The sequence below is a fragment of the Bufo gargarizans genome, chromosome 1, assembly GCF_014858855.1.
Source record: "Bufo gargarizans isolate SCDJY-AF-19 chromosome 1, ASM1485885v1, whole genome shotgun sequence".
Classification (NCBI taxonomy): domain Eukaryota; kingdom Metazoa; phylum Chordata; class Amphibia; order Anura; family Bufonidae; genus Bufo; species Bufo gargarizans.
In genome coordinates this window covers 461884661-461956749 of record NC_058080.1, presented here as the reverse complement: position 1 = coordinate 461956749, position 72089 = coordinate 461884661, and the positions used below count along the sequence as shown (strand labels likewise).

General features: G+C 44.9%; 1 protein-coding gene across 2 annotated transcripts; it reads right to left on the bottom strand.

The window, feature by feature from the left end:
- Positions 1-15386: 15386 nt before the first annotated feature.
- Positions 15387-71562, bottom strand: LOC122922407 (annexin A1-like). Of its 2 annotated transcripts, XM_044273014.1 has the most exons (13): positions 71461-71552; positions 68521-68596; positions 67334-67433; positions 38122-38216; positions 37357-37470; positions 35963-36053; positions 35225-35304; positions 26864-26920; positions 26657-26750; positions 25524-25619; positions 24497-24555; positions 20736-20858; positions 15387-15635 (listed from the first exon to the last, which is right to left on the bottom strand). In XM_044273014.1, the coding sequence occupies exons 2-13, from the start codon at positions 68590-68592 to the stop codon at positions 15573-15575; spliced, it is 1044 nt and encodes a 347-aa protein (XP_044128949.1). In that variant the 5' UTR covers positions 68593-68596; positions 71461-71552; the 3' UTR covers positions 15387-15572. The 2 variants fall into 2 exon arrangements, with proteins under 2 accessions (XP_044128949.1, XP_044128941.1); XM_044273006.1 differs by lacking the exons at positions 15387-15635; positions 20736-20858 and adding an exon at positions 20889-21493 and having other exon boundaries at positions 71461-71562.
- Positions 71563-72089: the final 527 nt, after the last annotated feature.

Below are 72089 nucleotides of genomic sequence, written 5' to 3'. Positions count from 1 at the left end.
GGGTCAGCAATTTGGAAAGGTGCGCATTTAGTGCTAAAGGCCTGTGGGTGAGTGGCTGGGTATTTGCGCTTTCATTAAATGGCCTAAGGTATAGACATCTGTACGTTGCGCTGGAACAGAGAAGTGGATATGCTAGCTGATGGTGCTTGCAAAGGTCCAGATGCATGGCGGGAGGCATCCGGGCCTGCGTCTTAGACAGGGGATTGGCCAGCACGTCACACAGGAGAACAGGAGGCAGTGCTGTGACCCGCAGACACTGATTGTGGTCCCAGGCTTTCGGCCCACATATTAGGGTGCTTTGATGCCATGTGGCGGATCATGGTGGTGGTGGTGAGGTTGCTAGTGTTTACGCAAATGACAATTCTTTTATCGTCCGCACTTTCCTCAAAAAGCACCAGACTGCGAAACACCTACCCATTGGCAGGGGAGATTTCCGCAAGGGGGTGCTTTAGGTAACAGTTGCGGGCCTGTTTGGTGTAGCCCACCTTCTCCCTTTTGCCATTCCACTGCCTCTTCCAGCCTGTTGCGGTTCTGCGGATCCCTCCTCCTCTGTACTGCTGTCCTCGCTCGGCTTGCGACCTTCCCAGGTTGGGTGAGTGATTTCATCGTCCTCCACCTCCTCTTCCACTTCCTTACTCTGGTCATCCTCCTGACTTGTTGACCTAACAACAACCTCACTTATTGACAACTGTGTCTCATCCTCATCATCAACCTCTTGAGACACTAATTGCTGTTGACTTATTGGCAACTGTGTCTCATCATCATCCACCTTGTGAAACACTAATTGCCATACCCCACCATCTTCTTCTGACTGTGGATGCTCAAGAGTTTGGGAATCAGGGCAAAAAGATCTCCTCTTGTCCCTCTTCAAGCGGGCTTGGCGAGAGGCCCAAATCAAGGAATGGCGATGAAAAGAGCTCCTCTGAATATCGAAGTGTGGGATCACTTGTTTGCAAAGACTCTCCACGGTGGGAGGAAGGAGGATATTTTTAGAATGCACAAACGTTATACAGGAGATGTAGCGCAGGTAATGTCACTGTCCGCACCGTCTATGGAAAAGGTACACTGGATGTCACAGATAGTTTTAGGATGCAAAAACTTTATACAGGAGATGTAGTGCAGGTAATGTAACTGTCTGCAGCGGACAACGTCTACGGAAAAAGTACACTGGATGTCACAGATATTTTTAGTATGCTCACATGTTAAACAGGAGATGTAGCGCAGATAATGTGACTGTCCGCAGCGCCTACGGAAAAAGTACACTGGATGTCACTGATATTTTTTGTATGCGCACACGTCAAACAGGTGATGTAGCGCAGGCAATGTAACTGTCTGCAGCGGACACCGTCTACCGAAAAAGTACACTGGATGTCACATATATTTTTAGGCTGCGCACACGTTACACAGGAGATGTAGCGCAGATAATGTCGCCGTCTGCAGCGGCCAAACAATTGAAAGCTATTTAGCGCAGGTTGCACTAAAAATATATATTGCTGCCAGATACAACAATAGTCCTTAAAAGGACTTTTGGGTCTCTAACAATTGAAGCAATTTAGCGCAGGTTACGCTAATAATATATATTGCTGCCAGATACAACAACAATCCTTAAAAGGACTTTTGGGTCTCTACAATTGCACGCAATTTAGAGAAGGTTAAGAATATATATTGCTGCCAGACACAACATAGAATTGGTCTCTAACACCAAACCTGCATAACAAAAAAATAAAATTAATTTCCCTACACTATCCGTCCCTTCTACAGCACAGCCCTCCCTGACTAAGACTGAGCCGTACCACGTGTCATTGGGTGCTTTATGGCACCCAATGATGCGTTCCGGACAGCCAATCACTGTAATGCCAGTAACCAACATGGCTACTGCTTACAGTGAGTGGCAGTACTTAATTGCACGTTTATTGGCTGCATAGCAGCCTACAAACGTGTGGGAAGGAGACTCGAGCATCACGCTCGAGCACACGTGGTATTCGGCTGAACAACTCGAGGTGCCGAGCATCGAAATTCTCGAGCAGAACTGGTGTTTGGCCGAGCATGCTTGTTCAATACTAATGCCTGCACTACCTCTAAACTGTCCCTGAACTGCTCAAAAGTAAAATTTTATGAATACATTTTTTCCTAATCACTGTCTGTAATGTCTCTCCCTGCACTAAGTTCACTGTAAAAGGGCGGAGACCGGGAAGGACGAGGCTTTATATAGGGTTGTGACATCATAGGGTCTGGCTATCTGCTGATTGGCTGGCTGCATGGCATTATGGGTGATCTCTTATTCCCAGGCTCCTTACTTTTACTGTGTAACGTGCAGCGGATTTTTTTTACCATAAACCACGAGGAAATTCAGCTTCGTAACAGAATAGAATTTTTACTAAAATTTGGATCGAATTCCACTTTATCAACTTCGATTCGCACTATCTATGACTTAAAAAAAATGGTTTTCCTAGAACTGAGTTTGAAAGGGGACCACATTCATAAAAATGTATAAGCACTATTACATCGTAAAAAAGTAGCAAGCAATACATTGCTGCGTGCCACAAACTATCTATTTCCATGTCCATACCATCAAGGCAATTCCAGTTGGAGAACTTGTTAGGGCAAAAAGGGTTTGTTACAAAAGACGTATTTATATAACAGAGGCAGAAAAGACATGCAATAGGTTGCAAGATAGAAATGATCCTAAATGAAAAAATTGACAGACCACACAATGTGGTAACCGGGAAAGAGTGAAAACTTATCCATATGAAAATAGAAACGACACAGAACAAACGGTGGGAGCATTAAAAATAATATCACATTTTTACCACCATAAAACAAAAATTATAGTGATCATTCAAAATAATTTATCATTACTCATTCAGGATGACACCCTGCCTCAGATTCTTGTGTGGGGTGTCACTTTGTAGCTCTCTAGGATAGTGTGGTGTTACACAGCTATTTTGAGCCACAAACCAGTAAACATGGTTAAAAAAATGTGGGTTGTATTAATGTAGAGGTGTCAGGTAGAGATGAGCTAATTTCTCCAAAATTAAATTCGACCGGTTTGCCGAATTTTCTGAAAAAATGTGCTATCTGAATATATTTGCGGCGAATCGCTATTTAAAACGGCTATTTCCGGTCTGCATAGAGCCTTTATAGTGGTTTAGAACACTGTGCCTTGCAGTAACACGCATAGGGAGTCTGCTTTGTTAGTGAAATAATACTGTGAGTCTGTATGACATGCAGATGACAGAAGTCGCTATTAGAATCACACTGCATGCATCACTAATTTGGGCAGCCACAGGGCCAAAACTGACCAAATAACTCAAGTATGAACTCAGCCTTACAGGTCGTTGTTAGTGTAAAGAAGAAGCGAACTCCTTTTACACCGTCAGCTGATTCCACATAGATGTCTACAGAACCTGTTCTATCTTACCTGTTTTATCCTAATGAGAAAGATTTCATAATAAGGATTTGGAGAAGAGGCAGAGGAATAGCAGAGCAGGGAGAGGCTGGTGCTGCTACTAGGGGTCATACCATGTGGGAGTAATAAAGCCCACCATAATGCCCCCCAGTAGTAATAATTCTCCCTATAATGTGACAATGCAAAAAATACCCCCTTATGCCCCCAGTTGAGCTAATGTCCCCCATAATGTGCCAGTATAAAATACCCCTATATAGTGCCCCCAGTAAATGCCCCATAGTGCTCCTCTCCCCCTTCCTCCTAGTGCCCCCATAATGTACCAGTATAAAATGCCCCAGTAGATGCCCTCAATGTCCCCCATAATTTTGCAAGTATAAATTACCCCTTCTTAGTGCCCCCGTAGATGACTCCACGTGCCAGTAATAAGCCCCCCATTACGTGCCAGTAATAAGACCCCCATTACGTGCCAGTAATAAGACCCCCATTACGTGCCAGTAATAAGACCCCCATCATGTGCCAGTATTAGGTCCCCCCTATCATGTGTAAGTATTAGGTCCCCCCCATCATGTGCCAGTATTAAGCCCCCCCATCATGTGCCAGTATTAAGGCCCCCCTATCATGTGCCAGTATTAAGTCCCCCCCATCATGTGCCAGTATTAAGTAAGTACCCCCCCATCATGTGCCATTATTAAGTAAGTCCCCCCCAATGTGCCATTATTAAGTAAGTCCCCCCCATCATGTGCCATTATTAAGTAAGTACCCCCCATCATGTGCCATTATTAAGTAAGTCCCCCCCAATGTGCCATTATTAAGTAAGTCCCCCCCAATGTGCCATTATTAAGTAAGCCCCCCCATCATGTGCCATTATTAAGTAAGTCCCCCCCCCCCCAAGTATCACTATTGTAAAAAAAACAAAAACAAAACAAAAAAAAACACTTATACTTACCTCAGTGTCAGCGATGCGATGCAGGCCTCTTCTGGCCTGTGTCCCACGCTGTATGGCTCAGGCGGCGCGATGACGTCATTGCGCCGCCTGCGCCGGCCTCTGATAGGCTGCCGGCCTAGTGCCTGCAGCCTATCAGAGCAAGGGGAAGGGACACGCCTCTCCCTCCCCTGCACAGCCGCTTAGTCATGGGAAGTTCGGATCTTTTAGGTGAATCGGTTCATTTGAATCAGCTCATTCAAATGAACCGATTCATGAATCGGATCTTCGGTTCACTTGGTGAGTCAGACTGCTGAGCTGACTCGCAAGTGAACCGAAGACTCTAGGTGCCGGTGCGCATGCGCAGATGCTTGATACATTTGATTCACTGTGGTGTGCAATGTGAATTGTTGTCTGTTGTCTGTTGTGCATTGTTACCCACAGTGACAACAGTCTGACACTGACAGTACAATCCATAAAGGTGATGTGAACCCACCCTTAGGCCCCTTTCACACTTGTGTTGTCCGGATCCGGCATAGAATTCCGTCGTCGGGGCTCTATGCCGGAAGAATCCTGATCAGGATTATCCCCATGCATTCTGAATGGAGAGAAATCCGTTCAGGATGCATCAGGATGTCTTCAGTTCCGGAATGGAGCGTTTTTTGGCCGGAGAAAATACCGCAGCATGCTGTACTTTTTGCTCCGGTCAAAAATCCTGAACACTTGCCGCAAGGCCGGATCCGGAATTAATGCCCATTGAAAGGCATTGATCCGGATCCGGCCTTAAGCTAAACATCGTTTCGGCGCATTGCCGGATACAACGTTTAGCTTTTTCTCAATGGTTACCATGGCTTCCGGGACGCTAAAGTCCTGGCAGCCATGGTAAAGTGTAGTGGGGAGCGGGGGAGCGGCATACTTACCGTCCGTGCGGCTCCCGGGGACGCTCCAGAGTGACGTCAGGGCGCCCCAGGCGCATGGATGATGTGATCGCATGTACACGTCATCCATGCGCCTGGGGCGCTCTGACGTTACTCTGGAGCGCCCCGGGAGCCGCACGGACTGTAAGTATGCCGCTCCCCCGCTCCCCGCTCCTACTATGGCAACCAGGACTTTAATAGCGTCCTGGCTGCCATAGTAACACTGAAAGCATTTTGAAGACGGATCCGTCTTCAAATGCTTTCAGTACACTTGCGTTTTTCCGGATCCGGCGTGTACCTCCGGCAAGTGGAGTACACGCCGGATCCGGACAACGCAAGTGTAAAAGGGCCCTTAGTTATATAGCTACTGAATGAGATGCCTTTAACATATATATCTCCTGAGAAGCCAATTTGATTCTAAAGGGTTAATTTAATTCAACCTGTAATCTAAACTCTTGTGTCATCTGTCACTTCTCCTATCTCTTAATCTTATCACTGTTGCAACAAAAGCAGCCACAGCCTCAGTGTAATGTAACCTGTTCTACACTCTGACTCATGGCTCTTTTAACTCAATGAATCGAATGAGTCACAAACTAAGTCGGATCTTTAGATTCTTTTAACTTGTGACTCATTCGATTCCTTTCTATTCTTCGACTCCCTGCACCTATGTGACTCAGACGACACTCAGAGCTGCTAGTGTGCTTGCCCTGCCCCCTCAGCTCTGGTCTGTGATTGGTTGGTGGGCGGGGAGGGGTGGGGCTGGCAGAAGCCAGCTTCCACTCTGAGATCATATTACTGGATCGGATCAGTCAAGTGAATGCCGCTGGCACAGGCAGTAGTAAGGAGATGAGCGCAATGGAAGCGCACATCTCCCTGTGCCTGGCGGCGGCTCACTTGGGGGGGGTGCATTTTAGTTGGGGGGGCACATGGGGGGGCCCAGCATGATGTAGGGGGGGCCGTGGCCCCCTCTGGCCCCCCCCTGGCGACGCCACTGCCCCTGCCGCACTATACACCCACTCTGATGCCACACTACTGGCCGGCAGGACAGCTTTTCCAGGGCAAATTCTGCTAGTTGCGGCCACAAATCTAGTTTGGCTACCCAGTAGTCCAGCGGATCTTCAATGTGGAGTGACAGGGTGCTGTCCAAGTATGCCACCACCTGCTGGTTCAGGTCCTGCTCCAGGTCTAGCTGCTGGTGCTGGTGAGTAGTTTCTTCACTATGCGGGTGAATAAAGCTACTCATCAGCGACTCTAGACTCAGACTGCTGCTGATGGAGCTGGTACTGCTCCTGCCACCCCATCCCTCCCCAGCAGCCATGTCAGTGGAACTTGAGTCCAGAGGGCCCCCCCTGTCAGACCTGCGAGAGGATGGACAATGGGGCCGAAAGACAGCAGCCAACTGACTACAGAGGATGTCTCTGTAGTAGTTTAGATTGTTCTCCCTCTCGGTGGGTGTAAAAAAGGCCCCCATTCTGGACTGGTAGCGAGGGTCCAACAAGGTGGAGAGCCAGAAGTCATCCCTTTGCCGAATGGTGACAATTCGGCTGTTACTACGCAAGCAAGTGAGCATGCAGCGGGCCATTTGTGCAAGTGACTCAGAAGGACTCCCTGTCTCTATCTCCACTGCTTACTGCCACGGTGTGTCCGGGTCCTCTGTCTCGTCTTCCTCATTGTCCTGTAGCTCCTCTGGCTGCTCCTGCTCCTCCTGTCCTGTCAGCTGAGTAGAAAAACCACCCATTTGGCAACACATTGCCTGCTCTACAATGTCCTCCTCCCCCTGCTTTTCCAGTTCAGTCCCACAGGGCTCATGTGGCTGTGAGATTGAGGCGCCACGTCTCCTGTCCCCTGACCAGCCATTGTTACCATCATCTGTTCCAGGACATAAAGCAGTGGAATGACGTTGTTCATCCCGTAGTCCAGGCGACAGACAAATAACGTGGTGTCCTCAAAGGGCCTGAGTAAACGGCAGGTGTCACGCATGAGCTGCCAGTGGCTGAAATCAAAGTTATACAGGGGAGTACTCCTATCCGCTTGCATCATCAAGAAATCGTTGATGGCCTTTTTCTGTTAGTATAGTCAGTCCAACATATGGAGGGTGGAATTCCAATGGGTGAAAATGTCGCAGATCAGCCTATGCTGGGGGATGCCGTTCTTGCGCTGCAACTCAAGGAGGTGTGCTTTGCGGTATACGAGTGGCTGAAGTGCATGCAAAGTTTTCTGCCCATTTTTAGGATGTCTTGCAGATGAGTGGAAGACTTCAGAAACTGCTGGACAACCAGATTGAACACGTGTGGCTCAGCTCTCCTTGATGCAGCGCTGACACATCGTTCTTCTCATTGTCGGTCATCATAGTTCCAATTTTGAGTTGCCGGGGAGAAAGCCGGGATTCGATTTCTTGATGCATCACACGGAGCAGTTGTTCCCCTGTGTGACTCCGTTCACCAAGGCAAGCCAGGTGCAGAACAGCATGACACTGCCGAGCCCTGCACATGTGGTATACAGGAGGGGCACTGTGACTTGTCCCTGCAGTGGAGGCTAAGGACATGGTGGAGGATAAGGAGGCGGACTTTGTCGCAGTACCAATGGCGTAAAAACGTGGAGGAGGAAGCGGCATGACCTGTCCAAGTTGTTGGTGTGGCTGTGCAGGAACTACATTCACCCAGTGGGCCGTAAAGGACATGTATTGTCCCTGACCGTAGTTACAGCTCCACACATTGGCGCTGCTGTGCACTTTGGCAGACACCGACAGGCTCAAGGACTGGCCCACCTTCTGTTCTACGTGTATGCAGGGCTGATACTACCTTTTTCGCAAAGAAATGATGGCTTGGGACTCTCCACCTCGGCTCGGAAAAAGCCATCAGTTCTCTGAAAGGTGCAGAGTCCACCACTTGGAAAGAGAGGGGCTGCAGCACCAGCAACTTGGACAGGAGCATGTTCAGCTTCTGCGTCGTTCGATGCACGCATACTGTTGTCTCTTGGCAATCGCTTCGGTGATCTATTGCTGACGGAATGACTGACTAGGAGCAGGAGCATCTGGGCCAGCAGAAGATGGGATTGACAGACAGCTCCCTTCAGCTGAGGTGGTGGAGTCGTGACTGCCTGAAACTGGGAGTGTGCCACTGGGTGATGTAGCGGTTGCTGCGGCAGGCTGGGCCACCACATTGGAGCCACGGTTCTCCCAGGCCACTGTATATTGACTCTGAATATGTTGACGCAGGGCCATAGTGCCAACATTGGCACCCTGGCCACACTTCACCTTCCGCCCACAGATGCGACATATGGCCACGTTCACCTCCTGTGGCACTTTGAAAAAAAACTGCCACACCGCCTAGTAGGTGATTTTCCCCCCAACAGTCCACACTGACTGATTGCTACCGCCTCTGCCTCACGGGCAAGCTGCCACCCTCTACTCCTGATGATGATGAAGCCCCTTCTGCACCCGACTCACAAGTGCAATCAGCTTCATCATCATCGATTAGTGTCTGCACATCACTTATGTCCTCCTCAACGGTCTTTGGGTCAGGAGCCTGACCGCTCGCAGCACAAGCTCCTATGCCACTTTCCTCATCACTACTTGCCCGACTAGCGGAGGAAGCGGCGGATGTCTCCTCCAGATATTGACTGTCTTCTAATAGCTGTTCCTCACTGAAAAGTGGAGCAGAGCCTACAGCATATACTACTTCTCGCGGTGAAGGAACAGAAAAGGACAGCGGCAGGTTCAGGACAGGTGAGGGCACAGGGCCTGCTCCCGGGCCATGCCAACTAAGGGTTGTGTCTGACGAACCCACTGACTGTTGGATGGGGTGTCTGATGTCACTTGGGATGACGTGGATGACCGCGTTAACCAATCAAGAACCGCTGGGTTGCTGGTCAAGACATGACTGGTAGATGATACCGGGAGCTCAGACCTCTGCCTGCGACTACTGCTGCCAACGACCCCTTACTCTGCTGCGACCTCTGCTTGCGCCAGAAACATTCATGCCTCTGCCACTCCTCTTGTGCATGGTCTGGCACTTCTCTGCCTGACATACTTGTAGCTTAACCAAAAAAATGAAACGGAAATTTAAACACTCCTAAAAGCAACGACTATATATATATTTTTTGCACTAAAATAGGCTGCTAAATAATTTCAGCGCAAATAACAGCAGACGTGAATGAGTATATATTTCTCATATTGTCCTGAAATAGGCCACTAAATTATTTCTGAACAAATACAAGCAAAGGTGACTTGCGTATATATTTCTCATACTGGACTAAAATAGGCCACTAAATGATTTCAGAGTAAATAACAGAAAAAGTGAACTGCATATATTTTTCTCTTTTTCTACTGAAATATGGCAATAAACGCAAATAACACCGAATCTGAACTGCGTCTATTTTTCTTGAATTGGAGTGCAATATGGCAATAAACGCTTTTAGCGCAAATAACACCAAATGTGAACTGCATCTATTTTTCTCGTATTGGAGTGAATATTTATCGTATTGTATTGAAATAGGCCACTAAATGATATCAGCACAGTTAACAGCAAAAGTGACCTGCGTATATATTTATCTTTTTCTACAGAGAAAAGCCACTAAAGACTTTTCAACATAGCACTTCCACCCCAATAACTAATTTCTGGAATGACAGAGCTGTATTATGAGACTATCTGGATCCCCAAGTAATGTTTCCCTGCACTTGTAAATCTCTTTTTTTCACAATGAGGATTTTCCTATGACTCTCTCTATAGCATCTGCACACGCCTCTCCCTGTCTGTTAAATGATTCCTCTCAATATCCTTTGCCTGCACTAGTAAATCGCTTCTTTCCTTTTTTAACAATTAGTTTTTCTTTCACTCTCCCTACATACACATCTGTCCCTGAACAAAGTACGATAGTGAATGACAGACTCTAAGATGGCCGCCGTACTTATAGTTATGTGACATCACCGAGCTGGCTGGCTGCTGATTGGCTGCATGCATGGCATTATGGGTCATCCCGCCTTCCCAGATTTCCTTGCCCCATGTCCTCACACGTGTAGCCGCCATTTTAGCTGCCATTGTAGGCGGCTAGCTGCCATGTTAGGAAAAATTGTGATTTATTACCACGAAGAGTGAGGACATTTGCATTAGTTCAGAATCTCATTTTTCCTGAAATTCGGAACAAATTTGACTTTGTCAGCTTCGATTCGCTCATCTCTAGTGTCAGGTATGCAAATACAGTATGCCTACGCCACTAAAAATGTATGTTCAAATGATGGCACTTTTAATTATCCTAACCATAATTTCCTCAATTGTGAAAACAAGTATGTTCTACGCACAATATTTTGCATACAGTATAACAAAAGGCATGTCAGATAGTAACAGTTTACAAGGCTGAAAAAAGATATCTAGTTCAGCCTGTTATCCTGTTATTTTAGATGAAAGAAATTCCTTCCCAACTTCAATCAGGAGATCAGAATAACTCCCTGGATCAATGACACATCTCCAGTAATCTAATAACTGTAACCTGTAATATTTTTAAACTCCAGAAATGCATCCAGAGCCATGAAAAATCAGGAACTCAAACATCAGACCATTTGTTTGTCACTACGAACCCTACTTGATAAAACCCGCCAAACGGGTGCATAAAATACAGTAGATGCAGTCGAATAGATGCACGTGTTGAGAACATAGTCCTACCACTTTACAAAATTAGTCCACAGTCTGTGACTGCGACAAGGGGACATCCTCTTTGTCTAGAGGAAAGAAAGTTTCTACGCAAACATAGGAGAGGATTCTTTACGGTAAGAGCAGTGAGACTATGGAACTGTCTGCCTGAGGAGGTGGTGATGGTGAGTTCACTAAAAGAGTTCAAGAGGGGCCTGGATGTATTTCTGGAGTGTAATAATATTACAGGTTATAGTTATTAGATTACTGGAGAAGAGTCATTGAGTAATTCTAATTGCCTGATTAGAGTCGGGACGGAATTTTTCCCCTAAAATGAGGAAAATTGCCTTCTACCTAACTGTTTTTTTTTACTTCCTCTGGATCAACTTGAAGATAACAGGTCAAACTGGATGTACAGATGTATTTTTTCAACCTTACAAACTATGGGAGAGATTTATCAAACTGCTGTAAAGTAGAACTGGCTTAGTTTCCCATAGTAACAATCAGATTCCACCTTTCCTTTGAAAGGTGAAATATGATTGGTTGCTATGGGCAACTAAGCCAGTTCTACTTTACACCAGTTTGATAAATATCCCCCTTTGTTATTATAGTAACATGTAGTAACATATGTTTTTTCTCTACATATTGGGAGAAATAATCTCCCTTGTGCCTGAAAAGTACCGTTAAAAAGTCGCAAACTAAGTGATTGCGACTTCTTAATTGCGACTTTTTTAAAAATTTTCGCATCTCCCACTTTTTCCTCCTCTCTGTTCAATTTTCATAAAGGGGGTGTGGTAAGGGCAGGAAAGGGGAGTAGCCAGAAGCCGCAACATATTTATCGTCAGTTACACCAGTTTAAAGCCAGAAGCCAGAAATCTACGGCTGCTCAGGTTTGCCAAGAATTTCTGTTTAGGCACACCTTTTCATGCTTGTTTTGCATTATTCTAGTAAAACGGCTCACAGTGCCATTTTACTGCACATGTTGCAAGAAAAAGCACAAGGGAGGTAGATGAATAAGGCCTGACTCACAGGCCAACAGAAAGCCTGGATGAGCCAATCAGTGCTGCAGCAGTCAGGGAGGTACCTTTGCAGAATGACTAGAATGTCATTCTGTGTTAGGCTGTGAATGAGAGGAGCTTCTATTCCAGTGTTAAGGGCAGTTAAGGGAAAGGCAAGAAAGAAGAATAATTGTATAGAAAGAGGAAAAGCAGGGAAAGCTTTCAGGCAGGGAGTGAGAAGTGAGCAGTTGAGGCTGGGTGTGCCTCCTAGCACAGCTGCAGCTGCTGCAGAACCTAAAGCGTAGCTACCTGTAAAAAGATTTTCTTTTTTTCCCATTATAACAGAAATGCATCTTTTTTTGTGTATTTAGTGTTAGTGTTGGGGAATAAGCTTAATACAACTATACGACAAATGTTTTACCATCTAGAGGATAGATAGTGTTTGAAATCAAAGTGAAAACACCCAAAATAATAATCCGAATTCTGGGACAGAGAATCTCCAGACAGTTCAAGTTTTGGGGTGGGCGAAGCGGAGTTTTTCTGCGTGAGGGGGGTTGTTGTGATAAAATAGCAATACAAGTGTGCAACGTGTATTTTACAATACTTAGGGTAACATTTGAAATGAAAGCATGTAAAATACTAGTCTGAAATCTGTGTCAGGGCATCTCCAGACAGTTCAAGTGTTGGGGTGGGCGAAGCGGAGGGAAATAATCTCATAGTAGGTTGACAACTCTAGATAAAGCTTTTTTTAGAATCTGTATATTTGAACGCACATAGGACTTTAGGCCCAAATTGTCAGTAGCGGTGTCTTCTTGTCCTTCCAGAGCCAGAATGTGGGTAGTAGCAGCACTAGCTATCCAGCCAGAGGTAGTAGTAGTGATAGTAGTAGTAGGTCTCAGTTTTCTCTGGCTTCGGAAAGGAGCAACATTATCATTGAGAAGAAACAGGATGAGATTGTGGATTGGATGGCACACTCTTCTTCTTCATGTCTTGGATCCAGGGGTCACAGCATTACTCCTATACCTCCTCCTTGCAGCCCCAGAAAAGCCTTTTGGTTGTATCATCTCTGCCATTCTCTGCCAAAACTCCACCATTCCCTATGGCAAGCAGTCAAGAGAGTTTCCTTATTGATGACTTCTGTGAGTGCAGTCACCATTTGGACTTCCCTGAAGAGGAGGTTCAGGAGGAGGCTGGGGACCCCATGCATAGTTGTGTTGTTGGTGGTAATATTGGCACCTGTTGTCACGGCAGGGAGTGTGTCACGGCTGAGGATGGGGAAACCCCTCAGCCATGCGGTGCCAGAAGATGTTAGGCTGCTCGGTCAGAACGACAGGATTAGGGAGCAGGTCACCTCCTAAAGCGTCCCTAACCTGACCCTAACTCCTAGCTGCATGGGCCGACCTTGAAGGTAGGAGGGCTAATACTCAGGAACCTCGGATCCCTAACTCACCCTCCGACCGGTCCCCGAACTAGGAGTCAAGGTAAGACGGCCTGTTCCTTCTGGACACAGAGGAACAGGGGTCTCACTGGCCAAGCTACAAGGAATGGGGAAACACATACAACATACAGATATGACAGGCAAACTACTAGTTCCACACGTACCTGTCACAGCCACGCTGACTGGAACCCATGCATGCACTACAAATGTCCACAGAACAACTAGAGGACACAGCACACATAACACAAAACTCAGTGCACACCAGACAAACAAACACAACACCCAACATGAAGGTTGTTAGGTGCAACCGCATGCCATGCAGCAAGCTGCCCAGCACCGCTCAGGCTGCTCTGCTGAAACCAACACATACAACTAGTTGCCCGCGGCAACCACAAGTGAGGCCACAAACCAGCGGCCCTCACCTGTGATTGAACACCAAAACCAAACCGCAGGCAACCGCATGCGGTTGAGGAGTCACGACCATAACCGCGGCCGTGACAGAGTGGGGGAAACCCCCCACCATACAATGTAAGAAGGATAATGGTAACAACTAGGCCAGGATGCCGGGATCATGGAGCAGGTCACCTCCTATTGCATCCCTAATCCTCTCCCTAACTCCTAACCGTATGAGCGGACTCTGATGGTGGGACGGCTCATACCCTGGATACCTAATATCCTGGGTCGCCCTGGAAATCCCTCACTTAGGAGCTGGGGAGAGACGACCTGTTCATCCACAACATGGAGAAACTGGAGTCTCTAAAGGCCTAGAAGCAGGGAAAGGGAAACACATACAGCTAAAGGAGATGGCAGGTAAGCGAAACCAATAACACACTTACCTGCCACAGACACACTGACTGGAACCCGTGCACAAGTGCTGGTGTCCACACCAACATTAAAAGACACAGCACACATCACAAACCACACAGGAACCCAGGACACCATAGCTGCAATAACATGAGACAGGGGAATGTCTAGTAAACATGACACCAAACACCACCAGACATGTAACACCAAGCTAGACATACAAACACCCTGAACATAACCCACTCCATATAAATAGGGACAGGAAGGGAAGTAAACACCGGGATGACATTGAACATCTATGACCACAAGGGTGGCCCTCACTGGAAAGATGGTAAAGCCAGGAGCAGTGAACCAACAGCACACACCAAGCCTGGAGGTACACAGAGCTACAGGCTTCCAGCAGAGACTAAATAGCCTAAGCAGCCACACCCACAAACACATAAACCAAGTGTTCACAAAACACTAGGAAGGGAGTTAATCCTTCCAACACCAGACAGAGGAAGGAAGCCACTCAAAGGGGAAGTGCTCACACAAGCAAACTAAGCCACACGTTACCACTGGCAACAGCATGTGTGGCAACCATGTCAAGGCAATCACCCAGAAGGACGAGACACTGCCACCGCATGCTCTCACAACAACACGTTGCCGCGGGCAACCGCAAGTGTGGCAATGGCGTCACAGTGCAAACCAAAAGGCTGTGACACCTGTAGCCACGATATTGGTGGTGGGGGCAGCTACAGTGACAGGGTAAATGCAGAGCAGGGAATAAGGAAAGGGGGCAAGGAACCCACCATGATATCTCACAGTCTGATAAAAGTCACAGGGTAGAAGATGACTTTGATGATGGAGCTGGTTCGGAGTGCCCAAGAGGAGGTGAAATCTGAGAAGCAGGTTAGTGGCCACTGTAGCAATATAGAGTGGAGGCAATGTATGGCACCCCCGTCCAACACTGACTCCCATTATCTTTACCGGCTCCCTCAGGGAATCGCTGCATCTGGAGGGTAAAGATTCCTCTGCTACTGAATGAACATAGCCTCTTTTAGAAAGACTGTGCCCACTGCCTACAAGAACATATTAGCAAAAGCCAGATGTTAATTTAAAATGGATGCACACTTTAGTGTCACAAGAGATGCAAAAAGTTAACTAGCAGAGTTACAGCACTGACATTTCTAAATCCATTTTTTCCCCCCAGCTTTATACTTTTAATATGGTAGATCAATGGACAGAAAATTCTCTAGTGCTAAAGATGTTCATAGACTTAAAAACAGATGTGTTTCTGAAGTATAAACTTTATTATACATAAAAAAACTTGCAAGTAGCCATTATATTTTTCATTTAGTACTTTTTGTTGATATAGACTAGAGTTAGTCAAGATTAATAACATACATTTATGTGAATAGCTTTTTTCACATTACTATATTTCTGTATGTCCTTTGTCATCCATTTATATAATGTGATTACTCGTCATCATAGCCACAGAGGGCAGCCAATACAGTCTCATAGTCCCCGCTTGATTTTTCCTAAAATAAAAAAGAAAATGTTCAATTACCAAATATTGTTCTTACTAAAATATAGCAATTATGTTCATGATCTTGTCTCTGTTCCATCCCTTGTGCAGGTATCCTTACATAGTGTGACCGGGCTGCATATGGATCACATATGGATCCTATGGCAGGACTGCACAGTGTATGGGCACCCTTACACATAGGAAACAATTGTTCAACACACAGTTGTCAGCCCCCTCTTTCCCATCACCATTATGCTGAATGTGCATTTTATTTAATTGGAGCAGTTTAGGGTACTGTTTATCTCTAGGCCAAAGAAAGGGGGGGGGGGGGGGGGGTCCATCCTCTCTGGTACAGTACCTGTCAAAAGTTTGAATACGCTTTTCAACATTGTATGAAATTGAATATTTCTATATTGCAGATTCATATTGTGGACATGAAAATGATGAAGGAACACATATGGAATTAAGTAGTAAATAAAAATGTATTAAACAAACCAGAATATTTTTTATATTTTAGATTCTTCAAAGTAGCCCCATTTTTGCTTTAATGACAGCTTCACACACTCATGATATTTTCTCATTTCGCTTCATGAGGTAGTCATCTGAAAAAGCTTTCAATTAGCAGGTACAGTATGCCTTGTCAAGGGTTAATTTGTGGAGTATCTTGCCTTGATAATGTGTTTGAGACCCCCAGTTGTGTTGTGCAAGGGTAGGATTGGTATACAGTTTCATACAGTATTTAGCCCTATTCCACTACGATTGTTATCCACATAATGGCAAAAACCACTCAACTAAGTAAAGAGAAACAGCACTGCACCACTACTTAAAGATATGAAGGGCAGTCAAACTGGAAAATTTCCAGAAGTTTAAAATTATCCTAAAGTGCAGTCATGAAAACTAGGGTGGAAGAGATGCAAAATATCCCTAGTGGACTTTGATCCAAATTTCAGGAAAAATTTGGTTTGCCACAAAGCCAAATTTCCTCGCTCTTCGTGGTAATGAATCATTTTTTCCTAAAATGGTGGCTAAAAGTAAAAAAGAATTATACTCACCTTATCTACTTTATTGTGGAGAGGCCGTCTGCTCTTATCTTGATTGAAGAATACTCGCCAAAGGACCTGCAACGAGCGCGAAGATGTCACCATGTGATCACACTGGCTGTGTGCTCTGAGGTAATCAGTGATGAAGTCACCGCATGTGGCCAGCGTGGTGACGTCTTCACGCTCGTCACAGGTCCTTTGGTTGGTCTTCTTCAATCAAGATGGGAGAGGATGGCTTTTTAACCCTGGATTAACCTCTTAGCCCCTGAATGTGAGTCTGAAGGGGTTAAAGGAACGGGATGCATGATCGCCACTCCCATGCAATGGAAGGCGATGCGTGATAAAGTAATTAGTAACAAATTTATTTTCTTGACAAATTTTGGCGAAGATGCCAAATCAAATTTCTCAAACCTTCGCTCATTTCTAATGAAAACCAAATAATATGCTGAAACTGGCTCTCATGAGGAAAGGAAGATTACATTAAAGCCAAGTTACCAACCTCAAAAGCCCTAAATTAACAGCACCTCAAGTTAGAGCCTACATAAATGCTTTAGGCCCCTTTCACACGAGCAAATTTTTAGTGTGGGTGCAATGCGTGAAGTGAACGCGTAGCACCCGCATTAAATCCTGACCCATTCATTTCAATGGGTCTGTGCACATTTCTCTGTTGCGTGAGATTCTCAGCATGTTCTATATTCTGTGTTTTTCACGCAGCCCTGGCCCCATAGTAGTGAATGGGGCTTCAGTGAAAAAACTGTACTTTAGGCCTCATGCACACGACCGTTGCGTTTTTTGCCGTCCGCAAATTGCAGATCCGCAAAACACGGAAGCGGCCCGTGTGCCTTCCGGTATTTGCGGAACGGAACAGACGATCCATTGTAGAAATGCCTATTCTTGTCTGCAAAACGGACAAGAATAGGACATGTTATATTTTTTTTGCGGGACCACAGAACAGAGCAACGGATGCGGACAGCACACGGAGTGCTGTCCTCCTCTTTTGCGGCACTATTGAAGTGAATGGGTCCGCACCCGAGCCGCAAAAACTGCGGCTCGGATGCTGACCAGAACAACGGTCATGTGCCTTAGTCTGATGAGTCAATTTTTTTTTTGGGTTCCAACCTCTATGTCTTTGTAAGATGCAGAAAGGATAAATGGTTGGCTTCTACATGTGTAGTTCCTATCATGAAGTATGGAGGAGGAGATGTGATGGTGAGAAAGTGACATTGTTGGTGATTTATTCAAAATTCAAGGCACAGTTAACCAGCATGGCTACCAGAGCGTTCTGCAACAACATGCCAAACCACAAGGTTTGTAGTTAGTGGGATCAGCATTTGTTTTTCAACAGGACAATGACCTGAACACACTTGAAGGCTATGTAAGGGCTATTTGATGGAGTGATGGAGTACTGCGTCAGATGACATGACCTCCACAATCACCAATCTTAACCCAACTGACATGGTTTGAGATCAATTGGGCAGCAGAGTGAAGAAAAGCTTAGCACCTCTGAGAACTCCTTAAAAACTGTTGGAAAACCATTGTAGGCGACTACCTCATGAAGCTTGATTGAGAGAATGCCACGAGTGTGCAATACTGTCATCAAAACAAAAGGAACTACTTTGAAGAATCTAAAATATAAAACATATTCTGGTTTAACACTTTATTGTTTACTACTCATTCCATATGTGTTCCTTAGTAGTTTTAATTTCCTCAATATGAATCTACAATGAAGGAGAAAAAAAAAAATATATATATATGTTTTTATATATATATATATATATATATATATATATACAGCCAGGTCCATAAATATTGGGACATCGACACAATTCTAAAATTTTGGGCTCTATATACCACCACAATGGATTTGAAATGAAACAAACAAAATGTGCTTTAACTGCAGACTGTCAGCTTTAATTTGAGGTATTTACATCCAAATCAGGTGAACGGTGTAGGAATTACAACGGTTTGCATATGTGCCTCCCACTTGTTAAGGGACCAAAAGTAATGGGACAGAATAATAATCATAAATCAAACTTTCACTTTGTGATACTTGGTTGCAAATCCTTTGCAGTCAATTACAGCCTGAAGCCTGGAACGCATAGACATCACCAGACGTTGGGTTTCATCCCTGGTGATGCTCTGTCAGGCCTCTACTGCAACTGTCTTCAGTTCCTGCTTGTTCTCGGGGCATTTTCCCTTCAGGTTTGTCTTCAGCAAGTGAAATGCATGCTCAATCGGATTCAGGTCAGGTGATTGACTTGGCCATTGCATAACATTCCACTTTTTTCCCTTAAAAAACTCTTTGGTTGCTTTTGCAGTATGCTTTGGGTCATTGTCCATCTGCACTGTGAAGCGCCGTCCAATGAGTTCTGAAGCATTTGGCTGAATATGAGCAGATACTATTGTCCGAAACACTTCAGAATTCATCCTGCTGCTTTTGTCAGCAGTCACATCATCAATAAATACAAGAGAACCAGTTCCATTGACAGCCATACATGCCCACACCATGAAACTACCACCACCATGCTTACTGATGAGGTGGAATGCTTAGGATCATGAGCAGTTCCTTTCCTTCTCCATACTCTTATCTTCCCATCACTCTGGTACAAGTTGATCTTGGTCTCATCTGTCCATAGGATGTTGTTCCAGAACTGTTAAGGCTTTTTTAGATGTTGTTTGGCAAACTCTAATCTGGCCTTTCTGTTTTTGAGGCTCACCATTGGTTTACATCTTGTGGTGAACCCTCTGTATTCACTCTGGTAAAGTCCTCTCTTGACTTTGACATACATACACCTACCTTCTAGAGAGTGTTCTTGATCTGGCCAACTGTTGTGAAGGGTGTTTTCTTCACCAGTGAAATAATTCTTCGGTCATCCACCACAGTTGTTTTCCGTGGTCTTCCTGGTCTTTTGCTGTTGCTTAGCTCACCGGTGTGTTCCTTCTTTTTAAGAATGTTCCAAACAGTTGTTTTGGCTACGCCTAATGTTTTTGCTATCTCTCTGATGTTTTTTTTGTTTTTTTCAGCCTAATGATGGCTTGCTTCACTGATAGTGACAGCTCTTTGGATCTCATCTTAAGAGTTGACAGCAACAGATTCCAAATGCAAATAGCACACTAGAAATGAACTCTGGACCTTTTATCTGCTCATTGTAATTGGGATAATGAGGGAATAACACACACCTGGCCATGGACCAGCTGAGAAGCCGATTGTCCCATTACTTTTGGTCCCTTAACAAATGGGAGGCACATATGTAAACGGATGTAATTCCTACACCGTTCACCTGATTTGGATGTAAATACCCTCAAATTAAAGCTGACAGTCTGCAGTTAACGCACATATTGTTTGTTTCATTTCAAATCCATTGTGGTGGTGTATAGAGCCAAAAATGTTAGAATTGTGTCGATGCCCCAATATTTATGGACCTGACTGTATATGTACAGTACATATATATATATATATATATATACACAAATCCTACTAAAATTGGTGGAATTTGCAGGCAAAAATGTTGCTGAACCAATCCCTCCACTGCCATATCCCTTTTGAGCACTGCCATCAGAAAACTAATTTAGTTGTCTGCTCTGCTTCCGTAGTAGCCTGTGCTTGCTAGAGTCCCTCTGCTCCTTCCCCTCAGGTAGTGCCTAGGAGGGAGCACTGCTCTGTCCTCCCCATTCAGTCTTAGACCTGTTTCCAGCCAGCCCTACAGCTTACTGTTTGTAGGGCATGAGAGAGTGCGCTTTCGCTGAGTCTTTAAGGGCTAACATGTGCACATTTTATGGCAAATATGTCAGGATTCAGCTGGACAAAAACTGTTGTGTGCATTGTTTTCTGTCAGTCCAAATCCTGGTATAATAGAGACTTAATCTCCACTGGATCCCATTATAGTGAACAGGGCCAGAGGGCATTTTGTAACATTTGGCTATGCCAGATTCATAGAGCTCTGATGCTAGTGTGAAACAAGCCTAAAAAATGTCATCTTTATAAGTAACTTTACCCTTTAAAAGCAAGTCCATGGGCATCTTTATGTTTACTAAATCTACCATAAAAAAATAAAAAAACATAAAATGCATACCATAATAGCTGCACGAAGGGATTTGCCAGTGATCTTCTTGAACTGAGTTTTAATAGCTTTAAAGTCGATTTCATGCCGTGAAACTATTATCCTGTTGACTATTTCATCTTGAGTTTTCCAGCTCTATGAGAAGAAGATATTGATATGGTTAAGAAATTATTGTTCTTAAGTTATTATTTCAAAGAATATAAAAAGTTGGAGTAGCACATTGCACATTGTCACACTGGCAAATCTGGAGATTTTCTCTACTTGTAGTTTGGTAAAAAAAAAACTGAAAAAGGGCCTGCTTTGCCGGAGTTGACAGAGAGAAGAGTGGGTTCAAAACTCCACCAGCATCTACTTCACCCATGTTTTGGGCTAATTAGGCTCATTCGGAGCAACCTGGGGAAGCTAAATTGGAGCCACCTGGGGAAGCTCAATAGAAGAAGAACAGACATTACCAGCCTGTCAGACTTCTAAGGGCTCATGCACATGGCCGTTGCCTGGCCGTGCCCAAATTGCGGGGCACCGGCCGTTTGTGATCAGTATCACGGATGTGGACCCAGTCACTTGAATGGGTCCGCAATCCGTAAGGTGCGGTGCGAAACAAAGGCACGGAACCCCACGGAAGCACTACAGAGTAGTGCAGACAGATCATCGACCCATTCAAGTTGAATGGGTTTGGATCCGTCTGCAGCAGCTGCACTGATGGTGCCCACATCGATTTCATGCAGTGAAACTATTATCCTGTTGACTATTTTATCTTGAGTTTTCCAGCTCTATGAGAAGACGATATTGATATGGTTGAGAAATGATTGTTCTTAAGTTATTTCAAAGAATATAAAAAGTTGGAGTAGCACATTGCACATTGTCTCACTGGCAACTCTGGAGATTTTCTCTACTTGTAGTTTGGTAAAAAACCTGAAAAAAGGCCTGCTTTGCCTGAGTTGACAGAGAGAAGAGTGGGTTCAAAACTCCACCAGCATCTACTTCACCCATGTTTTGGGCTGATTAGGCTCATTAGGAGCCACCTTGGGAAGCTCAATCGGAGCCACCTGGGGAAGCTCAATAGAAGAAGAACAGACATTATCAGCCTGTCAGACTTCTGACTAAGGGCTCATGCACACGGCCGTTGCCTGGCCATGCCCAAATTGCGGGGCACCGGCCGTTTGTGAACCGCATTACGGATGTGGACCCATTCACTTGAATGGGTCTGCAATCCGTAAGGTGCGGTGCGAAACAAAGGCACGGAACCCCACAGAAGCACTACAGAGTAGTGCAGACAGATCATGGACCCATTCAAGTTGCAGCTGCACTGATGTTGCCCATGCATTGGGGACTGCAAATTGCAGTCTCCAATGCACAGAACGGCTAGGCAAAGGCTGTGTGCATGAGCCCTAATGGACAATAGCTTGTATGGTTATTTTTGTATATTGTGCTAGACAGTAGGCCTGTACAAGGATAATCAGGACATACTGTTGTTTAGGTAAAGCCAGGACAAGGATAGAAGTTTTTTTATGATTTTGTTTTTGAGCTTTTTGTATGCAACCTGTGATATAAAACTGTCAAAGGTCAGTTGCACCAAAATCCCTCCCAACCTTCTTCTTGTGTGACTGTCTAATTCCTTACACAGTCCACATATTACACGTTATCATTAGAGATGAGCGAATTTCTCAAAAATTCGATTCGGACAGTTTGCTGAATTTTCCAAAAAGATTTGATCTGATTTTTTTTGCCACGCATCGCGTTAAAAACAGCTATTTCCTGGCTGCAGAGAGCCTGTATAGTGGTCTAGAACACTGTGCCTTGCAGTAACACGCATAGGCAGTCTGCTGTGGTAGTGAAATAATACTGTGAGTCAGTATGACACGCAGATGGCTGGCCTCACACTTAGAATCGCTGCACACTTCACTTATTTGGGCAGTTACGGTGCCAAAACTGCCCAAATAACTCAAGTGTGAACTCAACCTTACAGGTCAATGTTAGCGCCAGGTATAAAGAATTGTGCAGAGGCCCAAGATCCTACTGTAGCATGAAAGAGCGCACTCCTTTCACACCGTCGTCAGCTGATTCCACATAGATGTCTACAGAACCTGTTCTATTAAATTCTTACACAAGTAGAGCCCCCCTGACAGAGTGGAAAGGGTGTCAGCAGTAAGTTTGTGTTGACGTCACTAATTATTTTGCCCTTCCTCTGATTCATCAGAACAATAACCCCCCAAAAAATGGATCCTATCTGTTGAGCATCCGTCTTCACTCGGTCAGCATTTGGTCAGTAATCCATCAGTATTGCTAAGGCCAATTCACTTCACCACACAACTGCTAATAAGCCCTTTTTCCCCACTTAAAAAAGGCTTTAGAACATATAACTGCACCACACAAGGGCTAATAAGACATAGACATATTTCCTAGTAATACACCCTGTTAATTGCTGTATCACACAGACTTGAACCCCAATAAAAAGAATGGTTTGCTGGAATTACAGAGCTGTATAATGGCAATTTGGATCCCCAGTCAGTGCAGCAAGGTGTAATAGGATTGCTCCTATTACCTGGGCTGTACACTCCCCTATTAAACCGTGTTCTCCTTTTATACTGTGGAATAATTCCTCCCTATCGTTTCCCTACTCTTCTAATGCTCTTTCACTGAACTTCTATTCAGCAAAATAAAAGTTTTAAAGTCTTTCCTTACACTTTCCCTAGCGCCTGCTGACGTCTCTACCTGCACTAAGTACACTGGAAAATGGCTGAATCCAAGATGGCTGAGGCTATTTATAGGGCTGTGACATCACAGGGCTGGCTGGCTGCTGATTGGCTGTATGCATGGCATTGTGGGTGATCCCTCATTCCCAGAGTTCCTTGCTCCATGCCCTAACATGTGCAGCAGCCATTATAGCCAAAATATTTGATTCGTTATCACGAAGCATGAGGAAATTCGGATTCGGTGCAAAGCTAGTTTTTCCTGAAATTCGGATCGAATTCCACGTCATCATATTTGATTCGCTCATCTCTAGTTATCATATATTAATGATACAGTGGGGAAAAAAAAAACAGATTAAATCCAGGTTTAGTCTGGATTTATTTTGTAATCAATACAGAAAATCTGATTGTAGCTAATAGGCCATGAATTAAGGAGTTGCTAGGATTTCTTGAAAAAAAGACAAAAAAAACTAGGTCTACCCCAGATTCATTGAGTGCAACTTTTTGAAAAAAAAATGACAAAAAATGCACAACCTTACTCCATTTGGGGAGGGTGTAAAATATTGCAGTAACATCTCTGGGCAAAAGTGTTATGTTTAAAGATGTGCTACATTTTTAAACAAAATGTCATATTTATAAATTTGAAGTAAATTGCAACAATGCAGACTCCCCATAGATTGCCCTTAAAGAGGATGATATGAAGATTGAAGAGTTCTAACATAGTATTCATCAGCATGATATGATGCTAATGATAGGTCCCATCCCCTGATTTAAAGTCAGCCATCTGTCTGAGATACACTTCTTTATTTCTGGTCTGGGATATATTTTTCCTGGATTGTTAAGTCAATCTTTTTCCGGATAGCGGCGCATGGACAGTTCCTGTTCCGATAGAACTTCTGCGCTTGCGCTGTTACTCCAGCCATATCAATCAAGCAGCAGGTGGAGATTCTTCAGCAGCAGAGACAACCCCCCATAGCTGAAGAACTCTGATGAATGAATCGATTCATACAAATCTATTTGCTCATCCCTACTGTTGATGAAGTATTACACTATCAAATGAAAAAAAATATGCACATGACTTACCTTCAATGCATTGCTCAACTTTTCAGCAAAGTATGCTGGTCTGCCTACAGCAACTTTCACTATATGTGAACAATAAGAATTATTCTCTTATCTTTGATCATCTCAAAGCAACAGTTTCAAATACAAATTGAGATTAAAAAGATATTGATGAATTTCAGATTGGCAGGGGTCCGACTGCTGGCACCCCTGCTGCTCGGTTGTTCGAAGAAGTAAGGGCACTCTGCTTCAAAGCTACATGCATGTTATCTCACTTGTAGAGGTGGCGCTGTGTAAATACAACTGCTCGTTCCATTCAAGTAAATAGGACGAGCAGTTGTAATTGCACTGCGCAGCCACTGCAAATGGGATGGCGGCATGGCGCGCAGGTAATTTTGAATGGAAGCAGCCTAGCTGGTTTCTTCAAGCAGCTGATTGTCGGGGAGGCTGGGAATCAGACCCCACCTATCTGATTTTGATGACCTATTCTGAGTATAGTTTTTTAATATCTTTGCACTGCACAGCCCATTTAAATAAAGACTAGAATAACTGTAATATTACATGCAATGGAGACACATGCATATAAATTCCACCAGAAAAAAACTCTTTGGGAGTCATTTATCAAACTGGTGTAAAGTAGAACTGGCTTAGTTGCCCATAGCAACCAATCAGATTCCACCTTTCATTTTTCACAGCTTCTTTGGACTACTTTACACCAGTTTGCTAAATGACCCCTTTCATGTCTCTATATGAAATCAGAGACATGGGGTTACAGTAGAGCCCCACATAAATCTATTAATGAGAGGACTATGATTCTATGCAACTTGCAGATCCTATATTACATTAGTCTGGAATTTCCATTTTAACAGAGGCTACACTTAAATAGTACTGTCCTGAGTGTCTTCTTTTAAAGGGAATGTCCTTAAATTGCATTTACATAGAATTATGTGTTTGCAAAACTACTACTTAAAAAGTGTACATTCATTTTTGCATTTTTTGATTTTGCATCTTTTTCAAGTGAAGTCAACAGTAAAAATGAAGGGTTACATACCAATAGCCACCAAACAATTCTCAATATCTCCTTTCAGCTGCAAATCCAGTGCCGTGTTAAGGTCATGTTTGCTGTACTTTGCATAGTTTTTAAACACTGCAAAAAATAATTCAATCAAAATAAAGACCACAATATAACATACTATTATTTTTTAAGAATTTGTCATAATGGCATTAATCTAAAGTGAAAACTGGTGAACCTTTGAATTGTTTAGTCTTTTGGATCTAAAGCCATGGCCCCATCACTGCCAAACCATGCCAGTTTCTCCATCTTTGTCGTTCAAGGCAGAAAAAGTGTCGGCAACATTAGACATGTGGCCTCTGCGCCACAATTCTGTTGCATTTGCAATAGTAAATCTACCCTAAAATTCCATGTTTATGACATATTCACCTAGGAGAACAACAGCCTTGTCAGTGTTATCTTGCTGCATTGCCTGCATTGGATATCTGACCACACTCATATGGGGCTCTCTCTCACTTTTGAAATCAATGGGGGTAATGGAAAGAGCTGGGGAACTAGCACTCTCCATTGCAGCAACCTTACAATGCCAGATGAGTGTCAAGGAACCTTGGTTCTCCTGAGTGGCAGTGCCTATTCAATTTATAACTGCATAACTGCACAGCTGTTTTTACTACAGATTATCAAATTTAGTTGAAATTCAATTCAGGTCCAGTACTTATTAGGCAGTTGGCAGATTTGATCGGGATATATATATATATATATATATATATATATATATAAATTTGACCCAAATTGAAAGTACCCAGATTGCTCTCAACACTTATGGATGACATTCTAAGGTCTTCTAGGACTATATTCAACCGTTTTCAACCTTATTCAATGCCAAAACACCATTAATAATGCCAAAGTGACAATAACATATATGGTTATGGTAGCTGGTGGTAACAAACAGCCTACTTAAAAATACACTATGCTGTAAAAGTTTATTTTTAAATTAAAACACACAAATTATCTCTTTTTGGTGGTAGATGCTTATCCTCTTTCTTCAGACCTATAAAATGGTGACCACCATCTTAGTCCTAATCAAATCACAAAATAATCGGATTTGGCTCAAGACAAATTAGATTTATTCAGAATTTATCATCTCTCATTATAATTATTATTATCATTACCTTGATGTAAATGTGGAAAGCTTCTCTCAGTCAAAACTTCTATGAATTTAGACGCATCAGCCTTTTTCTTATTTTCTCCTGCTTCAAATAGTGCCTAGTAAAATACAGGACATATTTCTGTATAATAGGCCTATTATTAATCAAAGAATATAAAAAGTATACCACAAAAATATATTTGATATGAATTGTATTGACTACATAATTTACCTTTGCATCTTTATCAGCCAGATCTTCATTAACAAAGCAGTCTTCACTGCGTACCCCCTGAAACAAAGTTAAGTTTTTATTACTTACAGGCTTAAGTCTCTCAAAACTACTTTTGGGAAGTGTACCTCTTGGTGAGAGATCGTTGACATGTCTCTACGATACACTCAAAGACATTTTGCCCAGTTGACAGACTTTAAGAGGGGGTGCGTCATTGTACTGAGAGACCCAGGATGATCACTTTGACAAATTCCCTGCCATCTAGGTTGTTCTGAACTAGCTGTTGGGATAGTATTTGGAGCAGTGGTTACATAAGGGCATGAACCCATTGTGAACAGGCCCAGACAGCCCACCATTGGAGAATCGTTTGATCCCCCAACAAGCATGAGCAGCTCCCACGGTTTAGTTTCCAAACATCCAGACATAGGTGGCACCTTTTCCTTAATTTGTAGTGGTGCCCTGAGAAAACCTGGACTGCTACAGAATGGAACCTTTTTGTTGTTAGCAATGAATCCAGGTTAAATTTGTGATCCAATAGCGGAAGGTCATGTTTGAGCATGGATACCCCATGGTGAGAGCTTTAATCCTGCTTTTGCTATGATGTGACACACTGCCCCAATTGCTGGTGTGATGATCTGGAGAGCCATTGCATATGACAGTTGGTCACTCCTAGTAGTGATATAAGGGACATTAACAGCTGAACAATATGTACAGGACATCCTTATGCCACATGTGTTGCCTCTCATGGCAAAGTTTCAAACTGGCATTTTTCAGCCAAGATAATAAGCGATGAGCGAAGTTTTGAAAAATTCAATTTGCCAGCTTCGCTAAACTTCATCAAGAAATTTGATTTGTTATGAATTACTTTGTTACTATTCACTTTTCATTGTAAAGAGTGGGCACAATTATAGGGAATGGTGATTGCGCTGCCCCCTGTCTTTAACCCCTCAGATGTCGCATTCAACGCTGATTGCAGCACCTAACAGGGGGTTCAGACCTGAGCGTTCTGAAACGAGCGCTCTGTATGCGCGATTGTACGGGCGTTTACAATCGCGCATACAGAGACAGGCGTGCACACATTGTCGCGTGTTCCCGAATATCTATGTGCGGGAACACGCGACAAACGCCCCCAAAAAAGCTCAAGAACTTGTTTGAGCGTCGGGCGTTTTACAGCGCGATCGTACGCTCTGTAAAACGCCCAGGTGAGAACCATTCCCATAGGGAATCATTGGTTTCTCCGTGTTGAGCGTTTTACAGCGCGCTGTAAAACGCTCAGGTGTGAACTTAGGGTGAGACTTACATTCATGTGCTCAGGTTAATCCGGGTTTATATATACTCACCTCATCCACTTGATCGTGAAGAGGCCATCCACTCCCATCTTTATTGAAGAAAACCCAACAAAGGACCTGTGGCGAGCGGGATGGCATCACCATATGTTCACACTGGCTACGCGCGGTGACGTGATCACTGACAGGAGCAGACGGTCTCTCCGCAATCAAGTGGATGAGGTGAGTATAATTTTTGGGGGGTTTTCAGGCACCATTTTAGGAAAAATGTATTCCCTACCACGAAGCGCGAAGAAATTTAGCTTTGTGACAAATCTTTCCTAAAATTCACATTGAATTCTGCTTCGAATGATTCGATTTGCTCCACACTAAAGATAATGCTCACAATGCAAAGATGTCCCAGGAATGTTTCTATCAGATTGCAATATTTCCTTGGACTGCCTGGTCACAAGCTTTATCTTCTATCAAGCACTTATGGGACCAGCTGGGACAGTGGCGTTGCGAGGGGGGTGCGGGCCGCACCGGGTGACACCAGTCTGATGGGGTGTCACCCGCTGGCCGCCGGAGTTCTCCTTAACTAACTAACTTTAGGCAGGGCCGGCGCTTCCATAGAGGCGGGGGGGGGGGGGGGGGGGCTCTCTCCCTCCCCCTGTGCTGCTGCCGCTGCCTCCGCCAATGAGAAGAGGGATTGGAGGAGGAGGGGAGGGGCTGTGGCCACTGCACCACCAATGAAGAAAACTGACCTGTAATACAAATACAGGAGGCGGGTGCCGGAATCAAATAGCCGGCACCCGACCTCTTTGACAGGGAGCGGCACCTGAAGAGTTAACTGTCACTGATCGCAGCCCCCTATCATAGAGGTCGGGTGCCGGCTATTTCATTCCGGCACCCGCCTCCTGTATTTGTATTAACATTGAGTGCGCGCCCCCCCCCAGTATAATAAACATTTTTTGCACCCCCCCCCAGTATAATAAACATTTTGTGCAACCCCCCCCCCCCCAGTATAATTAACATTTTGTGCACCCCCCCCCAGTATAATAAACATTGGTGGCGCAGTGGGAAGTGCCAATGAGGGTTAAAAAAATAAATAAAAAATGAACTCACCTCCTCCAGTTGATCGCATAGCTGCCGGTCTCCTGTTCTATCTTCAGGACCTGTGGTGACGTCACTGAGCTAATCACATGGTCCATTACCATGGTGATGGATCATATGATGTACCATGTGATGACCACAGTGATGTCACCACAGGTCCTTTCACAGGTCCTGAAGATAGAACAGGAGACCGGCAGCTGCGCGATCAATTGGAGGAGGTGAGTTAATTTTTATTTATTTTTTTAACCCTCATTGGCACTTCCCACTGCGCCACCAATGTTTATCATACTGGGAGGGGGCCGCACTTAATGTATATTATACTGGGGGGGGGGGGGTGGCCGCACTCAATGTATATTATACTGGGGGGGGAGGGCCGCACTCAATGTAAATTATACTGGGGGGGTGGCCGCACTCAATGTATATTATACTGGGGGGGGGTGGCCGCACTCAATGTATATTATACTGGGGGGGGTGGCCGCACTCAATGTTTATTATACTGGGGGGGGGGGGCGCTCTCAATGTATATTATACTGGGGGGGTGGCCGCACTCAATGTTTATTATACTGGGGGGGGGGGCGCTCTCAATGTATATTATACTGGGGGGGGGGCGCTCTCAATGTATATTATACTGGGGGGGTGGCCGCACTCAATGTTTATTATACTGGGGGGGGGGGGCGCTCTCAATGTATATTATACTGGGGGGTGGCCGCACTCAATGTTTATTATACTGGGGGGGGGGCGCTCTCAATGTATATTATACTGGGGGGGTGGCCGCACTCAATGTTTATTATACTGGGGGGGGCGCTCTCAATGTATATTATACTGGGGGGGTGGCCGCACTCAATGTATATTATACTGGGGGGGTGGGTGGCCGCACTCAATGTATATTATACTGGGGGGGGGTGGCCGCACTCAATGTATATTATACTGGGGGGGGTGGCCGCACTCAATGTTTATTATACTGGGGGGGGCGCTCTCAATGTATATTATACTGGGGGGGTGGCCGCACTCAATGTTTATTATACTGGGGGGGGGCGCTCTCAATGTATATTATACTGGGGGGGGTGGCCGCACTCAATGTTTATTATACTGGGGGGGGCGCTCTCAATGTATATTATACTGGGGGGGCGCTCTCAATGTATATTATACTGGGGGGGGGGGTGGCCGCACTCAATGTATATTATACTGGGGGGGTGGGTGGCCGCACTCAATGTATATTATACTGGGGGGGGGGGTGGCCGCACTCAATGTATATTATACTGGGGGGGGTGGCCGCACTCAATGTTTATTATACTGGGGGGCGCTCTCAATGTTTGATATACTGGGGGGGCGCACTCAATGTTTATTATACTGGGGGGGCGCTCTCAATGTTTATTATACTGGGGGGGCGCTCTCAATGTTTATTATACTGGGGGGGCGCTCTCAATGTTTATTATACTGGGGGGCGCACTTAATGTTTATTATACTGGGGGGGCGCACTCAATGTTTATTATACTGGGGGGGCGCTCTCAATGTTTATTATACTGGGGGGGCGCTCTCAATGTTTATTATACTGGGGGGCGCACTTAATGTTTATTATACTGGGGGGGCGCACTTAATGTTTATTATACTGGGGGGGCGCACTCAATGTTTATTATATTGACCTTCTACTAAGCATTCTGTATTCAGAATGCTATTATTTTCCCTTATAACCATGTTATAAGGGAAAATAACACAGTGAATAGACTTTCATCTTAGCAACCAAGCGTGAAAATCGCACCGCATCCGCACTTGCTTGCGGATACAATGCTATTTTCACGCAGCCCCATTAACTTCTATGGGGTCTGCGTTGCATGAAAACGCACAACATAAAGCATGTTGCGATTTTCACGCAGCGCACAAGTGATGCGTGAAAATCATCGCTCATCTGCACAGCCCCATAGAAGTGAATGGGTCCGGATTCAGTGCGGGTGCAGTGCGTTCACCTCACGCATTGCACCCGCGCAGAAATCTCACCCATGTGATAGGGGCCTAAGGGTGAATAGGACAAGGGTTCCAGCCCCTAAGGGGGCTAATAGTAAGTGAAAATAAAACACAAACACTGACCCTGGGTTCACACCTGAGCGTTGCGCAAACGCGCGTTTTACGCGCGTTTTTGTCGCGCGTTCTTATGCGCGTTTTTTGTAATAGTAAACGCGCGTTTGACGCGCGTTTGTGTCATTGACTGCAGTGTCCTATGGCCACAAACGCGCGTCAAAACGCCCCAAAGAAGCTCAAGTACTTGTTTGAGCGTCGGGCGTTTTACAGCGCGTTCGTACGCGCTGTAAAACGCCCAGGTGTGAACCATTCCCATAGGGAAGCATTGGATCTCATGTCTTGAGCGTTTTACAGCGCGTTTGAACGCGCTGTAAAACGCTCAGGTGTGAACCCAGGGTAAGGCTACTTTCACACTTGCGGTAGTGTGATGCGGCAAGCAGTTCCGTTGTCAGAACTGCGTGCCAGATCCGCCGATCTGGATGTGACTGAAAGCATTTATGAGATGCATCCGGATGCAGATCCATCTCACAAATGCATTGCAAGAATGAATCCATCTCTCCGCTTGTCATGCGGACAGACGGATCTGTCTTGTATCTTTTTACACATTTTTACCGGCATGCGCAGACCGAAAGGACGGATCCTGCATTCCGGTATTTTGAATGCCGGATCTGGCACTAATACGTTCCTATGGGAAAAAATGCCAGATCCGGCATTCAGGCAAGTCTTCAGTTTTTTTCGCCGGAGATAAAACCGTAGCATGCTGCGGTTTTATCTTTTGCCTGATCAGTCAAAATGACTGAACTGAAGACATCCTGATGCATCCTGGACGGATTACTCCATTCACAATGCATGGGGATATGACGGATCAGTTCTTTTCCGGTATAGAGCCCCTGTGACGGAACTCTATGCCGAAAAAGAAAAACGCTAGTGTGAAAGTACTCTAAAATATTAAGTTTAAATCCCCCCTTTCCCAATATAAAAAATAATACAATAAACATATTACATAGCGCTGCATCCGAAAAGTCCAAACTATTAAATTATTAAAAAATATCTCCTATGCGGTGAGCATTCGCCATTTTTTAGTCACCTTGTCACCCCAAAAAATAGGATAGGACTGTTCTATTATGGGCCGAACATTTCATAAAATGCGAAATGCACGTGGCTTTTTTGCTTGGTATTGAGTATCGCAATACTTTTTTATGGTGATGAAAGCGAATGAAAATTTTGGTATTGAAACAACCCTACACCGATCTGATCGGCGTAGCGTTGTCACGATACCAAAATTTTCATTCGGTTTTGATTTGGCGACTAAAAACGTAATTTGGCTCCTAAATTTTTCAGTTCAGGAGCCAATGGCTACTAGGTATTTTTTTTAGTCTGGAGCCCTGCTATCAGAGGCCGGCGCAGGCGGCGCGATGACGTCATCGCGCCGCCTGAGCCCTGAGCCATACACAGCGCGGGACACAGGCCAGAAGAGGCCTGCATCGCATCGCTGCCAAGGAGGTAACTGTTTTTTTCCTTTTTTTTTTTCTGTATAATACTGATGGCTAGTGGCACATGATAGGAGAGGCCCTATGGCTAGTGGCACATGATAGGGGGGGCCGCCTATGGCTACTGGCACATGATAGGGGGGCCCTATGGCTACTGGCACATGATAGGGGGGCCCTATGGCTACTGGCACATGATAGGGGGCCCTATGGCTACTGGCACATGATAGAGGGGCCCTATGGCTACTGGCACATGATAGGGGGGCCCTATGGCTACTGGCACATGATAGAGGGGCCCTATGGCTACTGGCACATGATAGGGGGGGCGCCTATGGCTACTGACACATGTTGATGGGGGGCTTAGGCTACTGGCACATGATTAAGGGGCATCTATGAGGGCACATTTCACTGGCACATTATTGGGGGACATCTATGGGGGCACTTCTTACTGGCACATTATTGGTGGCACTATAGGGGCATCTACTGAGGCCACAAAGAACGGTTATTTTATATGGGGGCGCTGTATAGGGGCATTTTATACTGGGACACATTGTGTTGGGTACTATGGGGAAGGGGGGAGAGGACTACTACGGGGCACTGAGAAGGGGTATTTTATGCTTACAAATTATGGGGGACACTGAGGGCATCTACTGGCGCACTATATATCGGGCATTTTATACTGGTACATTATGGGGGCACTAGGGGGGAGAGGAGCACTATGGGGGCATTTACTGGGGTCACTATATAGGGGTATTTTATACTGGCACATTATGGAGGCACTATGGGGACATTAGCTCAACTGGGGACATTACAGGGGGGTATTTTTTGCACTGACACATTATAAGGAGAATTATTTCTACTGGGGGAAGGCATTATGGTGGGCTTTATTACTCCCCTATGGTATGAGCCCCCTAGTAGCAGCACCATTCTCTCCCTGCTCTGCTATCCCTCTGCCCCTTCTCCAAATACTTATTATGAAATCTTTCTCATTAGGATAAAACACAACATCAGCTCCGCCGAGCCCCCGGCCAAAGTGTGGAAGTGGCGTCCGAGATCCCCAAGGGCCAAGCCAAGTAATTGTAAGTTTTCATATGAAATATGTTTGTTATATACATATAGCATACACTGTCAGGTGTCACCCAGGGGGGGGTGACGCCATTTTCTACCGCACCGGGTGACACCAGCCCTAGCAACACCACTGAGCTGGGATGCCAGCTTCAGCAACCAGAGTGTACAGGATCTATAGGCCCAGCTGCAACATCTGTGGGCATATGTGCTGCAGAATACCATATAGAACCTGTATGCCTCCATGACCAACCATATCTCATCTTGTATCCAGGCTAGAGGTGGCCCAGAAGGGTACTAGAGCCTCCTTTCAATTGAACAGTTTTCCCTAATTAACTCATCTGCGAGGGTTCACACTTGCTCATTCAGAACATTATCCTTTCTCTCTAATACTGTAATTCACTCATATAAAGTTTCATTCAATTCCAACAACTCCTTCTTGGTGTGTCTTTTTTTGTCAATCAGTGTATTACCTCTATTCCACTGTGCTAAGTTTAAGATGTAACTGAGGTTGTCTTTCACATTTATCTGTCTGTCTGCTTATACTGTATATGTAGAACATGCTCAGACAGCCCAGTATCCAACACTGTAGAAAACGCTAGGAGGAAGGGGCTTGAGCTCTATGTTTATAGAGAGCAGGGCAGTGAGGGCCTGTTCTGGAGGACTTATGAGAAGAGAGACTGGAGAGAAACCCCTGAGAGGACAGTTGAGAAGGAGAGCAGTATCAAGAGAGAAAGAGACATTAAAACTGAGAGAAGAGTTAACAAGACAGCTACAGGAAAGTGGCTGGGACTGTTATCACTGCTGTGTGCCAATTGAGAGATGAAGGTGACCTGTTTCAGGGGTTTGTACAGATCTGCAGACTGATCTTGTGTCATTGTACAACCCTGAGTGATCCATTTCATTGCTGAAATATATTGTCTGTCTTACTCTTGTGCTCATATATTACAACGGTTGTGCCACCCTTACAAGTACAGTAGATGTATGATAACAGTAGCAAAAGTATAAATCTGACTTAGTGATCCATTAACATCAGGAAACACAGATACGATAGGGCCCTGCAGCAAAAACTTAACATGTCTGAAAAACGTATTAGGCTACTTTGACATCTTCTTTTTTTGCTGGATCCGTCATGGGTTCATCAAAAATGCATCGGGTATATAATACAACTGTCTGCATCCGTTCAGAACAGATCTGGTTGAATTATATCCCAAATGAGCAAGGCGGATCCGTCACTATATCCATTGTAAGTCAATGAGTAGTGTTGAATCTAACAGCTGGGCCTAGCAAATGTATTGAGTTACCAATGCACAGTTTACATCAGGTAGTCTGAGATGCAGTGAAACCATCTTGGATAACAAAAGAGGAGCCCAGGCTTGATCTGCTTTTATGATGATAACTCCACTATTGGACTATACCTTCGAGAGGACCAACAACGCTGTCCGAAAATCTCCAGATGTATCATCAGTGATATCCTTTTCAAGATCAGTTTTATAAGCTGGAAAGCAAACAACATTGTATACGTATATCAGTTATGTTATTGGATGATTAAATAGAATCATTACACATTATAAAGTGTTTTTCTCAGCTTGAAGAGTTATAGATATACCAAATCATAATCTCACAGCTGCCTTCTTCTACATTGAAAGTTCTTACTTAGCAGTTGGTTGATTAATAGACTTTAGGTTTCAGTGTCCATAAACTTGAATGGTAACAAAAAAAAAACACAGCTTCAGCAGAATATGTCATCCATAGAAATAAGGAACCTTTTCACTAAATGCTATTTCACAGTTTTAAAAAATTGTTAAGAGCTTTGGTCACACAATGTTCTGCCATCAGTTGACAGTAGTCAACATACCATAACTAAACACCAAATAGCCTGAAAGTAATTATGAGACACAGAGAGCAGCTTTTGATGCATTTAAACCACAAACAAGGAATAGATACAGATACAAAAAGAAGTCTAATTTTTAATTTCCCCACCTTAAACTCTACTTTTAGTTCTGGCTAAAACAATAAAACACACACATAAAAACTGCCTTAAACATCCAGGTATAAATGTAAGCTGGCTGTGATTTAGCAATATAATCTTTTTTTCAACTTTATTCATCAAGCAGATACTGGAACTGTTACCGCATGGTTCACTGGCAAGATACCTGCTTTGTAGACTTCCTTAATCTTTCTGATTTGTTGATTAGGTCTTGTTACAAAAATTTCAATGAGTGTATCTTCATCTGTCCCAAGACCCTTTAACAGATTTACATACACAGTTAGTATTAGTGCAAAACGTATTAGTAATTCTATATCTGGTTTCATTTTAAGACATCCTTGTAACTGAAAAATGTACACTGTTCTTTTTAACACTTTAACTAATTGTCAAATCTATGCATAAAAAATGATGGTGGAAAAGTTATGCAAAAAACTGTAACTTTTAATGATTCATTAAAGAGTCATTAAAGATAGATCTGCTGGTGTCCCTGTAGCCAGAGTTCTTGTGAACTGTAAACTATAGTGGGGCTAGGGTATAAAATGTTCACCCTACTGTGCCCTACCAGGGCTAGTACACCCTAAGTGATCTCCTAATACAGAGTCCAGAATCTGTCCCTATTAACCAGGTCCTAAAAGCCTACACTAGAGGTAAAATAAACCAGCACCTTAATAGACAAATAGTAGCAACTCATAGTCTCTATGTGTTTCATCTGTAAATATCCCCAAGACTCATCAGTGAATGGAGGAAGGGTTATAGTAAGGTAAGCACATTGTATCCACAGGAAGGCCACATATGACAGGTTCGAGACATAGTAACAAACATAGTTTATTAGTTAAGATGCCTAACACGTGGAACTACACGTAGGGGCTACAAATCTCTACTACTCCTCTACTGGGATGCCAGTTTATTCTTCCCCTGAGCCTGGTAAATAGGAACAGGTTCCAGATGGGGCTGCACTTTACAGTCCAGTAACTGCATATTAGGAGGACACTTGGGGTATACAAGCCCTGATAGGGCAAAATAGAGTGTACATTGTATGTGCCAGCCCAGCAACAGTTTACAGTTCGGACAAAATGCTGGCTACAAAAAGACCAACTGACTCACCTTCACCAGGACCACAATTTGTTTTTTATCCTAACACGTGCAATTTTGTGTGTCTGACCGAAGGTACATTCACTTTGAGGGCAATTGGTTTATAAGACCCTGCATGACTATGTTTTAAAGGCAAGTTTAATGGTGTACTGTACATACCTTTTACGTGTCTGTAGAAACCAGACATCATGTGGGTTTGATTTTAAGGAATCATTAAAAGTAATGTTTTATTGCATTGGCTTACCTGATTTGCTGCATTGGTTACACGTGGCTAGTGTATTATTTCTAATTGTCAAACAGTAAACATTAAAACTATGGTGTAAATATAGCTTGGCAAAGTGGTAGCCTATGATTCCTGGAATAAAATACTAGGGTAAAATACATAAGACTAATTTACTATAGAAAAATCCTAATAAAGCGGAACAAACTTTTATACCTCGCATGAGATACAACTCAACATTATGATACCTTTGTTGCTGCTTTTATCTTGCTAGCATCTAACTCCTCTGGAGTTTTCAACATATCCAATATCACAGATGCTAGTTTAGCACTGAGAGACTTCTTTAGAGCTTCTTCTAAAGTCTAGAAAATAAACAAAAATGGGTTCATTTTTGATTCAGAGAAATACTTAAATGGTACTGGTATACAGGTTACTCCCACATTTGTATACATGGATCCAATATGGAGCTAGATGGATATACAGAAATTTCTATAGCATAGCACAGCACCGATACCAATACATAATATGGTTGTATGTAGCCTGATACATGTTATAGGACGTTATTGTAAACAGAGGTATAAGTTGACGCTCTGTAGCTCCAGTGAAAAATTTGTAACAGGGCCCCCAATTACATTGTGCCACTTAAAATACTGGAGCCCTCTTATCTGGCTCAGAGCCTAAGGGTCTTTCCTTTTATAGCTATTCCTCTGATATTAAAAGGGTTGTTCCATTACAACTTATCCCATATTCACAAAGAATAGGACCCTTTGCCCACCATTTAAATTAAGCAGTGGACACGCATAGGAACCTCTGTTCTTCAAATCAGCAGAGGCCTCAGTGGTAAGACCCATGTTGATCACACACAATGCCCCACCTTGTGTATATCGGTAAGTTGTTGTAATGAGACAAACTCCTTTAAATATATTGTAACATCACTGAACTAATTTAATACAATTCTGTAATTTCCATACAAATTTAAATTCTGCTTTACATGTGTCTTATTGTGTCCATACCTTTCCTGTTTTCTTTAGGTAAGCTGCTTTAATCTCTTGACGCTGTTCATTGGTTCTCTTAGTCAAGATATCGATAATAGATCCTGTATCGACTTCTGAAAATGTAAATTAGTAAAATAAACATGTTATTTTATTTTAATCTATATAACACCAATATTCATTCATCTGTTGTATTTGTTAAAAATGAACACCAGGAAAAACATGCGTATTTTCAAGAAGCAGATTTCTATTTTGAGTTATTTTTTGGATAACATTTTTCTACTTTTTTTAGCTATGGGAAATGCATTTACTCAGGAGAATTATCAGAGAGATTCCACAGGAAGAACACTGCACCTTTTTGATCCTATTTCTCTAATATTGATGTTGTTTTCATGTAGTTTTAATATATGGCCAATGTTCAGGTGGGAACAGATCTCAGAGTTCACCCAATTTTTACCCTCCCAAACACGTTGCTTTTTATGCTTTTTACTCACTTTTAGTAAATTATTTTCCTGCTAGTAGCACCCGTAATCCTCTTTTTATTTTTTCTACTTGGAATCTCACCCAAATTAAAGCTATATTAAAGAGTTATTGCTGTGATTATACATAATATTAAAATCTCAAATACTGTAAAGATGCTACTGTGACTCAAAAATATCTATAACAAGGTCTTCAAAATACCATTGCAATTTTAAACGCTGCGGCATAAGGACAATCGGGCTCCTCAGCAAAAAAAAACTGCGTATGACTACAACTTATATTGCTGTCTCTTTGTGGATATAAATATAAAGCCTAACTTGTCTATGATAGTTGCTACACAATTTCATACAGATGATTAATTTGATTAAAACTGATGTGTGTAACATTGTTATATGACCTGTATCCAAAAGCATATGTAAACACAGAGTGGGTCATGTATGAAGACTGGTATGATGCAGCATAGAACACACTGTATTCCCTATTACCATAGCACATACTGTACATATTATGGAATACAGTCCACCCTACTAAGCAATGCCCAGCTTTATCTTCTATTCCTTAGTGTAACAGTTTAAGTGCAACTGTGGTTTCAATTTAATTTTTTAGAAAAAGTTCCAATGTGTGTGTACATCAGGAATAACACTTATTCTGGCCATTATATGACTTATGTCTGGCATCTTTAGCAGTTTTACTCTCTGCAATATGTAATTCTCTTTTTTACTGAGATAGTAGGTGGAGACTAGCTTATCATAATGTCTACCTATTCAAAGGACACAGATAAACAGCATTATCTCCTCCCTAATTTTCTATAGCACATTGTCAGAAGTAAAGGATTACAGCAGTTTACATGTAGATCCATCAGTGAAGTTAGACAGTAGATCAGAGCAGTCCCTCCCTTGCTCTTCTCCTCCCCCCTCTCAATAGACTTCTAGGTAATCTGATGCCTCAGTGAGCAGGCAGCCAGTCTCCACTAAATATATATCTGCACAGTGTATTGAGAGTTAGTGAAGAGGAGGTAGAACAGGACAGTAGTCTGATAAAAGAAGAAGGAAGCATCATTCTCTGATGAAATAAATTACAAAGTTTTTTTTTATAGTTACCCCTGTACTTGCCTTCCATTCTAGAGTGGTACCAAGAGATGTTACACATTTAAAGGATAGAGGGAGTCTCTGCGGAGGTCCATAGAAACCCTGCAAGATTCTTTACTTTGTGGCAAGATTGGGTTGCATTCCAATCAGCCCCAGGATTCTATTTTCTTATCATATGAGACTAGAACAGAAGGATTGAATAGGCTGCTTGTGGCTTGTTGATCTTATACCTTCCCTTGTCCTCCCCTTCTTCCTTCTACTATCTCCCCTTCTTCGAGTCTCAGCTTTTTCCTTTTTTCCCTTTTTTTTTTTCATTATATACTGTTATCATGTTTTATTATATCTGTATTGGATGTATAATCCCAAATCAAGGATTCTGTTACTTTTCTATTTTACCCCTTTGGGTCTGATGTATGATGGACTTGTTAGTATAAATAACTGAGCCTGTGCGCTTGGTATATACTTTTATACTTGACTATTGCTTCTGCCAAGCTATTAAAATGTTAATCAAAACTGATTATACATATTTACCTGTACTATTAATTTGTGGGGCAAAATATGAAACAACAGTTACTCTTTAAAAACAAAATGCAGTGTAATCAACAGGCTGCAAGTTATAGAGCAGGAAAAGCTAGCAGATTTATATATATATATATATATATATATATATATGTGTGTGTGTGTGGGTAAGTATAGATATACATAGATAGCTGTCAGGCACAGATAGCTGTCAGGCACTGATAGGAGACATCACCTGGCTCTGGATGTGACAGGTATGTGCTGCTATACAGGGAGTGCAGAATTATTAGGCAAATGAGTATTTTGACCACATCATCCTCTTTATGCATGTTGTCTTACTCCAAGCTGTATAGGCTCGAAAGCCTTCTACCAATTAAGCATATTAGGTGATGTGCATCTCTGTAATGAGAAGGGGTGTGGTCTAATGACTTTAACACCCTATATCAGGTGTGCATAATTATTAGGCAACTTCCTTTCCTTTGGCAAAATGGGTCAAAAGAAGGACTTGACAGGCTCAGAAAAGTCAAAAATAGTGAGATATCTTGCATAGGGATGCAGCACTCTTAAAATTGCAAAGCTTCTGAAGCGTGATCATCGAACAATCAAGCGTTTCATTCAAAATAGTCAACAGGGTCGCAAGAAGCGTGTGGAAAAACCAAGGCGCAAAATAACTGCCCATGAACTGAGAAAAGTCAAGCGTGCAGCTGCCAAGATGCCACTTGCCACCAGTTTGGCCATATTTCAGAGCTGCAACATCACTGGAGTGCCCAAAAGCACAAGGTGTGCAATACTCAGAGACATGGCCAAGGTAAGAAAGGCTGAAAGACGACCACCACTGAACAAGACACACAAGCTGAAACGTCAAGACTGGGCCAAGAAATATCTCAAGACTGATTTTTCTAAGGTTTTATGGACTGATGAAATGAGAGTGAGTCTTGATGGGCCAGATGGATGGACCCGTGGCTGGATTGGTAAAGGGCAGAGAGCTCCAGTCCGACTCAGACGCCAGCAAGGTGGAGGTGGAGTACTGGTTTGGGCTGGTATCATCAAAGATGAGCTTGTGGGGCCTTTTCGGGTTGAGGATGGAGTCAAGCTCAACTCCCAGTCCTACTGCCAGTTTCTGGAAGACACCTTCTTCAAGCAGTGGTACAGGAAGAAGTCTGCAAGGTAAGAAAAACATGATTTTCATGCAGGACAATGCTCCATCACACGCGTCCAAGTACTCCACAGCGTGGCTGGCAAGAAAGGGTATAAAAGAAGAAAATCTAATGACATGGCCTCCTTGTTCACCTGATCTGAACCCCATTGAGAACCTGTGGTCCATCATCAAATGTGAGATTTACAAGGAGGGAAAACAGTACACCTCTCTGAACAGTGTCTGGGAGGCTGTGGTTGCTGCTGCACGCAATGTTGATGGTGAACAGATCAAAACACTGACAGAATCCATGGATGGCAGGCTTTCGAGTGTCCTTGCAAAGAAAGGTGGCTATATTGGTCACTGATTTGTTTTTGTTTTGTTTTTGAATGTCAGAAATGTATATTTGTGAATGTTGAGATGTTATATTGGTTTCACTGGTAAAAATAAATAATTGAAATGGGTATATATTTGTTTTTTGTTAAGTTGCCTAATAATTATGCACAGTAATAGTCACCTGCACACACAGATATCCCCCTAAAATAGCTAAAACTAAAAACAAACTAAAAACTACTTCCAAAAATATTCAGCTTTGATATTAATGAGTTTTTTGGGTTCATTGAGAACATGGTTGTTGTTCAATAATAAAATTAATCCTCAAAAATACAACTTGCCTAATAATTCTGCACTCCCTGTATAGCAAGTACAGGAGAGTGTGGTTTTTTAATCACAGTTCCCACCACCCCACCCCAAAAGTGATGTACCTTAACCCTTAGGATACCAGCACCGTACATGTAGCGCGCTGATAGGGCGGCTGCAGAAGCTGCGCGCGCACAATCAGAGGCAGGGGTTCGGCTGTCACTGACCCCTGCTGTATGCGCCGGCATTGGTGAAATCACAGATGCCGACGCATTAACCCTTGCACGACCACGGTCAGCACTAACTGCAGCACGTGCGGTATCCTCACAGATGCTGGTGTCCATGGGGTCCTCGCGCTGCTGTGACAGGGACCCCATGGAAGGGAAGGCAGCCCAATGCCTTCCTTAGGCATTGTGGCTGCCTTCCGGGAGAGCCTGTGAGATCCAGCCCCCTTGATCTCATAGGCAAGCAGGCTGTAAGTGTATTACAGTGGTAATACACTTACAGCCAATTCATTACAATACAGAGGTATTGTGATGCATTGTAAAGGGGAGCAGACCCCCAAAAGTTGAAGTACCAGAGTGGGACAAAAAATAAAGTGAAAAAAGGAGAGTTTTCTGGCCGCAGACAGGAAGGAGGACGGGGCATTTCTATAAGGTAGATTATGACGTGTGGAGGGGGCAGATCCGTTTGCCGGGCTGTAGGAGGTGTTTTGATGATCAGGAGGCGTTCTTGGGCACTGCAGTGAAAAAAACGCCCCTCTGGACACCTTGGACCCTAATTAGCATAACATAAAAATCACTTTTATATCAAAACTACCAAACGAAAATAAGTAAAAAGAAGAGTCCTGGAAATAAGGTACTTTAGTCAACATAGCGATGGTGCCAGCTTAAAATGCTAAAAGCAGGTGATAGAATCCCTTTAAAAAGTGGGTTTTGGAAATTTTCCTAAAAATCAAGATTTGCTTCTAAATTTCTAAGCTTTCTAACGTCTGCAAATAAAATGGCATTCACAAAATGATCCAAACATGAAGTACACATAAGGGGAATGTAAAGTAATAACTATTTTTGGAGTTATTGCTATGTATTAAAAAAAATTGAGAAATTGAAATTTGGAAATTTGCTAGTCTTTCCAAATATTTGGTAAAAGTGGTATTTTTTTATAAATAAAAGTTACATTTTTTTGCTCAATTTTACCAGTGTCATGAAGTACAATATGTGATAAGAAAACAATCTCAGAATGGCCTGGATAAGTAAAAGTGTTTTAAAGTTATTACCACATACAGTGACACATGTCAGATTTGCTAAATTCGGCCTGGGATTTAAGGTGAAAAGTGGCTCGGTAGTGAAGTGGTTAAAATGGTACCAATAGAAACTAAATAAAACATATTAGGTTTTAATTTTTAGAGTAGTAAAACATAATAGAAAACCCTCAGAATATGCCTATCATGTCATTTGTAGCACACAGTACACATAACCCCCCTACCGCCCGCTAATTTTAGGAATTGTGTTTTTTCACTTCACAAAGGATCTTTTTATTTTCCAATGCAAGCTATGTTAAATAAAAATAAGCCCTCCTATGGGTCTGTGAACATAAAGTTATGGGTCTTGGATGCAAAAATGAAAATTGTCCCAGTCCAAAAGGGGTTAAAATATAACAGTAAATTAATCTAATTTTGGATAATATGAACTTCACACCCCTTTTTGACACAAATGAAAAAGTTCATCTTGTCATAGTGGACGGACTCATTTATTTTCATCAAACCACAGTTGCTAAGTACCTTGTTAATTTTATATAATGAATATAACATTAGCAAAATGTCTAATCCATGTATTCAGTTTTGCAGAGTCCTGTTGCATTGTGAGCTTGCCTTTGTATTTCAGCCCCAACAGTGCCACCTTTATTTATTTTATTACTGTATGTGTGCAACACCTGTAGGTAGGGACAAGACATGGGCAGTGAGCACTAACCTAGAACCCAGCCCGCTTTCTACTTGCAGTGCAAACCCTAGGTAGCAAGAACGCAACTTGTCGACAATCCCTATGCTACTAAGGTGTAGAGACAGACAAGCACCTAGAGACAAATGACACAAAGGCAGAGTCATACATAAATGGGTCAGAACCAGGAGGACAAAGCAGTACAAAAACGAGAGAGTTGTCAAAGGACGAGCAGCGGTCAAAAACACGAGCAATCCAAATCAGCACAGAAACAAGAACCGGGAAACTATCTAGTGAGTCCAAACAAGACTATTACTGGCGCTGATGTATGGACAGTAAAGGGTTTAAATAGAGCATCGAGTCCCTGGATCAGCACCTGATAAGCGCTTCATTAGTTAGAAACACTGGCACACAGGAATAGAGCAGCTGAGCAATCGGCTTACTGCTAAACTCCTCCAGCACATGCCCGCTGCAGGGAGAAACAGAGTATTGCATCATGTTGCCAAGGATGCTGTTGTGTCACCAGGTGACGTGGCTCAGCAGCAGACAGGTAAGATTATGACAGCATTCTGACTAACTTTGTTTCTCTTTTAGCATTGTACATAATGCTTCTATGTTACCACCCTAATTTCCAAGGCTCATTTAAAGCATATAGCTAAATCCTACGTTCCCTGAATTAGTTTGAGGCATAAGTCCAGGAGATATCATTTTATCATTTTAAAGTAGGTTCTCAAAAGAGAACACCTTGCTTGGACCAAGGAGCCCAGGAATTTTGATCAAAATATTAGCTATTTTTATAGTGAACTAGACATTAAGCCCGTTACAATAACGGGCGCTAGAACAGTAGTGCTGGCACTGTGATGGGGGATCTGTGGATGGCACTGTTATGGGGGGGATCTGTGGATGGCACTGTTATGGGGGGATCTGTGGATGATACTGTTATGGGGGATCTGTGGATGGCAATGTTATAGGGGCATCTGTGAATGGTACTGTTATGGGGGATCTGTGGATGGCACTGTTATGGGGGATCTGTGGATGGCACTGTTATGGAGGGTATCTGTGGATGGCACACTGTTATTGGGGTAGCTGTGAATGGTACTGTTATTGGGGGATCTGTGGATGGCACTGTTATTGGGGGGATCTGTGAATGGTACTGTTATTGGGGGGATCTGTGGATGGTACTGTTATGGGGGGATCTATGGATGGCACTGTTATGGGGGGATCTGTGAATGGTACTGTTATGGGGGATCTGTGGATGACACTGTTATGGGGGGATCTGTGGATGACACTGTTATGCAATTGTAAACGGATGATACTGTTATGGGGGATCTGTGGATGGCACTGTTATGGGGCATCTGTGAATGGTACTGTTATGGGGGGATCTGTGGATGGCACTGTTATGGGGGATCTGTGGATGGCACTGTTATGGGGGATCTGTGGATGGCACTGTTATGGGGGGATCTGTGGATGGCACGGTTATGGGGGATCTTTGGATGACACTGTTATAGGGGATCTGTGGATCGCACACTGTTATGGGGGATCTGTGAATGGTACTGTTATGGGGGATCTGTGGATGACACTGTTATGGGGGGATCTGTGAATGGCACTGTTATGGGGGATCTGTGGATGACACTGTTATGGGGGATCTGTGGATGGCACTGTTATGGAGGGTATCTGTGGATGGCACAATGTTATGGGGGTAGCTGTGAATGGTACTGTTATTGGGGGATCTGTGGATGGCACTGTTATGGGGGATCTTTTGATGACACTGTTATGGGGGGATCTTTGGATGACACTGTTATGGGGGATCTGTGAATGGCACTGTTATGAGGGATCTGTGGATGGCACACTGTTTTGGGGTATCTGTGAATGGTACTTTTATGGGGATCTGTGGATGACACTGTTATGGGGGTATCTGTGAATGGTACTGTCATTGGGGATCTGTGTATGGTACTGTTATGGGGGGATCTATGGATGGTACTGTTATGGGGGGATCTATGGATGGCACTGTTATGGGGGGATCTATGGATGGCACTGTTATGGGGGGATCTGTGGATGGCACTGTTATGGGGGGATCTGTGGATGGCACTGTTATGGGGGATCTGTGGATGGCACTGTTATGGGGGGACCTGTGGATGGCACTGTTATGGGGGGATCTGTGGATGACACTGTTATGCAATTGTAAACGGATCCGTCCCCCATTGACTTTCAATGTAAAGTTAGGAGTCCCTATTTTAGGCTACTTTCACACCTGCGCTAGGTGCAGGGTTCCTCTGGTATCTGTACAGACTGATCCACACCTATAAATGCAAACAATGATATCCGTTCAGTGCGGATCCGTCTGCATAACAGCTTTTTCAGATCTGAGTTTTCACTATCGTGAAAATTCAGATCCGACAGTATATTCTAATACAGAGGCGTTCCCATGGTGATAGGGACGCTTCAAGCTAGAATATACTAAGAACTGTGTACATAACTGCCCCCTGCTGCCTGGCAGCACCCGATCGGAGCCCCAGCGATTAAACTGGGACACCGATCGGAACTCTCCGCTGCCACCAATGATGGGGGAAAGGCCACACTGGCCACCAATGAATTTAATACTGGGGAGGGGAGGGGGGGCTGCACTGGCCACCAATGAACTGTGATGGGGGATCTGTGGATGGCACTGTTATGGGGGATCTTTGGATGACACTGTTATGGGGGATCTGTGGATGGCACACTGTTATGGGGGATCTGTGAATGGTACTGTTATGGGGGATCTGTGGATGACACTGTTATGGGGGGGTCTGTGAATGGCACTGTTATGGGGGATCTGTGGATGACACTGTTATGGGGGATCTGTGGATGACACTGTTATAGGGGATCTGTGGATGGCACTGTTATGGAGGGTATCTGTGGATGGCACACTGTTATGGGGTAGCTGTGAATGGTACTGTTATTGGGGGATCTGTGGATGGCACTGTTATGGGGGGATCTGTGGATGGCACTGTTATGGGGGATCTGTGGATGGCACTGTTATGGGGGGATCTGTGAATGGCACTGTTATGGGGATCTTTGGATGACACTGTTATGGGGGATCTGTGGATGGCACACTGTTATGGGGGATCTGTGAATGGTACTGTTATGGGGGATCTGTGGATGACACTGTTATGGGGGGTCAGTGAATGGCACTGTTATGGGGGATCTGTGGATGGCACTGTTATGGGGGGATCTGTGGATGGCACTGTTATGGGGGATCTGTGGATGGCACTGTTATGGGGGGATCTGTGAATGGCACTGTTATGGGGATCTTTGGATGACACTGTTATGGGGGATCTGTGGATGGCACACTGTTATGGGGTATCTGTGAATAGTACTGTTATGGGGGATCTGTGGATGACACTGTTATGGGGATCTGTGGATGACACTGTTATGGGGGATCTGTGGATGACACTGTTATGGGGGATCTGTGGATGGCACACTGTTATGGGGTATCTGTGAATGGTACTGTTATGGGGGATCGGTGGATGACACTTTTATAGGGGTATCTGTGAATGGTACTGTTATTGGGGGATCTGTGGATGGTACTGTTATGGGGGGATCTATGGATGGCACTGTTATGGGGGGATCTGTGGATGGCACTGTTATAGGGATCTGTGGATGACACTGTTATGGGGGATCTGTGGATGGCACTGTTATGGGGGGACCTGTGGATGGCACTGTTATGGGGGGATCTGTGGATGACACTGTTATGCAATTCTAAACGGATGATACTGTTATGGGGGATCTGTGGATGGCAGTGTTATGGGGCATCTGTGAATGGTACTGTTATGGGGGGATCTGTGGATGGCACTGTTATGGGGGATCTGTGGATGGCACTGTTATGGGGAATCTGTGAATGGCACTGTTATGGGGGATCTGTGGATGACACTGTTATGGGGGATCTGTGGATGGCACTGTTATGGAGGGTATCTGTGGATGGCACAATGTTATGAGGGTAGCTGTGAATGGTACTGTTATTGGGGGATCTGTGGATGGCACTGTTATGGGGGATCTTTGGATGACACTGTTATGGGGGGATCTTTGGATGACACTGTTATGGGGGGATCTGTGAATGGCACTGTTATGGGGGATCTGTGGATGGCACACTGTTATGGGGTATCTGTGAATGGTACTGTTATGGGGATCTGTGGATGACACTGTTATGGGGGTATCTGTGAATGGTACTGTCATTGGGGGATCTGTGTATGGTACTGTTTTGGGGGGATCTGTGTATGGTACTGTTATGGGGGGATCTATGGATGGCACTATTATGGGGGGATCTATGGATGGCACTGTTATGGGGGGATCTGTGGATGGCACTGTTATGGGGGGATCTGTGGATGGCACTGTTATGGGGGGATCTGTGGATGGCACTGTTATGGGGGGATCTGTGGATGGCACTGTTATGGGGGATCTTTGGATGACACTGTTATGGGGGATCTTTGGATGACACTGTTATGGGGGATCTTTTGATGACACTGTTATGGGGGGATCTGTGAATGGCACTGTTATGGGGGATCTGTGGATGGCACACTGTTATGGGGTATCTAAATGGTAAAGTTATGGGGATCTGTGGATGACACTGTTATGGGGATCTGTGGGTGACACTGTTATGGGGGTATCTGTGAATGGTACTGTCATTGGGGGATCTGTGTATGGTACTGTTATGGGGGGATCTATGGATGGCACTGTTATGGGGGGATCTATGGATGGCACTGTTATGGGGGGATCTGTGGATGGCACTGTTATGGGGGGATCTGTGGATGGCACTGTTATGGGGGGATCTGTGGATGGCACTGTTATGGGGGGACCTGTGGATGGCACTGTTATGGGGGGATCTGTGGATGACACTGTTATGCAATTGTAAACGGATCCGTCCCCCATTGACTTTCAATGTAAAGTTAGGAGTCCCTATTTTAGGCTACTTTCACACCTGCGCTAGGTGCGGGTCCCTCTGGTATCTGCACAGACTGATCCACACCTAAAAATGCAAACAATGGTATCCGTTCAGTGCGGATCCGTCTGCATAACAGCTTTTTCAGATCTGAGTTTTCACTATCGTGAAAATTCAGATCCGACAGTATATTCTAATACAGAGGCGTTCCCATGGTGATAGGGACGCTTCAAGCTAGAATATACTAAGAACTGTGTACATAACTGCCCCCTGCTGCCTGGCAGCACCCGATCGGAGCCCCAGCGATTAAACTGGGACACCGATCGGAACTCTCCGCTGCCACCAATGATGGGGGAAAGGCCACACTGGCCACCAATGAATTTAATACTGGGGAGGGGGGGCTGCACTGGCCACCACTGAACTGTGATGGGGGATCTGTGGAGGGCACACTGTTATGGGGGATCTTTGGATGACACTGTTATGGGGGATCTGTGGATGGCACACTGTTATGGGGGATCTGTGAATGGTACTGTTATGGGGGATCTGTGGATGACACTGTTATGGGGGATCTGTGGATGGCACTGTTATGGAGGGTATCTGTGGATGGCACACTGTTATGGGGTAGCTGTGAATGGTACTGTTATTGGGGGATCTGTGGATGGCACTGTTATGGGGGGATCTGTGGATGGCACTGTTATGGGGGATCTGTGGATGGCACTGTTATGGGGATCTTTGGATGACACTGTTATGGGGGATCTGTGGATGGCACACTGTTATGGGGTATCTGTGAATAGTACTGTTATGGGGGATCTGTGGATGACACTGTTATGGGGGATCTGTGGATGGCACACTGTTATGGGGTATCTGTGAATGGTACTGTTATGGGGGATCGGTGGATGACACTTTTATAGGGGTATCTGTGAATGGTACTGTTATTGGGGGATCTGTGGATGGTACTGTTATGGGGGGATCTATGGATGGCACTGTTATGGGGGGATCTGTGGATGACACTGTTATGCAATTGTAAACGGATGATACTGTTATGGGGGATCTGTGGATGGCAGTGTTATGGGGCATCTGTGAATGGTACTGTTATGGGGGGATCTGTGGATGGCACTGTTATGGGGGATCTGTGGATGGCACTGTTATGGGGGATCTGTGGATGGCACTGTTATGGGGGGATCTGTGGATGGCACTGTTATGGGGGGATCTGTGAATGGCACTGTTAGGGGGGATCTTTGGATGACACTGTTATGGGAGATCTGTGGATCGCACACTGTTATGGGGGATCTGTGAATGGTACTGTTATGGAGGATCTGTGGATGACACTGTTATGGGGGGATCTGTGAATGGCACTGTTATGGGGGATCTGTGGATGACACTGTTATGGGGGATCTGTGGATGGCACTGTTATGGAGGGTATCTGTGGATGACACAATGTTATGGGGGTAGCTGTGAATGGTACTGTTATTGGGGGATCTGTGGATGGCACTGTTATGGGGGGGATCTGTGGATGGCACTGTTATGGGGGGATCTTTGGATGACACTGTTATGGGGGGATCTGTGAATGGCACTGTTATGGGGGATCTGTGGATGGCACACTGTTATGGGGTATCTGTGAATGGTACTGTTATGGGGATCTGTGGATGACACTGTTATGGGGGTATCTGTGAATGGTACTGTCATTGGGGGATCTGTGTATGGTACTGTTATGGGGGGATCCATGGATGGCACTGTTATGGGGGGATCTATGGATGGCACTGTTATGGGGGGATCTGTGGATGGCACTGTTATGGGGGTATCTGTGGATGGCACTGTTATGGGGGGATCTGTGGATGGCACTGTTATGGGGGGATCTGTGGATGGCACTGTTATGGGGTGACCTGTGGATGGCACTGTTATGCAATTGTAAACGGATCCGTCCCCCATTGACTTTCAATGTAATGTCAGGAGTCCCTATTTTAGGCTACTTTCACACCTGCGCTAGGTGCGGGTCCCTCTGGTATCTGTACAGACTGATCCACACCTATAAATGCAAACAATGGTATCCGTTCAGTGCGGATCCGTCTGCATAACAGCTTTTTCAGATCTGAGTTTTCACCATCGTGAAAATTCAGATCCGACAGTATATTCCCATGGTGATAGGGACGCTTCAAGCTAGAATATACTAAGAACTGTGTACATAACTGTCCCCTGCTGCCTGGCAGCATCCGATCGGAGCCCCAGCGATATGGGGGGATCTGTGGATGGCACTGTTATGGGGGGATCTGTGGATGGCACTGTTATGGGGGGATCTGTGGATGGCACTGTTATGGGGGATATTTGGATGTACTGTTATGGGGGATCTGTGGATGGTACACTGTTATGGGGGTATCTGTGAATGTTACTGTTATGGGGGATCTGTGGATGACACTGTTATGGGGGGGATCTGTGAATGGCACTGTTATGGGGGGATCTGTGAATGGCACTGTTATGGGGGGGATCTGTGGATGACACTGTTATGGGGGATCTGTGGATGGCACTGTTATGGAGGGTATCTGTGGATGGCACACTGTTATGGGGGTAGCTGTGAATGGTACTGTTATTGGGGGATCTGTGGGTGGCACTGTTATGGGGGATCTGTGGGTGGCACTGTTATGGGGGGATCTGTGGATGGCACTGTTATGGGGGGATCTGTGAATGGCACTGATATGGGGGATCTTTGGATGACACTGTTATGGGGATCTGTGGAGGGCACACTGTTATGGGGTATCTGTGAATGGTACTGTTATGGGGGATCTGTTGATGGTACACTGTTATGGGGGTATCTGTGAATGTTACTGTTATGGGGGATCTGTGGATGACACTGTTATGGGGGGGATCTGTGAATGGCACTGTTATGGGGGGATCTGTGAATGGCACTGTTATGGGGGGGATCTGTGGATGACACTGTTATGGGGGATCTGTGGATGGCACTGTTATGGAGGGTATCTGTGGATGGCACACTGTTATGGGGGTAGCTGTGAATGGTACTGTTATTGGGGGATCTGTGGGTGGCACTGTTATGGGGGATCTGTGGGTGGCACTGTTATGGGGGGATCTGTGGATGGCACTGTTATGGGGGGATCTGTGAATGGCACTGTTATGGGGGATCTTTGGATGACACTGTTATGGGGATCTGTGGAGGGCACACTGTTATGGGGTATCTGTGAATGGTACTGTTATGGGGGATCTGTTGATGACACTGTTATGGGGGGATCTGTGGATGGCACTGTTATGGGGGGATCTGTGGATGACACTGTTATGCAATTGTAAACGGATCCGTCCCCCATTGACTTTAAATGTAAAGTCAGGAGTCCCTATTTTAGGCTACTTTCACACCTGCGCTAGGTGCGGATCCACACCTGGTGGGGATCTAGTATCTGCACAGACGGATCCACACCTATAAATGCAAACAATGGTATCCGTTCAGTGCGGATCCGTCTGCATAACAGCTTTTTCAGATCTGAATTTTCACTATCGTGAAAATTCAGATCCGACAGTATATTCTAATACAGAGGCGTTCCCATGGTGATAGGGACGCTTCAATCTAGAATATACTAAGAACTGTGTACATAACTGCCCCCTGCTGCCTGGCAGCACCCGATCGGAGCCCCAGCGATTAAACTGGGACACCGATCGGAACTCTCCGCTGCCACCAATGATGGGGGAAAGGCCACACTGGCCACCAATGAATTTAATACTGGGGAGGGGAGGGGGGGCTGCACTGGCCACCAATGAACTGTGATGGGGGATCTGTGGATGGCACACTGTTATGGGGGATCTGTGAATGGTACTGTTATGGGGGATCTGTGGATGACACTGTTATGGGGGGGGGGTCTGTGAATGGCACTGTTATGGGGGATCTGTGGATGACACTGTTATGGGGGATCTGTGGATGACACTGTTATAGGGGATCTGTGGATGGCACTGTTATGGAGGGTATCTGTGGATGGCACACTGTTATGGGGTAGCTGTGAATGGTACTGTTATTGGGGGATCTGTGGATGGCACTGTTATGGGGGATCTGTGGATGGCACTGTTATGGGGGATCTGTGGATGGCACTGTTATGGGGGGATCTGTGAATGGCACTGTTATGGGGATCTGTGAATGGCACTGTTATGGGGATCTTTGGATGACACTGTTATGGGGGATCTGTGGATGGCACACTGTTATGGGGGATCTGTGAATGGTACTGTTATGGGGGATCTGTGGATGACACTGTTATGGGGGGGGTCAGTGAATGGCACTGTTATGGGGGATCTGTGGATGGCACTGTTATGGGGGGATCTGTGGATGGCACTGTTATGGGGGATCTGTGGATGGCACTGTTATGGGGGGATCTGTGAATGGCACTGTTATGGGGATCTTTGGATGACACTGTTATGGGGGATCTGTGGATGGCACACTGTTATGGGGTATCTGTGAATAGTACTGTTATGGGGGATCTGTGGATGACACTGTTATGGGGGATCTGTGGATGACACTGTTATGGGGGATCTGTGGATGGCACACTGTTATGGGGTATCTGTGAATGGTACTGTTATGGGGGATCGGTGGATGACACTTTTATAGGGGGATCTGTGGATGGTACTGTTATGGGGGGATCTATGGATGGCACTGTTATGGGGGATCTGTGGATGGCACTGTTATAGGGATCTGTGGATGACACTGTTATGGGGGATCTGTGGATGGCACTGTTATGGGGGGACCTGTGGATGGCACTGTTATGGGGGGATCTGTGGATGACACTGTTATGCAATTGTAAACGGATGATACTGTTATGGAAGAACTGTGGATGGCAGTGTTATGGGGCATCTGTTAATGGTACTGTTATGGGGGGATCTGTGGATGGCACTGTTATGGGGGATCTGTGGATGGCACTGTTATGGGGGATCTGTGAATGGCACTGTTATGGGGGATCTGTGGATGACACTGTTATGGGGGATCTGTGGATGGCACTGTTATGGAGGGTATCTGTGGATGGCACAATGTTATGGGGGTAGCTGTGAATGGTACTGTTATTGGGGGATCTGTGGATGGCACTGTTATGGGGGATCTTTGGATGACACTGTTATGGGGGGATCTTTGGATGACACTGTTATGGGGGGATCTGTGAATGGCACTGTTATGGGGGATCTGTGGATGGCACACTGTTATGGGGTATCTGTGAATGGTACTGTTATGGGGATCTGTGGATGACACTGTTATGGGGGTATCTGTGAATGGTACTGTCATTGGGGGATCTGTGTATGGTACTGTTATGGGGGGATCTGTGTATGGTACTGTTATGGGGGGATCTATGGATGGCACTATTATGGGGGGATCTATGGATGGCACTGTTATGGGGGGATCTGTGGATGGCACTGTTATGGGGGGATCTGTGGATGGCACTGTTATGGGGGGATCTGTGGATGGCACTGTTATGGGGGGATCTGTGGATGGCACTGTTATGGGGGATCTTTGGATGACACTGTTATGGGGGATCTTTGGATGACACTGTTATGAAGGATCTTTTGATGACACTGTTATGGGGGGATCTGTGAATGGCACTGTTATGGGGGATCTGTGGATGGCACACTGTTATGGGGTATCTGTGAATGGTACTGTTATGGGGGATCTGTGGATGACACTGTTATGGGGGGGTCTGTGAATGGCACTGTTATGGGGGATCTGTGGATGACACTGTTATGGGGGATCTGTGGATGACACTGTTATAGGGGATCTGTGGATGGCACTGTTATGGAGGGTATCTGTGGATGGCACACTGTTATGGGGTAGCTGTGAATGGTACTGTTATTGGGGGATCTGTGGATGGCACTGTTATGGGGGGATCTGTGGATGGCACTGTTATGGGGGATCTGTGGATGGCACTGTTATGGGGGGATCTGTGAATGGCACTGTTATGGGGATCTTTGGATGACACTGTTATGGAGGATCTGTGGATGGCACACTGTTATGGGGGATCTGTGAATGGTACTGTTATGGGGGATCTGTGGATGACACTGTTATGGGGGGTCAGTGAATGGCACTGTTATGGGGGATCTGTGGATGGCACTGTTATGGGGTGATCTGTGGATGGCACTGTTATGGGGGATCTGTGGATGGCACTGTTATGGGGGGATCTGTGAATGGCACTGTTATGGGGATCTTTGGATGACACTGTTATGGGGAATCTGTGGATGGCACACTGTTATGGGGTATCTGTGAATAGTACTGTTATGGGGGATCTGTGGATGACACTGTTATGGGGGATCTGTGGATGACACTGTTATGGGGGATCTGTGGATGACACTGTTATGGGGGATCTGTGGATGGCACACTGTTATGGGGTATCTGTGAATGGTACTGTTATGGGGGATCGGTGGATGACACTTTTATAGGGGTATCTGTGAATGGTACTGTTATTGGGGGATCTGTGGATGGTACTGTTATGGGGGGATCTATGGATGGCACTGTTATGGGGGGATCTGTGGATGGCACTGTTATAGGGATCTGTGGATGACACTGTTATGGGGGATCTGTGGATGGCACTGTTATGGGGGGACCTGTGGATGGCACTGTTATGGGGGGATCTGTGGATGACACTGTTATGCAATTGTAAACGGATGATACTGTTATGGGGGATCTGTGGATGGCAGTGTTATGGGGCATCTGTGAATGGTACTGTTATGGGGGGATCTGTGGATGGCACTGTTATGGGGGATCTGTGGATGGCACTGTTATGGGGGATCTGTGGATGAATCTGTTATGGGGGATCTGTGGATGGCACTGTTATGGAGGGTATCTGTGGATTGCACAATGTTATGGGGGTAGCTGTGAATGGTACTGTTATTGGGGGATCTGTGGATGGCACTGTTATGGGGGATCTTTGGATGACACTGTTATGGGGGGATCTTTGGATGACACTGTTATGGGGGGATCTGTGAATGGCACTGTTATGGGGGATCTGTGGATGGCACACTGTTATGGGGTATCTGTGAATGGTACTGTTATGGGGATCTGTGGATGACACTGTTATGGGGGTATGTGTGAATGGTACTGTCATTGGGGGATCTGTGTATGGTACTGTTATGGGGGGATCTGTGTATGGTACTGTTATGGGGGGATCTGTGTATGGTACTGTTATGGGGGGATCTATGGATGGCACTATTATGGGGGGATCTATGGATGGCACTGTTATGGGGGGATCTGTGGATGGCACTGTTATGGGGGGATCTGTGGATGGCACTGTTATGGGGGGATCTGTGGATGGCACTGTTATGGGGGGATCTGTGGATGGCACTGTTATGGGGGATCTTTGGATGACACTGTTATGGGGGATCTTTGGATGACACTGTTATGGGGGATCTTTTGATGACACTGTTATGGGTGGATCTGTGAATGGCACTGTTATGGGGGATCTGTGGATGGCACACTGTTATGGGGTATCTGTGGATGGTACTGTTATGGGGGATCTGTGGATGACACTGTTATGGGGGGGTCTGTGAATGGCACTGTTATGGGGGATCTGTGGATGACACTGTTATGGGGGATCTGTGGATGACACTGTTATAGGGGATCTGTGGATGGCACTGTTATGGAGGGTATCTGTGGATGGCACACTGTTATGGGGTAGCTGTGAATGGTACTGTTATTGGGGGATCTGTGGATGGCACTGTTATGGGGGGATCTGTGGATGGCACTGTTATGGGGGATCTGTGGATGGCACTGTTATGGGGGGATCTGTGAATGGCACTGTTATGGGGATCTTTGGATGACACTGTTATGGGGGATCTGTGGATGGCACACTGTTATGGGGGATCTGTGAATGGTACTGTTATGGGGGATCTGTGGATGACACTGTTATGGGGGGGTCAGTGAATGGCACTGTTATGGGGGATCTGTGGATGGCACTGTTATGGGGGGATCTGTGGATGGCACTGTTATGGGGGATCTGTGGATGGCACTGTTATGGGGGTATCTGTGAATGGCACTGTTATGGGGATCTTTGGATGACACTGTTATGGTGGATCTGTGGATGGCACACTGTTATGGGGTATCTGTGAATAGTACTGTTATGGGGGATCTGTGGATGACACTGTTATGGGGGATCTGTGGATGACACTGTTATGGGGGATCTGTGGATGACACTGTTATGGGGGATCTGTGGATGGCACACTGTTATGGGGTATCTGTGAATGGTACTGTTATGGGGGATCGGTGGATGACACTTTTATAGGGGTATCTGTGAATGGTACTGTTATTGGGGGATCTGTGGATGGTACTGTTATGGGGGGATCTATGGATGGCACTGTTATGGGGGGATCTGTGGATGGCACTGTTATAGGGATCTGTGGATGACACTGTTATGGGGGATCTGTGGATGGCACTGTTATGGGGGGACCTGTGGATGGCACTGTTATGGGGGGATCTGTGGATGACACTGTTATGCAATTGTAAACGGATGATACTGTTATGGGGGATCTGTGGATGGCAGTGTTATGGGGCATCTGTGAATGGTACTGTTATGGGGGGATCTGTGGATGGCACTGTTATGGGGGATCTGTGGATGGCACTGTTATGGGGGATCTGTGAATGGCACTGTTATGGGGGGATCTGTGAATGGCACTGTTATGGGGATCTTTGGATGACACTGTTATGGGGGATCTGTGGATGGCACACTGTTATGGGGGATCTGTGAATGGTACTGTTATGGGGATCTGTGGATGACACTGTTATGGGGGGGTCAGTGAATGGCACTGTTATGGGGGATCTGTGGATAGCACTGTTATGGGGGGATCTGTGGATGGCACTGTTATGGGGGATCTGTGGATGACACTGTTATGGGGGATCTGTGGATGGCACTGTTATGGAGGGTATCTGTGGATGGCACAATGTTATGGGGGTAGCTGTGAATGGTACTGTTATTGGGGGATCTGTGGATGGCACTGTTATGGGGGATCTTTGGATGACACTGTTATGGGGGGATCTTTGGATGACACTGTTATGGGGGGATCTGTGAATGGCACTGTTATGGGGGATCTGTGGATGGCACACTGTTATGGGGTATCTGTGAATGGTACTGTTATGGGGATCTGTGGATGACACTGTTATGGGGGTATCTGTGAATGGTACTGTCATTGGGGGATCTGTGTATGGTACTGTTATGGGGGGATCTGTGTATGGTACTGTTATGGGGGGATCTATGGATGGCACTATTATGGGGGGGATCTATGGATGGCACTGTTATGGGGGATCTTTGGATGACACTGTTATGGGGGATCTTTGGATGACACTGTTATGGGGGATCTTTTGATGACACTGTTATGGGTGGATCTGTGAATGGCACTGTTATGGGGGATCTGTGGATGGCACACTGTTATGGGGTATCTGTGAATGGTACTGTTATGGGGGATCTGTGGATGACACTGTTATGGGGGGTCTGTGAATGGCACTGTTATGGGGGATCTGTGGATGACACTGTTATGGGGGATCTGTGGATGACACTGTTATAGGGGATCTGTGGATGGCACTGTTATGGAGGGTATCTGTGGATGGCACACTGTTATGGGGTAGCTGTGAATGGTACTGTTATTGGGGGATCTGTGGATGGCACTGTTATGGGGGGATCTGTGGATGGCACTGTTATGGGGGGATCTGTGGATGGCACTGTTATGGGGGGATCTGTGGATGGCACTGTTATGGGGGATCTTTGGATGACACTGTTATGGGGGATCTTTGGATGACACTGTTATGGGGGATCTTTTGATGAAACTGTTATGGGGGGATCTGTGAATGGCACTGTTATGGGGTATCTGTGAATGGTACTGTTATGGGGGATCTGTGGATGACACTGTTATGGGGTGGTCTGTGAATGGCACTGTTATGGGGGATCTGTGGATGACACTGTTATGGGGGATCTGTGGATGACACTGTTATAGGGGATCTGTGGATGGCACTGTTATGGAGGGTATCTGTGGATGGCACACCGTTATGGGGTAGCTGTGAATGGTACTGTTATTGGGGGATCTGTGGATGGCACTGTTATGGGGGGATCTGTGGATGGCACTGTTATGGGGGATCTGTGGATGGCACTGTTATGGGGGGATCTGTGAATGGCACTGTTATGGGGATCTTTGGATGACACTGTTATGGGGGATCTGTGGATGGCACACTGTTATGGGGGGATCTGTGAATGGCACTGTTATGGGGATCTTTGGATGACACTGTTATGGGGGATCTGTGGATGGCACACTGTTATGGGGTATCTGTGAATAGTACTGTTATGGGGGATCTGTGGATGACACTGTTATGGGGGATCTGTGGATGACACAGTTATGGGGGATCTGTGGATGACACTGTTATGGGGTATCTGTGGATGGCACACTGTTATGGGGTATCTGTGAATGGTACTGTTATGGGGGATCGGTGGATGACACTTTTATAGGGGTATCTGTGAATGGTACTATTATTGGGGGATCTGTGGATGGTACTGTTATGGGGGGATCTATGGATGGCACTGTTATGGGGGGATCTGTGGATGGCACTGTTATAGGGATCTGTGGATGACACTGTTATGGGGGATCTGTGGATGGCACTGTTATGGGGGGACCTGTGGATGGCACTGTTATGGGGGGATCTGTGGATGACACTGTTATGCAATTGTAAACGGATGATACTGTTATGGGGGATCTGTGGATGGCAGTGTTATGGGGCATCTGTGAATGGTACTGTTATGGGGGGATCTGTGGATGGCACTGTTATGGGGGATCTGTAGATGGCACTGTTATGGGGGATCTGTGAATGGCACTGTTATGGGGGATCTGTGGATGACACTGTTATGGGGGATCTGTGGATGGCACTGTTATGGAGGGTATCTGTGGATGGCACAATGTTATGGGGGTAGCTGTGAATGGTACTGTTATTGGGGGATCTGTGGATGGCACTGTTATGGGGGATCTTTGGATGACACTGTTATGGGGGGATCTTTGGATGACACTGTTATGGGGGGATCTGTGAATGGCACTGTTATGGGGGATCTGTGGATGGCACACTGTTATGGGGTATCTGTGAATGGTACTGTTATGGGGATCTGTGGATGACACTGTTATGGGGGTATCTGTGAATGGTACTGTCATTGGGGGATCTGTGTATGGTACTGTTATGGGGGGATCTGTGTATGGTACTGTTATGGGGGGATCTATGGATGGCACTATTATGGGGGGATCTATGGATGGCACTGTTATGGGGGGATCTGTGGATGGCACTGTTATGGGGGGATCTGTGGATGGCACTGTTATGGGGGGATCTGTGGATGGCACTGTTATGGGGGGATCTGTGGATGGCACTGTTATGGGGGATCTTTGGATGACACTGTTATGGGGGATCTTTGGATGACACTGTTATGGGGGATCTTTTGATGACACTGTTATGGGGGGATCTGTGAATGGCACTGTTATGTGGGATCTGTGGATGGCACACTGTTATGGTGTATCTGTGAATGGTACTGTTATGGGGATCTGTGGATGACACTGTTATGGGGATCTGTGGGTGACACTGTTATGGGGGTATCTGTGAATGGTACTGTCATGGGGGGATCTGTGTATGGTACTGTTATGGGGGGATCTATGGATGGCACTGTTATGGGGGGATCTATGGATGGCACTGTTATGGGGGGATCTGTGGATGGCACTGTTATGGGGGGATCTGTGGATGGCACTGTTATGGGGGGATCTGTGGATGGCACTGTTATGGGGGGACCTGTGGATGGCACTGTTATGGGGGGATCTGTGGATGACACTGTTATGCAATTGTAAACGGATCCGTCCCCCATTGACTTTCAATGTAAAGTTAGGAGTCCCTATTTTAGGCTACTTTCACACCTGCGCTAGGTGCGGGTCCCTCTGGTATCTGCACAGACTGATCCACACCTAAAAATGCAAACAATGGTATCCGTTCAGTGCGGATCCGTCTGCATAACAGCTTTTTCAGATCTGAGTTTTCACTATCGTGAAAATTCAGATCCGACAGTATATTCTAATACAGAGGCGTTCCCATGGTGATAGGGACGCTTCAAGCTAGAATATACTAAGAACTGTGTACATAACTGCCCCCTGCTGCCTGGCAGCACCCGATCGGAGCCCCAGCGATTAAACTGGGACACCGATCGGAACTCTCCGCTGCCACCAATGATGGGGGAAAGGCCACACTGGCCACCAATGAATTTAATACTGGGGAGGGGAGGGGGGGCTGCACTGGCCACCAATGAACTGTGATGGGGGATCTGTGGATGGCACTGTTATGGGGGATCTTTGGATGACACTGTTATGGGGGATCTGTGGATGGCACACTGTTATGGGGGATCTGTGAATGGTACTGTTATGGGGGATCTGTGGATGACACTGTTATGGGGGGGTCTGTGTATGGCACTGTTATGGGGGATCTGTGGATGACACTGTTATGGGGGATCTGTGGATGGCACTGTTATGGAGGGTATCTGTGGATGGCACACTGTTATGGGGTAGCTGTGAATGGTACTGTTATTGGGGGATCTGTGGATGGCACCGTTATGGGGGGATCTGTGGATGGCACTGTTATGGTGGATCTGTGGATGGCACTGTTATGGGGATCTTTGGATGACACTGTTATGGGGGATCTGTGGATGGCACACTGTTATGGGGGATCTGTGGATGGCACACTGTTATGGGGTATCTGTGAATGGTACTGTTATGGGGGATCGGTGGATGACACTTTTATAGGGGTATCTGTGAATGGTACTGTTATTGGGGGATCTGTGGATGGTACTGTTATGGGGGGATCTATGGATGGCACTGTTATGGGGGGATCTGTGGATGACACTGTTATGCAATTGTAAACGGATGATACTGTTATGGGGGATCTGTGGATGGCAGTGTTATGGGGCATCTATGAATGGTACTGTTATGGGGGGATCTGTGGATGGCACTGTTATGGGGGATCTGTGGATGGCACTGTTATGGGGGGATCTGTGGATGGCACTGTTATGGGGGGATCTGTGGATGGCACTGTTAGGGGGGATCTTTGGATGACACTGTTATGGGAGATCTGTGGATCGCACACTGTTATGGGGGATCTGTGAATGGTACTGTTATGGAGGATCTGTGGATGACACTGTTATGGGGGGATCTGTGAATGGCACTGTTATGGGGGATCTGTGGATGACACTGTTATGGGGTATCTGTGGATGGCACTGTTATGGAGGGTATCTGTGGATGGCACAATGTTATGGGGGTAGCTGTGAATGGTACTGTTATTGGGGGATCTGTGGATGGCACTGTTATGGGGGGGATCTGTGGATGGCACTGTTATGGGGGGATCTTTGGATGACACTGTTATGGGGGGATCTGTGAATGGCACTGTTATGGGGGATCTGTGGATGGCACACTGTTATGGGGTATCTGTGAATGGTACTGTTATGGGGATCTGTGGATGACACTGTTATGGGGGTATCTGTGAATGGTACTGTCATTGGGGGATCTGTGTATGGTACTGTTATGGGGGGATCCATGGATGGCACTGTTATGGGGGGATCTATGGATGGCACTGTTATGGGGGGATCTGTGGATGGCACTGTTATGGGGGTATCTGTGGATGGCACTGTTATGGGGGGATCTGTGTATGGCACTGTTATGGGGGGATCTGTGGATGGCACTGTTATGGGGTGACCTGCGGATGGCACTGTTATGCAATTGTAAACGGATCCGTCCCCCATTGACTTTCAATGTAATGTCAGGAGTCCCTATTTTAGGCTACTTTCACACCTGCGCTAGGTGCGGGTCCCTCTGGTATCTGCACAGACTGATCCACACCTATAAATGCAAACAATGGTATCCGTTCAGTGCGGATCCGTCTGCATAACAGCTTTTTCAGATCTGAGTTTTCACCATCGTGAAAATTCAGATCCGACAGTATATTCCCATGGTGATAGGGACGCTTCAAGCTAGAATATACTAAGAACTGTGTACATAACTGCCCCCTGCTGCCTGGCAGCATCCGATCGGAGCCCCAGCGATTAAACTGGGACACCGATCGGAACTCTCCGCTGCCACCAATGATGGGGGAAAGGCCACACTGGCCACCAATGAATTTAATACTGGGGAGGGGAGGGGGGGCTGCACTGGCCACCAATGAACTGTGATGGGGGATCTGTGGATGGCACTGTTATGGGGGGGGATCTGTGGATGGCACTGTTATAGAGGGGATCTGTGGATGACACTGTTATGGGGGATCTGTGGATGGCACTGTTATGGGGGCATCTGTGAATGGTACTGTTATGGGGGGATCTGTGGATGGCACTGTTATGGGGGATCTGTGGATGGCACTGTTATGGAGGGTATTTGTGGATGGCACACTGTTATGGGGGTTTCTGTGAATGGCACTGTTATGGGGGGATCTGTGGATGGCACTGTTATGGGGGGATCTGTGGATGGCACTGTTATGGGGGGATCTGTGGATGGCACTGTTATGGGGGGATCTGTGGATGGCACTGTTATGGGGGATATTTGGATGACACTGTTATGGGGGATCTGTGGATGGCACACTGTTATGGGGGTATCTGTGAATGTTACTGTTATGGGGGATCTGTGGATGACACTGTTATGGGGGGATCTGTGAATGGCACTGTTATGGGGGGATCTGTGAATGGCACTGTTATGGGGGGGATCTGTGGATGACACTGTTATGGGGGATCTGTGGATGGCACTGTTATGGAGGGTATCTGTGGATGGCACACTGTTATGGGGGTAGCTGTGAATGGTACTGTTATTGGGGGATCTGTGGGTGGCACTGTTATGGGGGATCTGTGGGTGGCACTGTTATGGGGGGATCTGTGGATGGCACTGTTATGGGGGATCTGTGAATGGCACTGTTATGGGGGATCTTTGGATGACACTGTTATGGGGATCTGTGGAGGGCACACTGTTATGGGGTATCTGTGAATGGTACTGTTATGGGGGATCTGTTGATGACACTGTTATGGGGGGATCTGTGGATGGCACTGTTATGGGGGGATCTGTGGATGACACTGTTATGCAATTGTAAACGGATCCGTCCCCCATTGACTTTAAATGTAAAGTCAGGAGTCCCTATTTTAGGCTACTTTCACACCTGCGCTAGGTGCGGATCCACACCTGGTGGGGATCTGGTATCTGCACAGACGGATCCACACCTATAAATGCAAACAATGGTATCCGTTCAGTGCGGATCCGTCTGCATAACAGCTTTTTCAGATCTGAGTTTTCACTATCGTGAAAATTCAGATCCGACAGTATATTCTAATACAGAGGCGTTCCCATGGTGATAGGGACGCTTCAATCTAGAATATACTAAGAACTGTGTACATAACTGCCCCCTGCTGCTTGGCAGCACCCGATCGGAGCCCCAGCGATTAAACTGGGACACCGATCAGAACTCTCCGCTGCCACCAATGATGGGGGGGGGAGGCCGCACTGGCCACCAATGAATTTAATACTGGGGAAGGGAGGGAGGGGGCCGCACTGGCCACCAATGAATTTAATACTGGGGAGGGAGGGGGGCCGCACTGGCCACCAATGAATTTAATACTGGGGAGGGAGGGGGGCCGCACTGGCCACCAATGAATTTAATACTGGGGGTGAGGGGGGCCGCAATTGCCACCAATGAATTTAATACTGGGGAGGGAGGGGGGCCACACTGGCCACCAATGAATTTAAAACTGGGGAGGGAGGGGGGTCTGGCCCCTGCTGCCTGGCAGCACCTGATCTCTTACAGGGGGCTATGATATGCACAATTAACCCCTCAGGTGCCGCACCTGAGGGCTTAATTGTGCGGATCACAGCCCCCTGTAAGAGATCGGGTGCTGCCAGCCAGCAGGGGGCAGTTATGTACACAGTTCTCAGTATATTCTAACTTGAAGCGTCCCCATCACTATGGGAACTCCTCTGTGTTAGAATATACTGTTGGAGTTTTCACGCTCTAACTCAAATCCAATGGTATATTCTAACATACGTTATATTGAATTATGGATAGTCTTAAAAAATAAGTCTTTAATAAGGTAATTTTAAAATGATAGGCTCAACAAATAATTGTGTAGTAACACAATCCTCTCCTGGAGGACAAAAAGAAGAAAATTGTACCCTGCCAACTACAGTGAACTGGTCAGGTTCGAAAAAATGTGGAGCCAGGTGGTGTGAACACTGGCACACTCGGAGGAGTGAGTTGGGGAAAAACAAAGGTGATAGATATAAAGAGGGGGAGACAGATGCTGGGTCTCAACCCCTACATTTATCCCTGTGTTCTATCATATGTACTCCTTCCGTCTGACCCTAGATGGCCCTCAGACCTAATGTTTGACTGCCCAGCTTCGTCGGAAGTAAAAAGGACCAGTCACCTCTAGAAGATCAGATGCAATGAAAAGAAAAGAAAAATGACGACAAAGAAATTTGTCCCTGTCCCTACGCGTTTCACTGGCTTGCGCCAGATCATCAGGGGACTCAGATATAACCAGGACCTCGGGTAGATAGTGACAGGCAGTATGTGCCTATCTCAGCTTTCAATGTTACGCTGAGGCAGCAAAGGACACAATCCTATATGTGACAGGCAGTACTTAGCTTGCTCGGTGTTCCGCTCGGGTCCAGGGTCCGCACCTATCCTGCGTGTGGCAGTGGGAGCGGATGATTCGCGCTGGCGTCCTTTTAAAAACGCGCGCGTCCTCTAGGCTCCCCCCCCCCCGTGCCATGTGATTGATCACGTGACTGTGACGTATCCGGTCGCGTCACTCGTTGTCGTCACGTGATCGAGGGCGGTATCAGGCCGTCCATGCTAATGCGGCCACATCACTCAGAGGTGATTGGTCGCATAGCAGGAGGGGGAAGAGTCTACAGGTAGAGTCTATTAGTGGCAATGCGGAGGTGAGCCTCTCCCACTCCCCACCATAAACCCTATTCCTGACGAGTCAGGTAAAGGTGCGTCACTCCCTATTGTCATGGGAGGCGCTACCAAGGGTATTTTGGGCAAGTTAAATATGTAGCAGTTTGGATGGCCATTTATAGGTGGTATAGAGATGAATGACCAAAGAACATTAAACATTAAAAACGCAAATACAGTGTGGACATGAACAAATAAATGAATACCTGTATGTATAAAGCAGCTCCTCAGCTGTAGTCGAGTGTCATAATTAGTATTTTCATGAATACATACAAAATGACGCACAAATAAAGAGATCACAGATGGCGTATGGGATACAAAATAAGATACATGTACACATAAGGAATGTATACATGTATACATACAAAATAACGCCCAGATGGAGGGATCTCCGATGGCGTAGTATATGTATATGAAATACAGTGTATGGGGGTGTGTCATGGGAATGGACCAACCCACAAGGTGTAGGTGTCTTAATCCTATGTTATACACCAAGGTATAGGTGTCCTAATCCTATATAGACATGGAGGATATAGAGGGGAACTAGAGGGTATGTCTAAAGGGGACGCAGGTGATGGTACGAGCTAGTGTGTGGATCTAGATTCCTCAATGAACGAGCTGAATGAAAGCTGCTCATTGAGGCCTGTAGGATGGGAAGTTTTAAGCTCAAAGATCCACCACGTCTCTCGCTGTAATATCCTCCTGTCCCAGTTGCCCCCTCTCTTCAATGGGGGGATAGATTCAATACCCATAAAGGTGATGCCTTTAGAGCAACCATTATGGCTAATTTCGACGTGTTTAGCGAGGGGGGTATCCCTTTTGTTCCTGATGTCTCCGAGATGCTCCCCCACTCTCCTACGAAACTCCCTTGTGGTTTTACCCACGTACTCTAGTCCACAATGGCAAGTGGCCTTGTAGATGACTCCCTTAGATCTACAATTCAAGAATTTCTTGATATTGTAGACCTTATTTGTAATGTTGCTTTTGAAAGTACATCCTTTTTTTTATATTCTAACATAGAGGCGTTCCCATGGTGATGGGGACGCTTCAAGTTAAAATATACCATTGGAGTAAAGAAAACTCCGATCCGATGGAATATAATCGGCACACACGCACCCTACTGTGTGTGTGGAGTGTGTGCTGTACGGCTCCATGCTGTGGGCGGTCCGTACAGCGTGTGGTGTGGTGCGCCGTGTGTTTATTGGCTGGTGCAATTGTGGGCGGACCGGTCGGCGACTTTGATTGGACGGCCGCGCTGCTGTGGGCTGTCTGGGCTGGCTATAATGCGCCATGCTTTTTTTGGCCGGCGGCGCGGTGTTTTGGGTGGTCCCTGCTGTGTGTGTGTGGAGTATGTGCTGATTGGTTTGTGCGCCGCGCATGCGTACCTAACAATTCGGCACACACGCACGGACACCACGTACAGAGGGCTTTTATTTGTATAGATATAGCATTGCAGAGTGCTGTTGCGTTATGTGGCAAACATATTTACTGTTCATTCAACCATAAATTCAATACTAACATCTTTTTATGGATTGTGATCAATCAATAGTTACAATATCATGATTATTATACTCCTACCCTTTCCAGTGATAGCCTTCTCCAAAGCGTTTACATCTTCTGTAGGGTTAAACCTGGGACGAGGTTTGAAATCTGATCCTCCCTGCACTCCTTTCACTTCCTAAAAATACATTTATACAAGTCATACATGTACATACCATTTTTGCTAAATAAAATACAAGTACATTCTTGTAAAAAGTACATGGAAATGAACGTATATTTTAATAACAGAATCTACATGCCACCATGTAATTACAAAGGAGGATGAAATGCATATAGGTGAAAACAGCCCTCATAGGCAGGTAAGTATGAATCTAACTATGAATCTTCTGTTTCAGGGGGCAGGCTGCAGGCACTTGCTAAAAATCAGTATTACCGGAAAAACGCCTAACTGTCCCTATATTATTTCATTATTTATTTTCTAATCATTATTATTAGGCCAGTTTAACACAGATCCCCAGCAAATTTCCGCAGCAATTCCAGCTAAAAAGCTGCAATACCAATCCGTACCAAATTGTGCAGATTTTCTTGCGGATTAGCCTCTACATAGTCAGATGATTGGCCCTCTGCCAGTCTCTGTATCCGGATTCCAGTGATGACCAACGCAGCAGCAGTAGTCACATTCTGACTTGCTGTGTGATCTATGGAAACCAGTAAACAAGGATTGGCAGGGGCACAGGGAAGCATCTGCATGGGAATAGCGGGGGATTGATAGAGCATTGTAAGTATACTGTTTCTTTTTGTTGTTTTTTTTGTTATTTTAATTTTAGATGATTATGCAAACCTACAGAATTTGCTGAGAATTCGTAGTGTGTGACCAAGATTTGTATATGTCATCAACGTCTGATTGGTAGCATCAGATGATCGGCTGTTTGAGAAGACACCGATTCTCCTGTGAGGTCTGCGGCTTTCTCGCAGCTTACCAAGCACATGGTATAGCGGCTGTTCTTGGTATCATAGTTGAGCTGCTTCTAGGCCACGAGACCGATGAATGTGTCTTCACTGGCATAGGAAAAGCTGAGAGAAGGCTGCAGCATTACTGCGAGGGCTGCTGCCTTCTCGAATAGCGGATCAGCAGGGGTCCCGGGTATCGGACCCCCACCGATCAGATACTGGTGATCTATCCTATTAACTTCTAATGTTCTAGCTATTATGTTACTATTCTAATCATTGTAGTAGCATTGCACTCTGCTGCAAATTATACTTACAGCACAACTCTCCTGTGTATGCTGGGCCGCTTGTAGCATCTGTTGAACTACAGAACACTGTTGTTCCTCCATTTTCCTAAAATTACAATCAATATTGTTATAGCCACATAATAAAACAATACAATGAGAAAGAATGCAATACAGTTGTGGATACAAGACAAAAAGCAGAACAGCCGGTTTTATTACCCTCATCTACATTTTTACAGGAACCAGAGGTTGGACTACATTTTTTCTATAACAGAAAGTATTTTCAACCACGCAGTACGAAATAAGACATTTGGCGGCTGTTTATTTTCTAGTCATACCTTTTTTATTTCTCTGTCAATGTTGCCATATGAGGCTTGTTTTTTGTAGGGCATTTAGTATTTTTTGTGATTACCTTTTTTTGTTTGGTAAGGGGGAAAAAGCATTTCCGCAATTGCCTTTTTCACTTTAAATTTACGATGTTCACCATGCGGTATACTAGTGTTGCTGTTATTCTATGGGCCAGTGCAATTATGGTGATACTGAATATGTATTTTTATTTGTTTTACGTGGTTTTTGCTACTTTTGCACAATATTAACATGTCTCATTATTAGGGATGAGCGAATCGACTTCGGATGAAACATCCAAATTCGATTCTCATAAAACTTAGTTTCAATACTGTATGGAGCAAGTGCTCCGTACAGTATTAGAACGTATTGGCTCCGATGACCCGAAGTTATTACTTTGCGAAGTCTCGCAACACTTAGCATAATTACTTCAGGAATTGATTTATATCGTAAAAAAAACATTTCCCGAACCGAGTTCGGTTCCAAGGTAACGGTCATAGTCATTATTGACTGCTACATCTAGGGAGTTAAGCCACTGGCATCAGATCTAATTTGAATGCCGCCTGTTACAGCGGGAGCCCAGCTACAGTCAATGCCGGACTTGGAGGTAAGTCGGAGCACAAAGTAGCCTGTGAGGTCTTTTTCGTTCCTGACCCCCATGCTAGGGTTAATAGTGCAGGCAGCAGAGAATGAACAGACCTCATAGAGTCATAGACTGTGCTCCAGACCGAAGAGAATCTAATGCGTAGACATTCGCATGATCCTTTTTAATTTTTACAGATTAAAATTGTCTGTACAGGTATCTATGACACTTGCACAGGTATTACTGTGACCTTGGCATGAACAGTATAATTAAGTATAAGTATTAATACAATAAAACAGACCACCTTTAATAACATTGGTGTATTTTTCATCAATAAGATTGGAGAGTAGTCGAAAGGTATGCAACTCTTAATTCATTTAGTGCCTTTGCTATTGTCTTATCTTTGTGCATTTTTTTTTTTTTCCTTTACTTTTGCCATTACTTTGCCCAAAGCATAATCTGTAACAGGATCCCCAAAAGTAAAAAAGTAAGTTTAAATCCGTTTACAGCTTGACCACATCTATCTTTCAAGCACGTTTTCCCTTTTGTATGTTCGTTGGAGTGTGGAGTGAGAAGACAAATGTTGCAAATGTTTCCATGCAGTTGATGCAATTTTGGAGCAGTTTTAGATGTGAGTTTTTAATCTTTTTCTAAAAGTTAAAAACCAGAGGTCCCTAGTCTGAGCAACTGGTGTATATGTGAGAATGATGTATTGTATGAACTAATGTAAACGTAGCATTGAGTCCATTCTGAAAATTTTTATGGTTGATTTTTCAAATAGTAAACCAAATCAGGCAATAGTTTAGACTTTATTTTATGCAATGTATTATATTTTACAGTAATTGAATCAGAGATGAGAAAATCAGCAATAAAAGGTAAAGTGTATACTATACGCAATCCAGCTGAACCAATTTACAACAGACATTATCTGCATTTGGTAATAAAGCAAATATCATCAATTTAACAGTACTTAAGTTTGCTCTTTAACTGAAACCAGGAAACACCCATTAGTTAGATCTTAACTTGCTTTGAAATAACAACATGGATCAGATTGCTATGGCGTCTTCTGCAGCTTTTATTGCCATCCTAATGAGCTAATCTGGTGAGCTAAAGAAAATATAGCTCTAAACTGTTCCTTATATAAGGAAAGCTTTCTTTGATGCACTGCCCATTAAAAGTATTATGATGTAAAAGATGACATGTAATCGCTTCTACTTTCCAACATTAGTCACATCAATCCTAATTGACTTCATAAGACTAATTTCTCACTTTTTTTGGCACATCCTTTATTAATTACATTAACATAACCATTCATTTACAATTGTATCTATATTAAGACATGCATTCTAAATTTAGTTAGGGAGGAATAGAAATAAAATTGACAAAGTGATATGAGTCCATACACCAGTAATCCTCAACCTTTTGATCCTTTGAGAATGACTCTGATCTAAGGGAATCGATGCAACCGCCTCATCCCTATACAAAAAGTGGCAACTCTTGCTGCTAACATCTAACCCCTATAGAAGGTTCCATGAAAATTCATGTTGTATGGGAAGCACAGTCCTATACAGCAATGTAACCTACAGTATATACAATGTTAATACAAGATCAACTTATCACCTATCCTGTGGATATCAGTTGAGGACTGACCTGGACCGATCAGAAGAACAATGGTCCATGTGAATTGTAGCTCAAGCATCCTACTGCTCCATTCATTCTCAATGGGACTGCTGGAGATAGCTGAGCACTGTATTCTGCTATCTCTGGCAATCCCATGGAGAATTAATATAGGAGAAGCATACTGTATATGTTCGACCTGTAAAAATGCCGTACCTAGAGCAAGCTGGTCTTTGAACAGAAATACGCCCAAAAAACTGTTTGTAATATGTTTTATAATTTATAATTAAGTTACAGCAAACATTTGGCGGAAAAACACAAACAAATGTTTGGAAAAACAATGCAAAAACAGTGTTTTTCTCAAAAATGCTATGTATAACATAATAAATATCAAACTAATCTAATAGAAATACATTAATTAAACATACCTTTATAAAACTAGACTTCTGCCTTCTGTTTTAGGTGCAGCTGGAAAAATGTTTTGGCATAATGTGAAGATGACTCTGTTTTATACCATTTATGAGCCACACCTAAGATGAAAAGTAATTACCTTTGACAGAAAACATGTTCAAACACAAAAATTCCTATTCTTGTTTGTTGTAACACTGACTGAAAGAATAGATCCATTGAAATGGTTTCATATCATCTGCTGTGCATAGTATATGCAGTGAGTCCTAACCAAAAGACCATTTCTTTATAAAGGGCACCTTAAATGTAGACCAGATTTTCCCATTAGATCCTGCTGCATGTCCATTGATGCTTTTGTTTGAGAAAACCTCCACTGTAGACCACAATCTTTCACCGTAAGTTTGATATTTTCAAAGATATTGTGTACCACATTATATAACTATACATCTTGTAACTGAGCAATTGATGTCTAATATAATGGATATCCCAATGCAGATATGCCACACATGGCCTGAATTTCAAATGTGATCTATGAATTTGAATGTATCCAGATACATATCTTACTATCAGTATATCAAGGATTCTAAAAGGAGGCATATCTGTTGGCTAGCTGAATAACTCATTTAATGAAACAACAGAAGATATTATT

What these genes read in the sequence shown, in the direction of transcription:
- LOC122922407 (XM_044273006.1), bottom strand. Translation starts at nt 68,592, where the DNA reads ATGGAGGAACAACAGTGTTCTGTAGTTCAACAGATGCTACAAGCGGCC. An exon ending in GAAGGCTATCACTGGAAAGG is followed by an intron (nt 38,217 to 67,333) that starts GTAGGAGTATAA and finishes TTACATTTTCAG; the next exon opens with AAGTCGATACAGGATCTATT. An exon ending in ACCTAAAGAAAACAGGAAAG is followed by an intron (nt 37,471 to 38,121) that starts GTATGGACACAA and finishes TTTATTTTCTAG; the next exon opens with ACTTTAGAAGAAGCTCTAAA.